The 72,089-nt window shown below is 37.1% G+C and overlaps 1 protein-coding gene across 4 annotated transcripts; it reads right to left on the reverse strand.

Annotated features, from left to right (window-relative positions):
• Positions 1–2,139: 2,139 nt before the first annotated feature.
• USP47 (ubiquitin specific peptidase 47) lies at positions 2,140–56,780 on the reverse strand. 4 transcript variants are annotated; one of them, XM_051622593.1, is made up of 29 exons: positions 56,589–56,780; positions 43,603–43,662; positions 40,327–40,530; positions 39,301–39,417; positions 38,048–38,186; positions 36,632–36,728; positions 35,956–36,101; positions 35,032–35,111; positions 34,087–34,236; positions 27,543–27,638; positions 27,301–27,453; positions 25,748–25,912; positions 23,602–23,733; positions 22,820–22,896; positions 22,467–22,522; positions 19,679–19,791; positions 18,714–18,818; positions 17,557–17,764; positions 17,013–17,128; positions 15,846–15,965; positions 13,786–14,563; positions 11,995–12,170; positions 11,732–11,812; positions 9,840–9,955; positions 8,715–8,833; positions 6,295–6,425; positions 4,778–4,825; positions 4,562–4,692; positions 2,140–3,572 (listed from the first exon to the last, which is right to left on the reverse strand). In XM_051622593.1, the coding sequence occupies exons 1-29, from the start codon at positions 56,625–56,627 to the stop codon at positions 3,398–3,400; spliced, it is 4,128 nt and encodes a 1,375-aa protein (XP_051478553.1). In that variant the 5' UTR covers positions 56,628–56,780; the 3' UTR covers positions 2,140–3,397. The 4 variants fall into 4 exon arrangements, with proteins under 4 accessions (XP_051478553.1, XP_051478552.1, XP_051478551.1 ...); XM_051622592.1 differs by having other exon boundaries at positions 25,748–25,915; positions 39,301–39,414; positions 56,589–56,779; XM_051622591.1 differs by having other exon boundaries at positions 25,748–25,915; positions 56,589–56,779.
• Positions 56,781–72,089: the final 15,309 nt, after the last annotated feature.

Here is a 72,089-nt window from a genome sequence, read left to right on the forward strand (position 1 = left end):
AATTGACTATTTCAAATTGCAGAACAAGCAGCTAAATGGGCTGAATACAAATAGCATAGTTCTCTTGTTGTACATTGAATGTGTAAATATCAATATAGATGACAATGGTGCAGCTGCATTTACAAGGCTATGCTCAAGCTAGAGCTAAATACAGTGCCACTTACCTGCCAGCACTCTGCACTACAGGAACACACCTTCCTGGGCGATGCCAGTTAAAGGATCTGTTGACTATACTCTGTCATCACCTACCCTTTTTGAGAGACAGAGGCAGTGGACATAAATTCATAACTTCAGTTTAGCAGTAGGACAACCTAAATAGCTTCTTACATTTAGAGACGTATGCTTCTCCTACTTGATTCTATTACATCCAGAGAAAAGCTTTTGAGAACTGGTTTGTGCTTTTAACACACTTCATAGGCATAAATCTGTGTTACAAAATGTGATTATCATTGCCATCTTTAACAGGTCATTGATATAAGAGATCAATAGCAAGCTAAGAGTAAAATCCAATCCAAACTCCCTGGCTCCCAGCTGTCTCAGCAGTTTGCTGCAACAGCTCTTCCACTATTAATGTTTTTTTGGGGTATAGGTTTCACCATCTGTTACTGCACATAGTAAAAGATAACACGAGGCTCCAGCCAAGTAAGTTTTCATGGAGCTTTGTCCCAAATAATCCCTACTGCTATGTCTGATTTGCAACAGTAGAGCACCAATAACTTAACAAGAGCATATACAAGACTGGGCTAATAGCCTGCAAATCTTTCACCACTTCTGTCTATGAAAGCTTTCAACAAATTCCTTGGCTACCAGAATTAAGGTTAATAACCATTATAATAATGAACAGGAAGGATATTTAATCACAACAGTCTTTTCAAGATTGATTTCTACCAGTTCTCACACCAACACATGCACACATACACATGCTCTCTGAGAGTTCATTGAATTTACCTTTCCTTTCTATCCCTAATAAAATTACTGTGCTTTAGAGACAGCCCATCTATACAAGGCAAAGGAATGAAATCTCATTGCAATTTTCCTGTTTAAAAATACTTAATGAAACCAAAACTTGTCCATAAATACTGCCCTGCTTAAGGATAAGATTATTCTCCCGTAGTTTCTTGATGCCTCAGTCTCTGAAAATGTTAGTATTCATCAGAGGTCCTGCAAGATTTCTGCTTAACTAAGTATATTAGAAACTCGGGGCTTTTTGTTTCTTTAAAATACCCACGATCAAACTAAAAAATGTTTGAAATTATGAAAATGTAAAGCAGATGCTGAAAAATGTCTTCCAGAACAACCTAGAATATATTCCAGCAGTTATGCAGAAGGAAGTGCACCACTGTGGAGGAACTCCTTATAAGGTTGCCCCTCACTTGTATATCCAGATTTCTGTCAAGGTTTAAAATGAACTTTTTCAAAGAAGTTCTCATCAGAAATTTCCCCAAGTAGGGCTAGAGATTAAGCAGTTTCTGAAATTCTTTTCTTAACCCTACTTTATTCCATCTCTAGATTTTTGCCTTTCCAAATGTCTGAGTTTAAAGAAAACTCATTACTCCTTTGAAAGGTTTTTTCTCTTCCAAAACCTCCAAGGGCTCTTCAGCTGTCTCTATGTGCATGTAAAGGGTCGTTTAATGAAGCACTTTACCTACTGAGTAGTACCCACTTGATGCTTCCTTTGCTCCTGCTTCCACCTCATCTGTGTTGGAAAATGGGGGGCACAGGTCAAGCAGAAGAGGAAGAAAGGGGAATTGCTCTGTGCAGTGCCTTGTTCTCAAGCTGCCAGATTCCTCAGGATTTTTAGGTTGCTTTGGGTCAGCATGGAAGGAAGAACTGAACACTCAGTTACTCAAAATCCTTTCTCCTCTCTGGAGCAGAACTTAGCTGCAAGTCATCTCTTGAGCTTTGAAGTTTCCCTGGTGAGGAATTCAGTTTGGGAAAAGAAAACTTAGGAGTTGAAGAGTCAAGAGGAGCAGCAGACAGGCAACAAAACACTTCCTGCAGTAGTGTGCACATGTGTGGAGGGTGTGTGCACATACACATATACACACAGCCTTACACTTCTGACATTGCCTTGGAAAAGTCTCTATTTCCATGAAGTAATTCTGTAATTTTTCAAATAAAAGCCACAGCATTTAATGATTAAAAATAACACAACAGAATGAACAAATGTTTTATTGGCATGTTCATTGTTGTAAACAGCATCTGGCATGAAAAAGTTTACCAAAATCTTTTGATTGTTATAAATTAGGTGGTTTTCCAAAAACTACGGAGAATTGTTCTCTATTGATCTTTATGGACCAAAGCAAAAAATTGCTGTTCCTAGACTTTGCAATGAAATCATGTTGACTGCATCAGTCTTTGCACCACAACCTGAACTATCCAAGTTTATATGTTGAGGTGTTAGAGGTTGCCCCAATATTTTACTACATAGAGCTACGGAATCAACTCTGGAAAAAATAAGATGACTTTCAGTGGGTGGAGAAGATGCAAACTTGTAACAGTCTCAAAACCAAAATGTACAAAAAGTAGCTGAACAAAACAAAAACTTCATTAACAAGGGGAAATACAACCCTAAAGTACCCAACATCATCAAACAGAAAATGAATACAAATTTAAATAGGCAACTGTACTTCCAAATGTACACAATGAATGTTGATATGTGAAAAGAAATACCATGGTAAATAGCTGAGCTGCAGTTCTGTTGAATGGATAGGGCAAATTTTATTTACACATTGAACTCAATATAATAGAGCTGCTCATCAGCTTCGTAACCTATTAAAACCCAGTTTACCTTACACCAGCACTTCTGCAAAATGAACCAACCCCTGCTGGCAGCTTTCTGCAGACACCTCTCAGCCTACCTGCTCTATGGAAGAATATTCTAAAACTTTACACTTGCAGCGCTTCCATTTTCATCTTCGACTCTTTTCTGCTGCTTTTCTAGAACCCATGTGTTAACATTTACTTCAGACTCTCTGATGAGGTAATGTGTGTATCAGTGAAACAAACAGAAAAGAGGATTCTTTCATGGCCTTTGCACAGCTTTTATTATTAAGCTATGAGTATCCCATTTGAGGCTAGTTTCACTAGCTACTATGTGCACACTGTCCTCAAAAAATTTTCACTCTTTCCCTCCCCGCCCACGTTTTAGTTCTAATCTTTTATTTGCACATCCCTTTTAGCTTTACAGTACATTTGACTATAGTGCACAACATGATTCCAAGTCAAACAGTGGCCCAGCGGGGCACTGCGCTTCTGATTGGGAACACAGCCCAACCAGTGCTGGTGTCAGCGCTTTACACCTAATGAGTGTCCTGCCGTAACGGCACTACACAGTAGTAGTGAACCTTTTTATTTGAAACAAAAAAATTCCCCAGGGAAAATGCTATTGTGAGTATCAGTCTTGAGTCAAATCTTTATTTGGTGCTCCGTCCAGATAAATTTTTAGTGCTTTTTCTTTACGGGGAGAGTAGGTTACCCGGTGTCCAGTTTTCTGGAGTCTGCTGCTTTCTTTTTTCATCAGTTCATTTCTCTGCTCATCTGTTAATTCCATTAATTCTTCAGTTTTATCCCTAAAATGAAGAGAGATGTTAAAATTCAGATTGATACAACAACCGTAATTAAATTTTTTGTATTTTGTTCACACAAAGAAACAGTAAACCACACAACTAAGCATGATGCTCCTTACAGATTTTCTTCTCCAGAAACTAAACAATCTGCTTTTCTAACAGAGGCATTCAGTATTCTGACAGCAGACCCAAGGGAAAACTGCAAGAAACAAACCTATACTCCTCCAACAACCTGGAAAGCTTTATATATAACTATGTCTCTGCTCTTTATTAAGCCACAGCACCAACAGTTGGAAGCAGCATGTCAGACTGTGCCTCCTAAAAACTACCAGCTGCTCTCCCAAATAATTTTCTTCAAGGCCAGCACATAAACAACCAGCTGTTGCCCCTAAACTCATGTGTAATTATGAAAAAGACTGCAGAAGCAATGTGCTCATGACATTCCCTCACTCTTCAGCAGAAGTGACAATATTCAGACTCTTAAGGCCTCACACAGTGCCTTCAGGCTACTGCTGGCAGCTGATGAACATTGTTCATGTGAGCAACATTTTTATCCTGGCATCCTTTTTCTCCAAAGAAACCATACTAATTTCTCAGAGAAAGAAACTTGGAAAATAAAATCCTTGCTCTCTAAAACCTAAGGCAAGACTTTCAGAGGCTCTACAAGGGATATGGTTCCATTTAAAGGTATTAAATCCAGATAAACACCCAAGCACAGCAACAACTTTTGATTTCAGCATTATTTCCAATGATTTAGGAGGGAGAAGTAAGTAAAAGGGCAGTGTTTGTTTTCTTAAACAATAAACAGCTAATATTCATGTTTTTAGAAAGCTGAGGAGCAAAACTCTGCAGTTGAATCTTTTAAACCCTGTTCCGTAATAATTTTTCCTTTAAAAAAACAAAAGTAGTATTTTTTGGCTTCTGTTGATTCCATCATCTCTCAAACCTTATATACAGATTTCTTTGCATGGTTACTGTAAAAAAATACATACCTATAAAATATTACTGCACCATCATCACAAATGTACAGGGGCCAGACATTCAATGTAGATACTTTAGGATTCCAGTCCAAGTCTTGGTGAATCTCTAGTATGGAAATGTCACACGGAAATGTTCCTCTACCCTGAGAGGAAGCAATTACTTAGTGAATAAAACAAAACTCGTAACACACCCATGCCATTAAAAGGTAAAAGTAGAGAAAATCTTACCTTTGCAAATTCTATGTTTTCTAAGGGTATTCCACTTATTTCACTTAGCTGTAAAGTGAAGAAAAACCGTGGATTTAACACTATTCCTACCAAATCTAAAAGTCAATTAAAGTATTCAAAAGTCCTCAAATGATCCAAAGTATCCATGCAAAATTATTGACAAGGTACACATTTCTTACATTTCTGAACTCACTAGTGTCACAAGTGATGTTTCCTGTCATCACGTTTCTCTTAAAAGTGAAGGAGGGACAGAAAAAAAATTAATAGAAGCAATTAATAATATCCAAGTTCCAAGAAAGAAAGAGACGACTGCCTCATGCTAAACCTCCACCTCCTCAGCAGTTTCCCTGTGTGAAATAAAAGCTATAATCATCAACTCAACCTGGGAGCTGGCCAATCTCTAAAATATGCAGAAACCCACCTCCAGATACCTGCCATAACCCCATGGTTCCCCAAGCACCACCACTGCTTGCTGGTCCTCCTGGCACCTGCCACTGCTGTGCCTCTCCTCGGTGCAGAGCAGGATCCACCCCTGCCCTCTGCTGCCACTGCCCAGTCCTAGCAACTGTCACAAGGCCACCCAGGCTGTCCCACAAAGCACCCAGGCTCATGGCAGCCTTGCCCAGAACTGGAGCACAGGCTGTGGTCTGGTCTCCATGGCAATACAGACACTTAGATTTGCATTTATCTCTGGTGGTGTATTTTCCCAAAACTTTGAGATTTCCTCTTAAGATTCTTGCCTCATTCAAATCTGCTATTAAAACAGACATGTTCAAATTAAATTGATGGTGAGAAAACACTAAATGCCAATATAATTTTCTAACTCATTTCCTTAGGAAACTAGGATAAACAAGACTGACAAAAGCCAGACAAATTCTGAAATGTATTAGTCCTACACTCTGCTCATGAAATTTATCTGAAAGAGACAAGCTGACTGAACACATCTGTTACTACAGCTGTGTCAAATTCAAATTCTCTTATTACTGGTGGGAATAAAAAGATTAAAGCATCTCAGAGTTCTGGACTTAAGGAAAAAAAACAAATATAACAAACCCATATTTCTTTCCAATCAAAATATAGTTCAGTTTACTTGGTAGAGTTACACTGTCCCTGAGCAACAGCTGTCAAATTCAAATATGAAGAGGCTGAGAGGTTTGGCATTTTGGAACACCTAAATACTGGCTTGAAAAAACAAAGTGACTATAGCTGAGCTTTTCTTTCACAAGTGTTTTTCAAGGATTAAGGACACAGGTAAATATTGCGCTTCTTAAACTTCAAGATTTTTTTTTTTTTTGGCATGCATGCCTTGTCTTGAATACTTTGATACCAGACCATTACACGAAGCCAAGGATTAAAGAATTAGATAATAGGATGTGAGACTTTCTCCTTTAGATAGAAAGGAAATAAACATCATGCAACGAGATTTTTGTATCTATGAAATCTGTGCTGCCCAACTGGGGACATCAATTAGGCTCTTAGAAACCACAAGAAACTTGCATCACGTTACAGGTTTTTACCTTCTCTTTTAGTTCTTCAACACTGCTGCTTTCTAGCACTACTTCCTGGAAAGAATCCAGTTTCATCTCTGATGGTCTCCATCGTCTTGATAAAACAGCAAGTTGTGACATGGATTTCATCTTTTCTACTCCTAGGAAAGAAATATTTAACATCACAAAATATCCTATTTAAAATTAGGAAGCATAGCATAAACGTATTCAAATCTATAAGAGTGCAATACATATAAACACACAAACTAAGTTACCCAGTAATTGTGCTGTAAGTGGTCCACCAAAAAAAAACACCACAAAAAAACCAAAAAGGGAGGGATAAGGATTTAGTTGAATTTTTCCTTGTTATCAACTCCTTTCAAGGATTTTTTCACAGGCAGTTTGCCATTTATTCCTTGTAAGAGCACGTGTTTTCATCACACCCAGCTCAGTTACATGTACAAAATCTATCCAGCTAACCTGAGGCTGACCTTCAGACCTTACATTTGAGTGAGACCTTCCTCAGCAATCTGGTATTTATTCATGTGCTTCTCTTTCTTTACCCAAATAAGCTCTCCACATTTGACTTCTAGATTTCACACACCAACCGTATACTTATTAAAGCCTGCTTTACTCTTACCACCTGAAGAGTTTTAGGATGTACTGCCTCCAGCCTTTTAATACCAGTTTAAGGCTAACAGCTTTCTCCGGATGACAGGGTAATATTGTTAATGTTACAATCAGATAAGCAGAAATTGTAACAAAGGGCTGATTTTATTTTTATTTTAAATCAGTCTATAGTTCTGTAGTTTAGCATGCAGAACTTGTGGCTTAAACATTCATGTCTACCATTACCTGCTTGTTTTGCATGAAACCAGCACCACTGTTTTAGGTTCTCCCTAAATACTCCTACAACCTTGCCTATGACTACTTTGTGCTGCCTTTCAACACTCACCTATCATCTGAAATGAAGATACAGCCACCTAGTGCTTCTTGGCATTTATTTCAAGTCTGAAGCAATCACTTAAGTTTTCTTCAGACTCAGAGAAGAAGTAACTGAAGTAAGTTTCTAACAGCATGATATAAAGCTGCCATGCTAAGAAACTTAACTGTAAATTATTCTCAGTTGCCTTATTTACCTGCTTAATGCCTTCAGTGTTTATCTGAAGATGAGCACAATGGTGAGGGTGGGATGCCTCACAAAACCTGACTGAAAGCAGCTGCTTTTAGACTCTTCTAACAGCCTCTGTGGTAGCAGTGGGTATATTAAACTTAATTTTCACAGAATATAGTGAGATTTAGCTGCATATTCTACAACAGGATTAAAGTAGCACCTTTTGGGCAGAGCTAGGTAGTTACAGAAGATATTACAGAATACTTGAAAGCTCTGTAGTCTATAACATGGCATCTCTGAACTAGGTGGGCTGCAGTGGTCTCAGTAGTTCCTTCAAGACACACTCAGTACAGAAACAGTCAGCAATTCATCTAAACTAATACAAAATATTTAAATCTGCAAAGTTTTAACTGAAACGTGAGCTGATACATATGCCTATAGGAATCTGCAAGTTTCCATGTTAATTTCAAATTTTTGTACTTTGCACAAATTTGTTACAAATTAAAGACACCGAGATTGAACACAGCTGCCAAAACACTGGAGTAACAGCTAAATTAGAGTAAGCCACGGATGCTCGTGGAGAAAGCTCCTCAATGAATGGAATCACATTCTTCATCTATCCATTAACAGAAATATCTGCTAATCTAGAGGAAAACCAGCATGGCCTATTTCCATCCCCTCCATAAGTTTTTCTTCTGCATTCAGAAACCAAACTTCAAGTATAAATGGAAAGGACAGTTTAAGACATGTCATGTTTTTAGTGACATTTCAGCAGAATTTAAGAAACAATCAACTATCTAACTTTTGATCCAAAGTTGTTTTGATGACCTGGGTCTGTTCAAAAAGTCAGCCCTTCATGGCAGAGGATGATTTTTTTCACTTTTGCCTGAAAAACAGTAAGTGCCTGAACAACTGTGCTGACTTTCAAAACAACTACACATGTATACATAGACACACATTTCAGCTAAATAAATATGACCAATACTAGTCCAAAAATTAAATACAAATACAATTCTAACATACAGACATTCCTACTGTTTTTATGTAAAATGAAAACATTAACATGCAAAAAACTACCTACTACAGCATGTCCAAAAGTTTGCAATAAACCCACACAGCAGTACTATTATTGGACCTCACAGCCACAAGAAATCTGCACTTGCGCAATCCTCTTCCCCAGCTTCATCCAAAACTTAGTCTTTCACTTCTATTTTTCTTTCTAATAAAATGCTATTAAAATGTCTTTAAAAAAGGAAAAAAGTGAAATACATTTTCTAATGTATTCTAAATTTATCTATATTATCTTTTCTTTCGCTTCACACTGTATCATTATTACCATCAAGTATTTCTAAGAAGACCTCCCAGTTGCTTGAAATATTGATATCTTCTTCATAGATATGATAATCCAGAAACACAGTGCCTGGGTTCTTCCAGGTTTTCTTTCGCAGGCGAAACCTGTAACACAAAGAAAACACTTTAAAATTTATCTGCTGATAAACATTTAGCACTGCCAGAGATGAAAACTGAATATTTTCTGACAAAACTGAAATACAACTAATTTATGCAAGTTACAGTTAGATTTATTAGGAATGAGTTTAAGATTCTGAAATAGTCCTGACAGTAGGGCATCACTACTGGCTCTTTGTGCTGCATGATTCAAACACACAAGAAAACAAGCCTGTGTTGTGCTTGTTCAGTGCAAGAAATGTAGGGATTTAGAGGAAGACATTTTTTCGGGCAGGGGGGTGGGGAGAAGGGGAGAGGTGGATTATTGAAAAGGACTGGTGTCCAATTTCTGTACTTAGTTCTACTGTATCAACCAGTGACAATATAAAAGGATGAGCTTGTCTTCCAGTGTTTTGCTCCAGCCTGGTTTCAGGTACATGTTAAGGCCCCACCAGCTTGCTTACCACATCATACAGGTTTTTCCTCATTCCAGTGAATACAGATGTGAGCAGTACATACCACATCACTTGTAACTGACAGCAGAGGGTTTGTGGAATCAAGGCCCCAAAGCAAGTTAAGCCTTGATGAGATAACTGATTATGCGTAAAGGGAAGATGATGCTGGATCAGTGCTGTACATACACCTTATGATAATGCATGAGGCAGTTTGCTGCAGTGATCTATGCAGACCCTGCACCTAGAGAGAAGGTGGCTTGTTAATTGATTTACTTCATGCTCTCCTTTCTGAAAAAAGTCTTTCTTTGAGAGAATAAAACTTGATCTAAACCTGCAGATATGTTGCACACATACATAAGTATTATTTCCTCTATCATTCTGTCAGGTGAAAGCCAAGTATTGTTAAATCAGTGTTTGTGTTCACAAGCTGATTCAAAGACCAAGGTAAATTATCTCTGCTCCTTTCCTAACCTCCTTTCTCTACAAGAGAAAAAACCCAAACAACCAAATCTTAAAATAATATTTTACCAGGTAACTTCAACAGATGGTAGTCTTTTTACCTGTCAATTGTCAAGTCTAGGCCACACTGTTCTCGAAGCTGAGGAAGCAGCTCCTCTTTTGACTGCCGGACAGTCATTCCTTTAGCAAAAACTGCATCTAGAAGAAACTTGCATGGCTGTGAACATAAATAGGAAGTGATTAAAAACAAGGTTTATTTAACAGAAAAGCATGCCTCCTGTCCATGTTTTGTGACCAACCCCATTCACCTAGCAAAATGACCATTAGAATGCTTTTCATAAACAAGGTAGGCAGTTAATGGATTAAAATTAGGCTTAACTAATTTGTGTAGTGGAAGCCCAGTGATAGATCATTCAAACACCCTGACCACATGCCACTGCAGAAACAGCGTCTTCTGTTTGTATTACTGATTGCTGACACTATGTTTGAAAGGAGCTTTTAAATTAAAGAAACCATATGATTAAAAAAAAAGCCTCTTTCTTGGCTTTCATTCATCAGACAGACCAGAACTCCATGACTGCAAGTTACTTTTAAACCTGTCTTATACCCTGCTCCACCAGTTCACCTTCAGTCTCTTATACTTGTCCATTACTATGTATTATTCTGCAATTTGGTCCAAAAAATAAATTCAGAAATTAAGGTGCATACAAAGGCAAAATTTGAAGACTGCAATCTTCTTTTCATGTCCCAAAAGATGCACCAAGCAAGTGAGCTGTGTTAGTGCAAGAGAGGCATTTTTGTTTCTGGTTTGTCTTGTGCAGAGAGGACCATTCTCCAGCTAAATATCCTGAGAAGGACTGTCTGCAGTGCATGAATGTGACAACTTGTATTAGCACAGTATTGCTGAAAACTGCAACCATGAGCAAATCAGTTTCTTATTTGGAAATAATTCTACATGACTTTCATACATTTAAGGAAAACAAATAATTATTTTCATTTGTCCTCCATTTACACTGCAGAAAGACAGAGACAGCTGAGAGATACTGCAGTCCACCTGTCCTGGTTTGAGCCAGGATGAAGCCAGTTTTTCTTTTGCTGATCCTTTTATTTCAGTGAGCTTTCTTCAACTAGCAACTGCATGTTCTGCTAGGTTGATAAGACACTGGAATGTTTTTGTAATTGCTGGGCTCTCAAGGTCGTGCCTTTGCTCTGCCGGCTCAGACACTACGGGGGGATTTGTGGCCCCCCCGTGGGAGGCTGGGTTAGACGAACAGCAAAACTGGCCAGAGATATTTCATTCCATATATCTACGTAGGCTCGGGGGAAGGTCGGAGATGACAGAAGAAAACTTCCTTCCTTCCTGCTTTGCGCTCTTGCCGCTTCGCTTCGCCTCTCTATCTGCCTTCCTTCTTCTCTCTTTTTCTCTTTCTTTTGTTCGTGGCCGGCGTCTGGGAAAACACAATCTGCCCGTCATCGTTGAACCATCAACCTCAAGCTCTCCTGACCCTCGTAACTCTCTGCCTTTCTCCAGGAGCAGCTTCGGGATTCCTCGGAATTGTCTCATCTGAGGGAAGTGCTGTGGGAGTTGCTGGGGGTGGGGGAAGGCGAGAGGCTTCTACCACACCTTTGTATAATCACTATATATATATATATATACACTCTAATATCACGTATTAATATTCTAAATAAAGTTGCACGGTTCAGTTTTCAATCTAGGCAAGTCTCTCTCTTTTTTTTTCTCTCTCTCCTCTCCTACCTGGGTAGGAGGGGGAGGGGATCGAGAGCATTGTTGTCAAACTGAGTCAAACGTTGACACCACCTTTCAATTGTGTACTTGAAATAGCATAAACATCTCAAGTTCCCTTTCTAAATCCAGGAAAACTTGCAGGACACTGCAGAGAGGAACCTTCTTTCCAAAATTTCAGAGAAAAATCTTAGTCAAGGCACATATTCATATTTTCATGAATCAAGCTTGAAATATTCAACACCTTACCTCTGGCTCATTTACCAAAAGCTGATAGACTTTGACTCTGTATTCACCCTTCTTAAGGGCTCTTCCCAGTCTAATAGTTATCTAAAAGGCAAAGGAGTATCTGTTAGAACTGATATAAAGATAAAAATCATACTTTGTAACACACTACCAAGTCCAATGTAACGATTTCACCTGGATGGGTTAGCAGAAAGTTGTAAATACTTTTAAGTCTGTCTATATTGTATCAATATATTTTTAGTGATTCAAAATAACTTCTGAATAACCTTATTGTCATCAGAAAATGATGAAAGTGTCTCATTCAGCCGAACACTCTCAAACTCTTGGTTGCTGGCGTAGACTCTAAAGACTTTGAAGTGAGAAGATGGAACTCCAACAAAAGGCTCCAAATGTTGCTTGAAGGCAGACAGTGTAATTCTTTTATCAACATGCACCATCAGCCCTGAGCAAAAATAAAGGTAACAACGGCATGAAAAACTGCACTACCAAAAAAAAAAAAGCACTCTAGTGTATTATTTCCAAATATTCACAGTTGTCACTTGCAGCAAAACAGTACTGAAAAGTCAGAATCATTAATGGCCATGTTTACATTTTACCTTAGGGTGGGAGTAGATACTCCTGGAAGACACAGTAGTACCAAACTCCCCTAGTTTGTAATCAGTGAAGAAGTGGAACAAAGTAGTATCTTCTCCACCCAGTAAGACAGTAAATGGAGAGAATGAGCTGGAGTGTTTGCAGAGAATTCTCCTACAGCTTTTCCCTGCCTCAAGAGAGACAGAAGTGCTTCTGAGTTGGGGCTGGCCAGTTACATGCTACTAAACCTTTATTCTCCTGGCTTTCAGGATTAAAAAGTTTGGTTAACTCTATGTTCTGGAAGCTGACAGGATATCACAAGACAAACTGAAGTCTAGATTAAGGGACTTCTCCATGGAATAATTTTGTAATAAAGGCAAAGCCAATGTAGTAATATGAGATCCTGGAAAGTCAAGTGAATAGTTGATCTTCAGAAATTGTGTTTAATATATACAATTTGAACTACCCTACAAACTACAGTATGATTACACTGTGTTAGAATAAAATAATTATAATAAAAATGTTCTATATTTAACTGAAAAAACAAATTATTTGAATTATAAATCTGTTCATGTTGTCATCCTAAATAAATGAGGAAAGCTTTGCCCTCAAGATAATAATTTCTATAGCATACTGCAAAAGCATCAAAATTACTCTAAACAAATTATTCCTGCATCCAACTAGCACTAATAAAAAAAAGGGGAAAAGTTAAAATAGTTGAAGACTAGCCCCAAAGAATGATTGTTACAGGCTATAGGATTAATTTTTTTAAAACTTTAGTAGCTTCAATTAAATTTCTCTGTGGTTTTAAAAATGACAATGCTTGTTTACAAAAACAAACAAACAAACAAATCAGCAAAACACATTTCGCCCTTTATTTATTATTACTACTATATCAGAGTTTCTGGATTGAGAGGAAAAACTTTGCCTTTCAAAATATTTATCTTATATCCTGCTGTTCTTCAATATTCTTCTATTAACTATAAAACATAGGCAGGTACTGAGCACTGTTTTAATGACTTATCATTATGACAATTACTACACTACTGAGGCTCTTACACTGAACTTCATCACCGACTTTCATGTCAGTCACACACTTCATTGTACCTACTGTATTTCTGTGAACCACAGTAAATAACTGCATTCTGAAACAGACAGATCATCCCTCTGCTGATGCAGCTATTTTTCTTTCCACTCTAAGACAACTCAGCTTGCTCTCCAGAGAACACTTTCAATATAAGGAAATAAGTCTATCAGAGGTAGCTTGTCATTTTCTTCAAGACAAAAAAGCAAGATACTGTTCAAATATGTAATCATATTACAAGATCAAAATCAGGCTAGATTTCTTTTAAAACACAAACCACATTCCACCTTTGCACTTTCACTGGTTTTAATTTGACATATAATGAAGTTTTCAATACTGTCATCAGACCTTTAAGACAGTAGAAAGGCTGAATTATTTAAGGCATTAAAAAAATACATACATTTTTGCCCTTCTCCTGAACCTTCATCTGCAGTGTAGGGTTCTGACTTAAAATACATATATTGTGCTTCTCCTCTGCTCTTGCCACTTTCATCATATTCACTATCTGTTCCAGAATCTTCTTCTGCTGTGTCCCAGGTTTCCTTCTTCCCCTGATTTGCTTTTGATCGCCTACTACTTGTGATACTATGAGAATCAAGTCCATTAGCCAAGGGAAGCGGGGCATTGTCCACATTGCATAAAGTATCACTGCTGTGACTGGAGCTGAGGATATCACTGTCCACTGAACTTGTACTCCTATCATTATTTACGTCTGAATCTGACCGCTCCTCAGACTGGAGATTTTCTGGATCAGAAATCTGAATTTGGTTTTCAAGTTCTCTGTTTTCTGCTGATGCTGAAGAGTCTATTTCATTTAAAGGTGATTCAATGTTTTCAAAATCGCTGGCTTCTGTGCTTTTGCTGCTGTCTCCATTATCCCCCTCCTGCTGCTGCTGCAGGGACAAGCTCTTCAGCTTTTCGGTGCTTTCTTCCAGAATTGCCTCCACAGATTTCATATTACCTACAAGTCCTTTTACTCTTTCACAGGCTTCATCCAAGTTGCCTGAATCTCCACTAGGCTTATGATAAATTGCTCGTCTAAACTGAGATCCAGGTGATTGCTCTGGTAATGAAACATACAGTCTGATTGTATTGGCATGACGATCCAAAAGTTTCCATAAATGAGAATCTGTATAGGCCACATGGCGATCTGAAGACTCTGAGCTTTCAATAAATACCTGAACATAAAAGAACAGTGTTTTATCATGCAGTGTTACTTGAAATAAAAGTAAAGCAACAACAACAAATAGATAAGATTGAGCACAAATCAGAAATGATGTCACTAAGAGACAACCTTTTATAAAGTAGTAAAATACATTAGTAGAAAAAGATAGACTGAGGAGTCTGTGGTTTAGTAATGATTTCACTTTCCCTTATTTTTATAATTGTGTTAAAATTGGAGTGAACTGAAACCAGACTGAGCAGCTGCAGCTAACACTTCAGTTCAGAAGTGTATAGATACACTACTTCACCTGTACACTAGCACTAGCCATGGTAGTAACGAGCTCCACAACTACAGCTGGCTGTCTTTATTTTCTAATATAGCATGATAAATAAGAAATCTTCAAATATATACATGGGCAATAAGCAAATTAGAACACAAGGGAACAAATCCCTAATTTCCTTTTGTCAAAGGCCACAGTGTTGTAGTGACTGTGAATGGGCTTGAAGTAACTGAATAACAAGTCAATGCCATAGTTTTGCTCAGCTGCAAGTCAAAGCCTTTGCTCCTCTTTCTTCACTGACAATAGGGTGCTCTTGAGCTTAAGTTTCAGAGACAGAGGATGAGCAAAATGTGCTAAAAGATGTGCTACTACTACTGTAGTAAAATGGGTAATTCTAGATGTTATTTAAGTACTAAGCTACTCTTTTTCTGAATGTATTTTACAACTGTTACTGGAAAGACCTATTAGAAATATTTTTGCAAAAACAGTATCAATTTGTCTAGGGGGAATCTTCATAGTAAAAATTACCAAATTTAATACAAACACCCACCAAAATCTTGCTCTTAGTTTTGACATCTGTTTCTTAAGAACTTTAATAGTGACAACAAGCACAGATGTTCAGGTTTAGAAATCAAATTAGGCAGGTTTCATAGTGATATGCTAACCTTAGTTCCTCAAGAAGGGTTGACCTTCATCATAAGGTTGTGAAACTCACCATCATTTGAACTTCTGAGTGTCAACCAGATGTCTGATTCTGAATCTGCTCTATCTTGTACACAACAGTTTCATATATAGCCTATAGCATTCATCAGCATCACAATATCTGCTAGTTAAAAAATCCCACACAGAACCAAGTGAAACGTGGCAGTTACCCGTTATAAATTCTATACTGACATTCAAGTGAAACATGACAGTTATCCATTATAAATTCCATACAAAAATCCATACCTTTTACAAGACAACAGTGAAGTCCACAAATACGTGATACGTACAATTTAAAAACTAGAGCATGTACCTTGTTGCTTCTAAAAAAGCCTTCAGCTTTCAGTGTTTTGCTGGAAACGTTCAGAAGACGCAAGTCATTGTAGCAACGTTCTAATACTACTCGCATTGTTTCAGCAGGCAGGTGTGTGGCCTAAAATGAGACATTGAGAGTAAGGTAACATGCTGTGGGAAACAATTTCAAATACTGGAACAAGTATTTAGGTTTTTTAAAGATTATTCATAGGTAAGCAGGTTTGTTTATCGACTTATGGATTGCCAAAGGCAACATGCGGGAAAACCTCCTAAGCCTGTTCAGTCCCAGTTCCCTTTTCTCCGCCCTTTGACACATAACAAACAGAAGTTTTTCCAAAAGGTCAGTAGACTAATGTAGCTTGGCTTTGCAGAAAACTGGAAAATTGTAAATGACCAGTAATATAGGAATCAGTCTTATTGTTTACAGTATGAACCAATTGAAAATAAAGATATTCTCAAGCAGCAGTTTTTGCACATTGTTCACTTAATTCTTAGACTGAACTCAAATTACTGAAATAATATTTCATAAGAAATATCACAAAGTTACACCAAGCCCTGAACTGTCTTGCACAGAACTGACAGTAAAATGTCTGTCTTCTAATTCAATGGAAGCAGTAACATCCCATTGCTTAAGACCCTGTAAAAATCAATCTGCATCTTAATAACAAGTGGCTGCTGGGATGAAAAAGAGGGTTGGTAGGGAGAACGTAGACAGCTTTGAATGTTATATTTTAATTACTGAAGCCAGTGGGGGAAGTTACATAATGGTTCAGTTATATGGTAACAGTTCAATAGTTCTGCCATTGACTGGCTATCCAGTAAAGTGGTTGAAGCTATTAACCCAAAAGAACATGAACCCAACTCTTCAGCTTCCTCAAAAAATGTACTGCCTGGTAAGCTAGCAAGCAATATGGCCATACAGTGTCTGAGTTTGTGCGAAAGCCAAGTTAGAACTCTGGATGGAGCCAAGAAGCAGATGGCTGCTTTTAGCAGCGGTGAGCACACAAGAAAGCCCAACTGTAACAATTAACCTAAACCGACTGGACATGACACACAGTATGAGCTGCAAAAGGTGCAGGCTCTCATTTTAGATATTTAAATTATGACATCACAGTCAGAATGAATGAAAACTCTGGAAAATAAGTCTTTAACCACTGGAAATTACCTTTGAAATTAGCTGTTTAAATTCTGAAACGGTCTGATTCAAATAAGCTCGTACACTTATTGGAGGAGCAACAGATTCAGTCTTTAGGTCAACCACATGAACCTTTACCATGACTTCTGTAGGGAAGGGGAAAAAGAAAAACACATAAAAAAATATATATATATACACACACCTATATATATAAAAAGAAGAGTTCAACAGGCAAAGTGCATGTTTTTACACACATGCTTGTCTGATACACTGATTAAGGAGTTGCATTTAATACGTACAAACAGTAATGAATTTGAAAAGCAGTCCAATTTCAGAATTCCATTATCAGATCAATGTTAATGTCAAGAAGGCAAAAAAAGGTTCCACAGTTTGACAAGTTTCAATATACCTTAGAACTGCTTCAATTAAGAATGAGTTAGTAACACAGCATAGTATGTAGTTCCGAGTACTGACTTTGTAGAATTCAGTACAACAAAGTTTGCCTTCTTTCACACATCATAATGAAGTTATGTGTTTTAAAGTTTTCTTTTCATGCCATAATTACATGTCTTACCACCAGGTTTATAGCACTGGAAGATTTGGTCAGGTCTTCTTGTTTCCAACAGTAAGTCAAACATGTAGGTTGATTTGACACCTCCAAGTAATAAACCCATTGGTGTGTCCTCTTCTCCTTCATATGATCGTTCCAAGTAGTCATGAAACTCATCATATTTGACAAGACGACAGCAATCCAAAGGAACTGCCTCTTCTAAATCCATTAGCTAAAAGATGCACACATAAAAAAAACCCCCAAAACATTTAATAACCGTTTATTTGTGAGTTTAGCTTTTCCCGTGTAAACTCAAAATATCTCAGTACATGCACAACCAGGAATCCTTTGAATTAAAAAATTTCAATTTGGTTTTAGAAAAATATATGCACACATCATCTATATTATACACACAAGTATGCAATATACATATACTTGTTTTAAAAATCAGAAGACAAGGCTGCAAGAAAATGCAGAGAAGAGAAGAGGGAATTTTGAAAAGCATGTATATAAGCACAAGAGGCCAGGTCCTGGAAGCATACTCAGAGGAACACACTGCCAACCAGATACATCAAACGACATCTTAGAGGCATGAGGAAGGAATTCATCTTCCATGAATCTCAAGGAAATCTTAACAAATTCCAAATCTCTAATTGCCTTGCTGGTAACTCCCCCTGCTGTAGATGCATACAGCAAGAACAGATGTCTTGAACTTCTACCCGTTTGTGGATGGCAAAGATCAACAAATACTTTGATGCTCACTGATGTTATTGTATTAGCTATGCAGGAAGCTTCTTGAAAGAATTCTCTCATTATGTATCTAATACAACAATCTACTGCAATATAAATGCAAGCACACAGAATGATTTCAATTTACTGAGACTATGGTGAGTCTAACAGCAGCTCTCACGGAATTTTAAATAAGGTTATGCAAAATCACATTGCCTTTTAAAAAGGCAGACTATTGCATTCCAGTTGGAAATCATCTGATGGCTACTAACAGAAAACTCAACTAGAACCTCTTAAGACCCCAAAGCAACTCAAAAACAACCCTCAACACAAAACGCCAGAGCCAACCCCTCCAACTGTCCCACAGCATTCGAAATTAAAAAACTGAAGATAAAAAACAGCAGAAAATATTACATCTAACAATTAAGATATCCTGTTAATACATAGCATACCTTGTAAGCTATTTCCACAGCTTCCTTGAGTGTTCTGTCCTTATGAACCTCTAGTTTGTTCTCCATCATTATTTGTTTTGTAGGATGCATGCAGAACAATTTAATCTACGAAATACAAAAGGAAGAAAATTACTATGAAGGTATTTGCAAACACCTTTCATCCTAGAATACACTCACATTTACTATCAAATATTCAATCAAAGAGAAAATACACCTTTAGCTCTACTTCAGCTCTAGGACAGCTCTTGCAGTGGTTACACAAATGCAGATAGAAAACCTCAAAGGCACAGCAGGTAACACCGTGTGTATTTATGAATATGAAGATCTTTTTGCAAGCTAGTGTACATTGTCTATAACATCTTCAAATTGTAGGCAGGGTGCAAATCCTCCAAAACAAAAAGCACATAGGAACAATGAAATTCCTTTTTCACATACAGTTAGGTATTTCACAACCACAGAGAACCTCCTAATAAATCAACCACTTGACTCATAGGTAGATCAGCTGACTGTCATGCTTGTAAGCCACAGATGTCATGTTTTGTTTGTTACTACTGAATCTATGGTTGGAAAAAGACCCCACTCTTTATGCCAAATAATTATTTTAAATTAGTTTAAGAAACATCATTTCACAAAGGGTCACAATATGAAAAGATTTAATAGTGTGAAACACCTGAAATAGACCTAACATTACATACTCTTTGAAATTCATGTTGCTGAAATCAAGTTATGTCAATTAACCGTAGTTTTATTTTTAATACCAATATAAAATCACATGGAAGACACGAACTCAACAAAAATCTCTGATGAATACCTCTAACATATGGTCCCACTGCATCCAGGCTTCCAATAGGTGTACAACTCTTTAAAGAGTTAATACAAGTTCACTTATCACAAAACAATCCTTGGATCACAGTATAAGAAATTACTATTTACTGAAGAAACATGAATTCAGCAGAAATTCTAACCTTGCAAGTGTTGCGCTCAATTTCACGTTGCCTCTTTTCTTGTTCTTCCAGTTCTCTCTCTTTCTGTACCAATTGTTTAATATGCTCTGGGTACTCATGTGCCTCAAGAAACTCTACCAGTAAAAAGAAAGCAATAGTTTTTAAAAAATAAATTTTTACACAGTGGGCAGCATCTTAGGGATTAGGAGTATATTTAGTAGTTATCTTTCTTGCCTTCTTCCCTCTCCTCCACCCAAATTTTCCATTGTGCCATGTCCTGTTCTCTTTTTCATTATTTAAACCAAAGTCAGCCTTTTATGCCTTCTAATTACACATCAGCAACACAAGAAAATGTCACCAGCACAAGATTAGTGCTCCAGTATCAGAAAGGGAAGCTTTGCTGTTGTAAAGAAACACACAAAGGCTGATGACTGCACTTGACCCTGTTTTTAAAATAAAGGTAAGTTCTGTTCTAGAAAGTTAATTAGCTCATAATAGAAATCAAAAGATGATATCTGTATTGTGATAAAGTAAATATTGCACTTAATACAGATTAGTGTACTTCAAGAGATTTCGTTTCATAAAGAGAAACAGAAACAGATAATGCAGTACTTCAAGTTTAAAAAAAAAATCAACTTTTGGAAATACTGTTGTTTTCTAATTCTGGTGTCACTCCTACTGCAAGCGACTGGGTAAAGAATTTTTTTTAATTTAAAAATGGGTTTGACACATTCAAGAAGTCTGAAATTGCAGATTCAGTTTCTTTATTTGCCTGTTGAGGAATTTACAATTATAGCACTTACAGGAAAAATCCATGTCCAACAACAGCTGTTGACCCATAGACTTTATTTATGGCTGCTGTTTGTTCTTAAACCTCAAACTACTTAAAATCACTTCTTGTCCAGAACAAGTGATATTGTCTCAATGATTCAAATATTGAAATGGCATTATTTTTGTTGCTCTTAAGACTTACTGCTTTATCAAGCTGCTGATTTAACAGTATCCTTGTGCCAAATCCACTTCCAAACTACATAAAGCACCTACTTCAGATATTGTTACTTTAAAAACTAGTCTTTTTAATAACTATACTGTCCCATCTATCACAAATTCTTAGAAGCAAAGAGAAGCCAGAGAATTCGATTTTGTGAGATAGTGAGTTTTTCCCCTCCCTGTTTCCTCAGAGCAAATACTATTGTTCAACTTTTCTGTGAAAAAAGCAGCAGCAAAGCAGCACGTCTAAAAGTATTCTGTGTATGATGAAACAGATTGCTGCTAAAAATAAATGAGCTCTGTGTTTATTAGGATGTTGAAATGAGATGAAAAATTCGCTGCAAGTAACGTAAAAACACTTAGAATATACTGATATACAAGTAGTCACAAGTCTACTTTTATTAGTTTTAGGATTATTATTTTCTAAATAAAATAATAAAAAATAAATCTAGATACCAAAACATTCTCCCTACAAAGAATGATTTTAAGATTCTTAAGAACTTGGATCTATTATTCAGGACACCAGCCATTTGAGCATTTAATGAAAAAGAAAAAAGAGCAGAAATGCAGACCTGGCTTTTCATGGTTTCTCATCTGCTCAAGGTTTTAGGAAAAACAATTCACTGACTGAATTTTTCTGTGCACTTCAGGGCATTAAAGTTCTTACAAGTGAAAACTCCCCAATAGTTTACCCTATCAGCCTAACCAGGCTACAATCTGACACGTTCCCTTTTATAAGGGCTGACTGCTGATTTTTTTTCTATAAAGACAATATAAAAATACAGCTTTGATACTGCAAGCAAAATTATTTTTTGCTCAATTCAAGCAGTCAGAATACTAACAAAATACTGGATTTTTTCAGGCACACTGCTGATGAGAGCAAGTATTGCTAGTCACTGCATTTCTGGTTTTCCTTCTACAGCAGTGCTAAAAATGGATTAACAGGAATGTCAAAACAGCAAGCTAACATGCTTCCTTCTATTTTGATATTAAAATTCCTTTCTATCAAATGTATTTACTACTGCATCATTTAGGTGTGCTTCGATTTTAAATTTAAAATGCTTTGTTTTGTTTTCTAGAAAATAATACTGTATTATTAAAAAAAAGAGAAATCCCAGACATTTACAGTTCTTAGTAATATGAACAGCCTAAGACCCTACAGAATTAGCCAATATGTCAATGAAGCCTCCAACCAGACATTCCTCTTTTGAATCCAAAAAGAATCTTCATTTTCCGCTGTGTCATATTTCAAAGATTAATCAATCTGTCAGCTATTAGATGGGGCCAGGCATTCTCTAAGCCTTGGCAAACCGAGTAAGAGATTTGGGGAAAAAAGGACTGTAAAATCCAAGATCTGTTACTGACTATAAAATTTCTAGTATATTGTCTCACTTCCAAAATGAAACACAAGCAACAAGGGCTGGTTTTAAAGTCTAGAACTTTGTCATTTATGAAGATCTTACAAACGCATTTTTAAGTGAAGAAATTTATTTTTTACTCTACTATCAATCAAGCATCATATCAATCATAGCATTATAGTTTATTCAGTGTCACCCAGTATGGTTTTATTTTCCATGATACAAAAAACCCCTTAAAAATTAGAAAATTTGTTTTGTGATTGTGTCCTAATGATCCATAAAGGTTTATTATAATAAGAGTAATGAAAAACTGTAAAAGAAAGTTTCATATACAAGTTACTTGAGCTTACCCTAAAAATACCAATTCTACCTCCCTCCCCAAAATCAGGACTCCTCACATGTAAATATCTCCTTATTCCATAACAGATTCTTACTAATTAACAACTGCAAAACAGACTTACTTGCATTTCTCGTTGGATCCTTCAGTCTATATATCAGCATGTATGCATTTGTGGAGCTGGTGAAGGAAAGAATAGTTACGAGTTTATCAGACAGGAGGACCAATATTGACTTCAAAAGTTTTGTTTTCAGTTAGGAGATATATGCATCTTAGCAATAAACTAACCAGAAAGAATGTTCAAAAATAAATATCACATTATTTTAATGATCTGAAACAGCACTCAGGATAGTTTTTACAACTATTTGAAGCATCTACTGTTAATTTTAAGCTCAAACGTAAAGCACATGCATCTTGGCCACTCATTTGATTACACTAAAACACTACCAGAAAGAAAAGTAGTTTTACAGTACTAACCTAGCAAAAGCACTGGAATAATAGCCTCTGCTTCCAGAAGATCCACCATATGTTTTCTTAATATCTTCCTGAGTTATCTAACAGAAAATAAATTTAATTATTGAGAAACTTGCATTAAGTGAGATGCATTTATTCTCATTAGGAAAAATGGCATAATTAACACACAACATTAATAATTCTAATTCTTAAAAATACTTCGGCTTATTTACTGACTGAAAAAATCTGTTTTAAAAAGTTGTCTCCTTATTTTACAATGAATATAAAAAGTTGTGGTTTTTCTTCAAAGCAGGAACTTTTTAGAAAACTATTATCCAAGTTTTTGAGTGCTGTAACTTTTATTGATACATATAAATCTGAAATGCATCAGCAGAACACATTTAACAGCACAGTCTGGGTCATAATACATCTACAAACACACTTGTCTAAGCAAGAGGTATTCTTCACACATATAGAAGGCAAAATTCTATATCCAGCACAGTCTGTACATGAACAAAGGGTTCTTTATGAACGATCCCTCCTTCATCATCAAGCAGAAACACTCCCCTCCCCAACATACAAAACCTCATACATAAATGAAAAAATTAATATAGAAATCAGTTATGCTAATGAGTGAAACACATATGTATGGCAAGACATTAAGATAAGAATATGAAACGAGGTAAATGCTTGAAATACTTGCACATGAAAGCAACTTCATTATAAATGAAAAAAAATCACATGCAAAATACAAACTTACTGGTTCATCTATCAGTACACAAGATAACTAAAACCACTATTTTTACCTTGCTAACATGTTGATCGTTAAAGCTGTACCACTGGTCGTCACTGAAAGATTTTATACAGGCATAATAATGGCCACCAGCAGCACTACCAGAATGAACCATAACAGAAAAGAGCTCATACAGTAAAGAACTCTGGGGAGAGAAGAAAAATCTGTGATACATATTAAGGTGACCAAATCATAATTAAAAAAAAAAATTAAAAATAAAACAAACCCAAATATACAAATAGTTGTATGTTACAAAACAGATCTGTGTAACAGAAATGCATTACTGCAACAGACACTGAAAAAAAATCAGAGCTCTGATATGCTAAACATTATCCAAAGGTATGTAATAGTGGAAGTAGAGAGGAGTTTCCCCCTTCTGCTGGTGGGGACAGAAAGGACCAAAAGACTAAAAAAACCCCAAACAACATTGAAACATTTTAAAATGCCTTAATGCATTTCTGTTACTACTACTCTGCACAAGCTCTGACTTGGTGAATTCTTAAGCTAGATAAGCATTAAGCATACCTCCATACAAGAAACAGAAGTAATGACCAACCTGCCTGTAGCTACAAAGTTTAAGCTTATTTGCTATTACCCTTCTCTGCACTCTTGAATATTCACTTTTTGCCCTTTTTTATATATTTCAAACCAGCAACACACCATTCAGTGCTTATCAGCACTCTCAATTTATCTCACATCACTCTGAGATTGCTGTCATTACCCTTTCTTTTCATAGCTAAAGGAATGGAAATAAAGGCTACTAAGGACATACCCTCAGTGTTGTGTATACTTATTAAAAAAACCCTGAACAATACTGACTCACACAAGTGCTACAAGGATTAAATATTTTTAGATTTTAGAGAGGAAATGCTCTGTAAATTCTTAGCATACACTGCATGCATTATTAAGATACCCAAACAAAAAATTTAACAACATGGCTTGACAGCCAGTTGACCTTGAGAACAATTACTATGAATTAACTGGCCAAAGCTACTGTCAGCACTAGGACATGACATATGCATTACAGATTCATTGCAGTACTCTGTCCCTGTTACAGTCAAGTGACTATCTACTAATGCCTCTCATTTTTCCAGGTAAGATTGACAGAACTCAGAACATTTATCAGCAAACTCTCTCATACAGTTTAAGATAAATGTACACAGGGACATATGTCCAGATTAAAATACAAGTCAGCCTTTAAATATTTATGAAAATAACAGTTACAGCCAAGTAACATCCTAACAGGTCTGAATAAAAGCTACTGAGCATCCCACATGAGAATGATTACTATCCTAGACAGACTTGCAGCTCAATTCTTTTATGTTAACTCAAGAGAACTGAAAGAATATTTAACATTTAGACACATGGTCTCTTCTGTACAACTGTTTTTATAAGGACCAGACATGGATTACAGAGACTGTTCAAAACTTTCCAGTTTTCCCCTACTAAACTGCAAGACACTTTTGCAGTCAAAGCTGGTAGGCCTTCGAAGGCTGGCCTCAAAGAAAAAACACTGCTCACAAGGCTAAAATGTCTTCACCTTGAGAGTCTACGGCCAAACAAGTTATCTGGGACTTCTCAATCTGACAAACTGGGAAGGCCTTTATTCTCAGGTGACCTCCAAAGTAGCTGCATGCTCTTCTTCGCTTCAGTGTCAGTTTTTTGAATTTGAATAAAAACACATGCTCTCACTCCCCCATCTCACCCCTAATATCAGAATTATTCGTATTTCTATAATCTACATTTGTGGTGGCTTGACCCTGGCCAGCAACTAAGCACCCATCCAGTCAGACACATATTCTTTCCCTCAAGTGGGATGGTGGAGAGAATCAGAAGAGCAAAAGTAAGGAAACTTGTGGTTGGAGATAATGACATTTCAATAAGCAAAAAAGAAAAGTAATTATGCAATGATGCAAAGGCAATTACTCACGACCTCTCACCAGCAGACCAAAGCACAGCTAGTCTCTGAGCAACAACTACTTAGGAAATTCCTCACTTTCTACTGCTGTGCAACACTGCTCAGCAAGAGTTAACACACTGACGTGCTGTCAACAGTCAGTCACAAATCCAAAACAGAGTACCATACTATGGGCTGAAGAAATTTAAGAAATTTAACTCCATCCCAATCAGACCAAGTACAATGTTTTTTTTAAACATACCTTTTCACTGCCAGCTTTAGAAATTCTTTCTGCTGCACTATTGCTTTCAAGGCAGATTCCTTCATCAACTCCATCATCATTAGAAAAATCATTGCTCATCTGATCACTGTGACAACTGCCTTCATTTTCAGCACCACTATCAGTGCAACTCTCGGTCTGAGGAGACTTCTTAAAAAGAACACATACATACTAATATTATGCATTGTTAAAAGTTACTCAGAACAAAAAATAACAATACATTTGTGAAAAAAGTTCCCATCTGCAAAACAGTAACCACTCAAAATCCTAGAGATCTCTGCAATCCAGCACAGAGAACCGACTTGTTTCAGTTAGTAACTGCCTTTTGCCAACCTCTTACATCAACACTTTCAAGTCTTGTGTGCAACTGAATGGTAACTACCTGGTGTCACACTTGACAACATAGTATCTGTTACTACCCTCGCCATTTACTAGTTAATTCAAATGAATAACTGGAAGTCTAATATAACAAATCCTATTATAATATCATCCTGTTAATCAGAAGTCATTTGACTAGAAACATTTCATCCACAAAGATTTTTCTTCCATTTCAACTCACTGGATAGAGTCAAGGTACTACAGTAGGACTGATTAATGTGCTATTAGCTTAAAAGCATGATGTCAACAACACAATGAATGCAGTTTATTTAGTACAAGCAGTATATCCATCTCCTACTTGATTCTCTTTCCTCTAGATAATTCTTATTTTCTGACAGTTGTTAATTTTGTCTTAAGTTCTATTCTCCCAGATCAATTTTCTTTCTTATTTTTAGCCTTTAGAGTAACACTCAGAGGTATTAAATTGCTTAAATGACATACTGATAAAGGTCTGTATAGAGTCAGAAAGTCAGAGTCTCTCCATATGCGTATCAATGTTGCACTTCTCTTACACTGTTACAAGCTAGCATAGTGACAATGTTTTCAGGAATGGAATTAAAATAATACATTTCATCTTTACTACAGAAGGCACATTAAATACTTTTTGGTTAATGCAATTGCACAACATTAATTTTAGCCAAACTCAGAAGAGTTAAAAGCCAGAAGAAGAGACAAGTGAAACAAAATTTTTTACAAATCTCATTTCTACAGCACACACAACATTGAGAGTCAGAAGGAAGGAATTAACCATTAATGTTTTCTGGACTCATCTCAACATACCAAGTTTTAAAACTTTACATCACCTCTTGTGATCAAAAGAGATTAAGACACAAGTTCAAGAAATATGTTTCATTCTGGATTTCCAGTACAGACAGAATCCTTAATACTTCTGCTTTTAAATCACTCATCTGAAGAAATCAGAATCAGCTTCTTATTGAAGCATAAAAATCCTACAGTGATGAAAAAAACATACTTCCTTTTCAATTAAGAAAATTCCACACAGATTTTAAAACTTCAATTAAAACACTGTCATAGCTAAAGGACCTTTTTCATAGATTAATAATATTGTTTAAATGGGCTTAGTGGACTAACATTTTAATGTTCTTATTAAGAAACTTCAAGTAAATTAAAGACTTCTCTGAAACCAAACACTTTACCTCATCTTCAACATCAATGAAGACACTCATGTCCAACTCTTCAGGAAAAGTCATACGATCATTGAGTTTAATTCTGTGCATAGTGGTATAATCAAAGTCAAATCTCTTCAGCTGTAATGTCAGCAGATAGGGAAAATGCAAGAACCTCAGACCCTAAATGAAGCAAATACAAGATTATGCTACCATTGCCAGGTTAATGTTTACCAAAAGTCATTTTAGCAAACCATTTGGAGAGTCTTTACCTTCCTTGCATCACATTTCTTCTTACATCGTTCACAAAAATACTGATTGGGGCCATCAAGAGTCTCGGGCTGAATGAAAGCATGCAGTGCTTCTTCCTAATAATAAAAAGATGTGACCTGATTTTTAAAAAAGTGTTTACTAGGTAGGTATAAATCAGAGTAATAGCTTTACAATGAAATCTCAAACACGTACCAATTACTTCAACTAAATCAACCACCAAAATTTTTGATCAAACTTTGATACAGACAGAGTCAGAAAAATATTAAGAGAAACCAACCTTTCTACCCAGCCCAAGATTAAACAGTCAAGGCACAAATTACCACTAATTATATTTCATTCAGTATTTGATTAATCCAAATAGTCTTTTTTTTTTTATAAACACAGCATATAAAATGTCATTTACTGCTGTTATCTTGCACATCACATTTAGTCATGTCTGTTCAATCAACTGCTACGAAAATGAGCATATATTTTAACCCTGCTTTGGCCCTGTCCTCCCTCAATTTTGGAATGGTTATTTTGGATTTCAGGGATACCATCCAAGAATTACTGGGGTAGGGGGAGGCTGCAGGAAACACTGGTACTCAGATACTCAGCCTTACTCCCACTGTACAAAGGGACTTAGGAGATACAACCTTTTTCAAGTGAAAGGTGGGGAAAGAAGGGAGAGAGAGTAATTGAGCCCCGCTTCTGAAAGAGTGAGGATGAAATATGGCCACCTCCTAGGAGGACAGAACTAGCTTCCTAGAACAAATCTTACAAAGTGACTGAATGGTAACTAGAATTTTGTCCTCTGGCAAGTGCCTAAAAGATCTGCCACTAATCCTTAAATCCAGGGCTTAATGATTTGTACTTTGCTCCTCAATACAGCAAAGAGTATTAAAAACACATTAAAATTGATCACTAGTCCTTCCCTTAACATCATTTGCAACAATAATATTGCACAGAAGTTCTATATACTCAAGAATGAACTTCTTCAAACAAAATTCACTAGGAATATTCAGATAGATTTAGCGAAGAATTTTACCCAGAGATTTTAAAAGTTAAAACCATTAACCCAGTCACACCTTGCAAGCCAATAGGCTTTGGGTTTCTGATCTCCAAGCAGAACCCATAAATTCTCTATTGAAGCAAAAAAAAAAAAATACCACTTGCAGATTTAGACATTCATTTTAAAGCAAGTATCAACAGAAAGAATGCTTTAATAACAATCGTATTTTAGGAAAGCAGCATCTCCCTGAATTACAAATAAGTATGAGGGGGCTTAACTGGGCAGAGTAAGCTCATCAATTGTAATGTGGTTGGCACAAAACTTAAAATTACTATCCAAATCACATTGTTTGATAAGCCACACTGGGAGGAAATCAAGGATATGTGAAGTTACTCAAAAGTGTCCAATTCTTCCCTTCTTTCTAAAGACTTATGGATGATGCAAAAGCAGTAATTAAAAAAAAAATATTACAAAAGCTCTATTGTTGTTGTAAGAGAATGGACTTCTTAAAAGTACTGTATTCCATGTGTTAACTACCCACAAATGAAAAATGTGCCACACTGAATATGATGACTGTACACTGAAGGCCATCATCTCACTTCAACATTTTTGGCTGCACCCCAAAAAGCTCTGAATGGCTCTGAAATCACAGCTTAGGCAGAGAAACCCTTGAGACACAAGAACATTTTAGAGCCTGAACTGCTAGCTACATATTTACTTCTTAAAAGCTATAGGGACAGAGGTTTTTTTTCACTTGAGGGAAACAAATACTTAATATTTTACAGAATTATGCACCAAAATGTGCAGAATCTCATTCTACAATGTAAGAAAGAACACTAAGAAAGTTATAATCCTCTTTAAGAAGAAAGGGGAAGAAATGGATCACTGCATTTTGACTATTCTGTAAACTACTTAAGGAATTAATATTCAGAACTATTTAAACAAAAGCAAAAAAAGTTAATTAACAAGACACAAATCACAGAATGGTTAAGGCTGGAAGGGACCTTAAAGATCATTAGGTTCCAACCTCCCTGCTATGAGCAGGGACACCTCACACTAGACCAGTTGCACAAAGCCTCATCCAATCTGGCCTTAAACACCTCCAGGAAGGGGGCAACCACAACCTTGCTAGGCTACCTGTTCCAGTGCCTTACTACTCTCATGGTGAAGAATTTCTTCCTATGAAACACAGTTCTGTGGTCATTATGCCCTACCTTCTCTCTCTTATGAAACAAATGACATTTAAGATAATAAAAATACATTTTGAGTGCAAAAAAAAGTTGAATTCATGCATCAACATGAATATGAGTGAATGGGAATACACAAATGATGGCACAAATTATGTTATGCTTACGTAGACTCATGTGATGTGCAATTTAACAAGGAAACATACTATAAATTTTTACATATGCAAAAAAGTTATTAACCTTGAGAGCCCCAAAAACTGAACGAAGTATAATTACATTACTGCTGTGGTTTTGCTGCTTGCCACACATAATGACCTGTGCTTGAAAAATCTGATTAAAATTCTTGAGAACTCCATTATTTTTGAGCTATATGAATATCCATGTATTTTTGAATCCTTGCACACAGAACATCACTGTTCCTCAGGTTTACTCCTTCCTGCCTCCTCCAGTTTTCTCCTATATAATCTTTACTCCAAAGTTAGTTCTGCTGATTAGGATGTTTCTTAATACAATTCCTATTCTAATGCAGTACACAATTTTCTACTGGCAGTTCACTCAGCAAAACCAGTGATTAAGCTTCTATGCTGCACAACCTGTTGCATGCTATCTTCCATTTTTGTGCAACTTTATTTTTCAAGTAAATGCTACCTTTGAAGTTATCTGTCTTCAAAAAAGTAACTATTATGTAGTCTTAGAGCTACCAAGCATTTCCAACATTTCCAACACACAACTTCAAAATACACCATAAATGATGAAGCAACAGCAAGAGATCAGTATGAGAAAGGCACTTTCTTAATAGTTCACAGAATTAAAAAAAACAACATAGGCTGAAAGAGACTTCTGGAAATCATCTGATCCTAATTCCCTGCTCAAAGCAGGTCCAACTCACATTGCTCAGGGCCTTGTCCAGCCAAGTTATGAGTATATCAAGTTTTTAATATTCTGATGATGAGACTTAACGCTTTGCATATCAAAATGCCGTAACAGTTCAAACTTGTTATTGTCTGGCAATTTCACCAACACTGGATACATTTTAAGATTCAGCTTGTCAGGCTGCTGGGCCATCTCACCTAAACTGTGTTCCTACCTAGAAAGGTTGGACTCAAGGATCCTTAACGTCCCTTCCAACCTCGCATTCTGTGATTCTATGAAAGATGGGCATTTAGGACATACTCTTCTCCACAAAAATGCATTATAATATAGTATGTAGTTTGACAAATACCTTATTACAAGCATTTCTGTAAGACCTGTAAACAGGAGTAGCAGAACTTTTTGTAAAGTTACACAATAAATGGCAATTAGACAAAACTTTGTGGGACAAAAACCAGAAATTGCCATCTCAAATTTTCAGAGCTCATCTAGTTTTATGTTGTTCAAAGAATATGCCCAACTGAAAATACAAGACCTTGTTGTTACCAATCTAGTTTAAAAAGAAGAACACACAATCCATATTCTAACCGCCTTCAACCATTTTAAGTTCAGCAACAATAACATAAAGGAAGTTCACATACAAGTTCAAATTAATTTCTGCCCAGAAAAGGTCTACCTTTATGCATATAGAGATCCTCAAAATAAAAGGTAACGTACAAATGATAGAGAAAACTAACGATACTTAAAGCAGAACTGTACTTGCTACATCTTCAGAATATGTGTATTATTACCAGTCTTCTGGTATTACAAAGTCATTTCCACTGCTTTCTAGTAATGTAATTTCAGCATGCCAGCTAGCCCCTCATTGTATCCACTCTTCTCTCAGCCGTTCTACATCTTGTAAAATTTTGTTTTGCAGTCAAAAAAATTCTTTCATTTATGTCTAATGGTGTCAAACTCAGGCATCTCTAAAACTAGACAGTACTACATACAAAAATAAGTGTGTGAATTGCATCACCTCTTTACCTCCCTGAAATAAGCTATATATTTTTATGTCTATATTTCTACTGACCTCAAGAAAAGACTGATTCAGGTTTTTTTAAACCATGTCCTTGAACGATGCATATAGTGTAACTACTTTTTCAGAAACTACCTTGAGATACATTCTGACAAGATGTCAATGCCTCAGAGATGCCCTAATGAGTTTGTAGCTATGTAGCCTTAATACATGAACTTGGGGGATGGACTGGGGAAATAATTAAAAAAACCTCAAAATGCAAACCTTAAAAACATACTGAAGAATTTCAGAATTATTTGTCTTAGGAAATAAAGAAAGCATAACATTATCCTTCCGAGTTTTTCAATGTTCCCATGTATTTAAGAAGTAATACATATATATTTATAGATAAATGCAACATTTCAGGTAACTACATTTTTTTGGTAGTACACAATGTCGAACAGTGGGATAATATACTTTATGTAGCATTCTAAAGATTAACCTTATTTGAAGCTCATACATCCATTCTCTCTTATTAGAAAGTAATGGAAAATCACTTACCTCTAACTAGAGTTCTTTGAAGGTAGTATCCTCCTTAGATCCCCTATCTTGGGTTGTGTCGCCTGCTGCAAGTTCCCTCAGCAGCTGACTAGCAAGGTCTAAAAAGTTTTACATTCCCTTCTATAAGCCCTATTAGCGCATGTGTGAAGTTTTTGATCTCTCACTCATACCCTTTTACCTACACCTACTATATCACCATCACCTATGGATCAATGGAGGATACTACCTTCAGAGAATTCCATTTAGAAACAGGCGATTTTTCCCTTCTCCAAAAGCAAGTATCCTCCATATCTCCCCACTGTTGAAAACTACAAAACTAAAACTGAATCTGCTATAGATAATACAAATGCAGGGAGGAGAATCAACTGAATATAATCAGAATATTAATTTAAAAGCTCAAAAATTGAAGCATCAGTACAAACTGCAACGATGTAACTCTGTAACAAAAAGCTTCAAACTATTTTCCTCAACATAGGGAGTAGTGAACCCAGTAAATGCTAATTTACAGGCGAAATGTCAAGTATTACTAAAAGTAACCTGATATTTAAGTTCTTTATTGTTCAAGCTTTCTGCATTTTTACAAATATGCAGTCTTTTTTTAGCATTCTGCTATACACTACTTAAGAAAAAATTCAATTTGAGACACATGTACAATGCATTGTTAAATGCAGAATACAAATACATTAACTGCATTGTTTTCATTACTTCAATAGATCAGAAAAATTTCACTACTGAATGAAAATTACAACAATAATTTTGTTCTAGGGAATATTTCTAGAAATTAGTCTTAAAACATGAAAAGGGAAGCCACCTACATAAAACAATCTGTATCAACGGGATGGCAGCTCAAAATACAGCTGCAATAAGCTGAATAGTTCTAGAAAATTTTAATGCACTTAAAAAAATTTCAAAGGACTTTACTAACTTGAATCCTTTTTGTGAGATCAATGTTCCTCATCTTTGCTACTTCTCTGGATTGGCATTTAAAGTTCTGAAGAATGAAGTACTTTCAACCTACACTGCAGTTTAACTAATTCTAACCATTCCTAACGAAATTACTGTTAAGAATTACAGACTATTAATGCTTAAAAAAAATATTCTCAGCATACTAAATACAAAAGAAAAAATACTTATATATAAATAAATAACCCTGGTAATCCAATTAGACAACAAGCGTTTGTTTGAAACAACCTTTACTGAAAGGCTTGTTCAACTTATTCTCAGAACTTCATCCGTAAGTACACGTATTCTAAGTCACAAGAGTGTAAATTCAGTTTCTAATCACTTCTTTTCAGGGGGGTAGAAAAAATAAAGTGAAAAGACTTCCACAGATTTACTAAGTGATATACATGCTTGCCAACATCAGTATTGTTGGGGCAATAGTGATGAAGAACACTGATGTACGATACAATTTATTATCATTAAATTGCTTATTAAAAGCATATGGTATTTGAGAAGTGAACTTAAAAAAGCACAGCAACAACATGGCAATTAAACTAAAAAGTCTAAGTCAATGTTCTGTTCCTTCACTAAGATTTTCAACAATACTATGAAAATTTAGCAGATGTGTCAATAAAGAAAGCAACCCAAATAAAACTTAGTGATCTCAAAAATATCTCAGATAAATGCTGAAGATTTTATCAGGAAGAAAATAATTGATTACTGTAGCCCTAAGGCAATAAAGTTGCATTTCCCCTCCCCTTATACATGCACCAGTAGGACTCATTGAAGGGCAAAAGAAAAAACAAAACAAAAAAATAAACCAAAAAAGCCAAAAAAAATCTTCTAGAACTTGCTAGCTGGTTCACTGCACAAAGACGAACACCCCAAGATGGAGTATCTAGGATGATACTTACCATGTAACAAATTATACCACTGTCGCATTATGTATTCTATGTGTGTATGGATGCACTATTAGTCAGCATAATAGTACACACCACGCTAGCAAACGCCTGGTTGGAGCCATATGGCCGGATGACCAAAGGAATATCCAGGTATGTGTCAATTCTCCAGCCTTCGTAGCCACATTCTAGACATCTTACATAGTCCTTCAGTTTGCCTTGGTACAGCTGATTTATAAGATCGGCCTGAAACAAACATATTCAAGAGCTTTAAACAAATAAAACATGTATCCTTTCTTGCATAGCCACATATTCAGAATACCATTCCCCAGAAGGACATCTTGTTCTTGATTTCTTGTTTTCCCCTGCCATTGCACAAAACATGTATCAAACGAGCTTCTCAAATCACCTTATGCAAGTTTCACAGCATACTTTACAGTCACATCTTAAGAGTGACTACAAAACTACCAAAACTGGAATTCATACAAGCCTGATCTTGCAAACACTTAACAGACCGAAACTGCAAGCCTTCTCTGTGTCTCCAGAGGTAGGTGCAGAAAGATAGAGGAAGCATTTCCCAATCTATGAATCTGAAAATTTGCCTGTAACAAGCTGGCCAGTTATCAAAATGTAGCGTATCTTAGGAATGCATTCTTATCTTTCCTTCTACTTAGGAAGATTGGGCTAGAGCTGCAAGAGTCCACAATATAGTCTAACAAATACTGACAGTGAGGAAGCTATCAGAGAAGAGGAATAAGACAATCACTTTCTGAACTTCAAATAAAGATTAAGTATCTGTAGTTCAGAATATTCCACCTTCAATTAGGGGAGAAAAGCATACGCAACACACTCTAAAGTCATACATTATAGTTGCTTAACTATTGCCTCTAGCAAGACAACTGGCAACTACTGCTGACTTTCAATAACCTTGTATTTAAAATTCAGTTAACATTTTTCACAACCATCCCTAGAAAAAGCCAACAAACCCTCACAACAATATCACACTGCTGACCGAATGTTAAGAAGTTTTTATACCATTACCTGTTCTGTTTGCTTCCATTTCTGCTCCAAAGCATCAAACATGACTCTACACAGCTCCTGTACATCATGTTGCTGCCATGCTGTTTGGAATTAAAATTAATCTTAGTTAAAATAAGGAGGTATTACTAGCCCATATACTAACTGTACTGTAGCTTGAGAAGACTTCCTAAAAAGCTACCAATAAGTCTGCACCTATTATTTATTACATTATTCACTACTGGGCCAGTGTTCAATTCCACAAGCAGCTGCCCCTCAAGTTAAGTTAGAAAAATAAGCAGATGACTTCCTCACAACATTTATGCATAAACAAGCAGTGTATGTTAGCAAGAACATGTAAAAAATTTAGAAACGCTGACATGCACTGACAAAAAATAAAGTGGTTCCCACTTATTTCCCACCTTATGTTGATTCTCCACAACTAATTTTTTTTTTCTTTGTAAGGACACTGAAATCATATTTCTTATTATCATGTGATTACTCTATGGAAAAATCAGCAGGTTATGGGGCAAAACTACACAAAGTGTCAAAAAGACAAATACAGGGTTTGATTTTATTGAATTATCCATATTATTTTCTACTTAAGTGGAATGTGTTCATTTGAAATTTGGGATTCAAAGCAGATCCAAGTTTCTCATAAAGAGCTACTTCTTTAGAAACAATTAACAACTGTAACAATAGCCCCATTACAAAAATATAATACTTTGTATCTTAACAGCATAAAACTCAGACATCATTGCTTTAAAAAAAAAATCAAATGCACACCACAACGAAGTATCCATTTAGGCTATTTTGTTTCCAATGAAACAAAGTGCATTCTAATAATTATTTTTAATTACTCCAGTATTTTCTCCCACCAACAGCAGTTTAGGCTCCTAACAGGCATTTGCAGAAGCAAATCAAACAAGCTTAATAGCTGCACCTTACCCTCACTACTATCCCATCCAAAACTCCGTGTAACATCTGTTGTTTCAATTGCTCTTTTTTTGCTGGTCTGCAGTAAAACAAACAGCCTTTGAAGCTGGTAGGGGATACTCGTCACAGGATCCTCTTCAGATTCTTCAAATTCCCATCTATTCAAAACACAAGATATTTGGCAATTAAAAATGCTTTGAAAACATTACACAAAAAATATACTTAAATCAACACTTCTTACATTTCAAGATGTCTGCCGGATTACAGAGTTTAACTGAAGCTTTGTTTCTTGGCAAAAGTCAAATGAAATTATTTTCCATTTCTGGAGTAACTGACAATAATATTCTTTAAATGTACAAACTAAAACTAACAAATGAAGTAATTTTGAAGCCATTCACTGTGGAAATACAGACATCAAGTGCACTTTGTATCAAACTTAATTTCAAGTTTGATGTCATCAAGATGGGGTAAATCTTTTAAAAAGCTTGTCCAAGCCACAGCCTATATAACATTTTAGTATTTTACTAAAAAGCTGAAGCTTTTAATAAGACATAATGTATAACAGTATACTCAGCTTGACTTCCAATATCTTTTTTAGTATCCAAACAAAGAAATTATAATGGGAGGAATTCAAAAGGGTCTGATACATGTCAGCATATAAGAACAGGCTTTGTTTACATATACTCACTTATATAACGCATTTCTAAATTCAGGAGTCATGAAAAGTGTTTGTAGAAGGCTGTTCAAGTAGCAAGTCATTGCTTGATTTACTAGACCCACATAACCTAAAAACACAAGAAGAAGAATAAGGAAGTAGCCTGAAAAGATAGGAAATAATTTTAAGAGTTAAAATATTTCATAAGAAAGCAATTCTGTGATGATGTTTATAAAAGAACTGCATCTATCTGTTGTCATATATTGTTATTTACACTATAAAAATGGTGGGAATATTACAGTGGCTCATTTTCAAGGACAACAGAGAGCAAACATTTATGCAACAGAATTAACTTCCCAAAGCTATTTTAGTGATCATGAATTATGTTTCACAATAATAACCAATATTTAATGTTGAATACTGTACCAATGGGGACATAGGTAACTGTAAATATTTTATTAGTAGATTTTAAAAGTTTACAGAAGAAACTAGAATTTGTTAAGAAACAATTGTGTACTAACTTACACTTTTATGTACTACTACAACTAAAAATATCCTAGTTTTAACATAGATACAATTTATTTCTGCATTGGCCTGTATCATCACCTCAGAACTACATAGACAAAAAATAATCTCTGAAGTGTCCACACACATCTACCTTCTAAAACCTTCTGCCATAATAACAAATTAAAACAGCTACTAAAAATCAGTGTAATTTTTATTTGCTGGAAAGGAAGTTATTTACTTATATTAATCTTACTGTAATTTTAAGATTTTCTCCAAAATATACAAAACTAACGTCTGTTGATAAGTAAGCAGCACATACTGAAGCACAGCATCATGAAGAAATTAAATCTGCTTATTTATACTCTGAAATTCTTGGTAAATACTAAAAAAAAAAAAATAATCTCAGCCAAGGCAACTAGCCAGCCTTCTGAGATCTGCCCCAGCACTTGTCTGGGAGGCAGAGCTGTGCTTCCCTTCCAGGGGGAGCCTCTGCTTGCTGGTGGGGAGCCAGGCAGCGGAGGGTGAACCTCTTGAGGAATAATCACAGTGCAGGCAGGGGGAAGACCTTTGTTAATGTTTGGAGAGCAGAGATTTGACAACAGCCCCTCCAGAAACAAGTATCAAGTACTCATTAAGCTGTGAGTGAACACAGCTTGAGGTGAAGATTGTTTCGTAATACAATCCTGACTACTCAACCAAGGACACAGCAGCAGATTAGTACTGAACAGCAAGGCCCCTGACTGAGAGTCTGAATTGCACTGTCACAAGAGAAGTATGGGACACAACTTTTCTGTTCCCAAAGTGATATAAGTATATTGTATGATGGAAAATACAGTAGGGATTTGGGTTTTTTAAATAAATTGCAATTTATTGTGCTGCTGTTTGAAAATATGATAAAATAATTACAAATCAGCATTGACTTTACAAAAGAGAGCACTATACCTGTCTCCGATTTGCTCAGGACGGAAGAATAAGAGTAGCTTTGACTGACATAGTCATTGGTACAGCCAACGGAGCCTTCTCTTGGAAGAGGGCCTATAAATCTGTCTTGTGCATTGTCATCTGTTGTACCTGTCTCCTCCTAAAAACATAATACACTGATATTATGCAAAAACTAGACAACAAATTTTTACTTAAGTACCCACAAGTTTTACTTCTCTCTCTCATGATTAAGAAACCAGTTTCCTTAGTGTATCACACAAATTTTACAAAATGGCAGATATGCAATTACTTGAATAGCTTTAACTCTGCCTTCCAATTTCTCAATCCCTTGAGAAATCTTTCTTCACAGAAGTGGAAGCAAATGCCCTCTGGAATACTGTATAATCAAATACAGTACCATAATGCATACAAACAAGTTTGCAATTTAGCATCTCCTGCGTCTAAGCTTTCTACAGTGAAATTCAGAATGAGAGTATTCTTTTTCTCTTTAGGTATAAGAATTACAATTCAGTGTTCTTCCAGAATCACCCTCAAATTCTGACCTTGAGCACAATTATTTAAACATGGGGGCTTTTTCTCACCTTTTCAGATAAGTAAGCCCACTAAAAAGGCTAAGTGGCATTATGATGGCATGATTGCTGAATAAATCTTAATATATCACTAGTCTATCCAATCTCTGATTTAGATCAACTACAGCTGTGTTTATCTTTCACTGCATCAAATTTTATAAAGAGGAAATGTCAAATATTGTTTTGGCACACAATTGCTTCTAACAACACAAACTCTACTTCTATATTTTTTTTCCTTGAAGTTAAACTTGGAAGTAGGTAACTACTGTTGATACAGGACTGCCACTTCTGAGAATCCTGCCAGAATGGCCTAATATTGATTTCAAACACCCAGAGGAAAAGAATTAGATATATGATTAAATCTGTATGTTAAGACCTCTCTAAACACATCAAAGATTAATTATGTAACCTTAGAAAACTACTCACAGCAAAGCATCACATAAATATTTGACAAGCACGAATAAAAAGTGACAGCAAATCATTACTAATGGAATTGGTTCTACTCTGCAGAAGTGTAAAACAGTAATCTTAAAGTCTGTTGAGAACGTCCCTGAAGGAGGTTACTATAAGAAATATACAGCCCAATTCTGTTTCATATACTGATCTTCCAAGAGCAATACACAGAACACACATCTCTCTCCCCCAGGACTATAGCTTATATACCCGAGTGAAGATTTTACTTACCGGCATTACATGAGGCTGCTCACCATCTTTGTCTGTCAAATGCAGAAAGTTCTTCTTTCCTGGCTCAAAACCAGCATCAATAATAGTTTTGTCACTGTTCTGATCTATTGGTGTCTGCTAAAATAACCAAAAACAAAACCACCACTTTATTTTAAAAACAAATGTATACACAATTAACAGATTCTGTCCAAGTACATTGCTTGAAGTAGCTTCTGACATACTGAGATGAAATAAAAATAATTATCCAGTATAAACAAAACATACTCATCATTAATACTGAGAGAACTTGGGAATAGACTAAGCAACAGTATAGATTAAGTATTACAGCAAAGTTTAAAACTTAGAAAAATGGTTAATCTGTTTAGGAGTAAAGACACCGGACTAGAAGTTTCTTGCAGAACAAACCATCTAGTGTCCTATAACAGCTTGCATATGCTTTTTTAAAATTAAAATATTTATTTCAACAAGCATAAACATGACCTGAAAAAACTCTAGTGTCTATTTCTTAAGGAATCTTACTAAGTTTTCTAGGTGCATCTGTAGAAATCGTATTAACTAAAATCAACATAATTTTAAATGAAAATATTAATAATTTTATTTGGTATTATCAATTCAAATAGGTATAAGAAACATGGAAAATCACTACATGTTTTCTTCTGTTGAGATGAAAACATTTCTCAAACAAGTTCACAGGAAACGGAGGAGATTAATTATCATGGCTATTATTAAAAACACATACCAATAATGAAAACTCACATTACATCCAAATGGTCATTTAGTTTCTCTTGTTTAATGATTGAATACATTTATCAATTAAGAACACATTTTGAGACTAAAACCTAGATTATAATACAAAATAAAATTCAGTCAAATGAAAATAGTCATGTCAGTCTCCTCTGGTGCACCTACTATATATTTTAAAGGAATTAAATGAGCACTACACAATTTAGATAACACTTTTCTACAATGTGAAGATTTAAGTGCTTGCTATCAAGAGGAAAAAAAAAAAAAGCACTTTTGTCATACCGTATCAGTTACATTATCTCCATTTCCCCATACTAAATCAAAACTTCCATTCACGTAGCCCACTTTTGAAGCCACATCTTCAAACAGCCTTTTAAGTGGTGTGGAAGCTGGCAGGTTCAAGGTAACACGCTCATTAACTGTCTTGGAATTTGTGGTATCTTGTATTATACAAAGCACCCTGGGTTCCTCAGCAGCACTTTCCACCTGAAATGGCAGCAGGCAATAACTCATGAGTAAGGCTAAGAACATTTTGGAGTTTAATTGAAAAATCAAAACAAGACTTAACTTGTAAAATGTGGTATACTTTTACAACATAAGGATCCTAAAACTGGATTTTATTTTTAAAACCAGGCATAAGAAAATAAAGAACCTTCCAGTTTTGGAAAACCTCTAAGAACAAGTTCAAATTTTACAGACCAAGACAGAACTTAGATGGGTGGATTGCTGTGTAGATAGATAAAGCTGCTCAAGCTCTGCTCAGATTTTCAGCCAGTAAGCAGAGAAGACTTCTTCAAATAAAAAACAGACTTTCAAATCACAACAAGCTCGTATTTTGCTTTGACATCATCGTAAATCCTGCTGAGGCAGAAGCAGAACTTTTTTTCATTTTTAGGAATGCAACTCAGATGATCTGCAAGGTTCCAAATAAACTTACAAGCTGATCACTAAACAATAAGTTTCATAATCAAGCCACCAGCTTTCTGCTACTAAATCTCCTACTGCGTGAAACACAGGAGAAATTTTTCTGCCTGAACAGAGTAAGAAAATTAACATTGCCAAATGGCTACTAGACAAAGCAGTAAGATTTTAAACAGCAATTTCAATATATCTGAAATTTAAAAAATAGTCATTTTGGATAAAGGTGGCAATGGAACAGTGACAGAATTTTACAGAACCAGGTAAGCCAAGAAAATGCCTTTACCTAACACTTAAAACTCAGGAAGTTAAAAATCTAAGCATGATCAATTGATTTTCTCAATTTTCCAATGCTATAGAACAGTGAGGAATATCTAATATTTAAATACAAGTCACATAAGACAGTGTCAGGTCAGTGATAAGAATAATTAATCCTCAAGGACTCATCCTCTTCTACTTGTAACAGACAGAAAGCATTAGTAAGGCACGTGAGAGCACCCAAATCTCAGTCCATGAGTAAAGGGCACATCATCTAAAAAAAGCAAAAAGAAACATGCAGTGCTTACAATTTTCAGTGGATAAAAACATTAATAAACAGCAAGCCCTGTGTTCACACTAAAACCATCAGCCACATTACAAGCATCTTCTAGAGAATAAGGAACTACAAAGAAGACTTAAACTTCAGCATCCCTTGTATTTCCACACAACCAGCCTCACAACACTAATGTCCATCACCAAAGTGCTACAGTCCCTTATGAGTGCTCTTACACCAAACCTTTTAAAAAGAGCAATAAACATTTTTGCTGATGCTGTGTCCCTTCATTTTACAAAATTTCAAGATCAGCTGGAAGTCTTCATGCAACTACAAAATAAAATGTTAGCTGACTGCAGTGTCTATTCCTATCATCATCAGAAAAAAGCTGTCAGAGATGGGCAAATAACTCCCTCTAATCTGTATTATGTTCGTTTGCTTTAGACTAATGATTTTTTTTAAGACTTCTAAGTAAAAATTCTCTACATTTATCAAATGCAATGTTCTCTGTGAAAATCTTTGTTAACTGCTTGCTCTAAAAGACTCAATGTGCCATTTTCAGAAAATCTGCAATACCTGATCTACATAAATTTAACCTTTGCTGGAGAACTTTAGGTTTATTAACTACTTTCCAAGATGACAGGAAAAACTACTCCTGAAACATTAACCAAACATTAAGAAGAAAACACAATTTAGAAGCCAAAGTAATCTTGACATATTACATTCTCACTTCCATCCACAGCACCCATAGAGGCACACAGGGCTGCAACTGAGTAGACTAAATTTCACCAGAGGGTGAAATTCCGAGTTCTTTCCTTTAAATTTCCCAGCACAGCTTCATTCTTCAGTTTATTTTTTTGGCAAAACAACAAGCACAGGATTTGTCTCTTTCATTGTGTGGTTACAAACAAGAAGATGAAGCTTGTTCAGTGGTCTGCTTTCTTGATCTTTCTGGAGATGAGCAGCAGCTAAAACCCAACAAACTCATGAGATTAATATACAGTTGTGACACATTCCCCTGCAATGGTAGAGGCTTGCTCTGGGTGGAAGCTACCCTCCTCTACACAAAAGCACAGAGAGGTAAGAGGCATTTGCTACTGTTCATTCAGCTTCATCTAGGAAAATATAAATTAACTTAGATTAGTAATTCCCACTGATTCTAGAACTTGATCAACTGTTGTATGTGAGCATGTTAGGAGCAGAAGTTCTCCACTGGAGACTCAATTCCTTGTCATCCTTCTGCCTTTACGTAACCAACACCTTAACTCCCCTCCTCTCCACAGAGGTCATCTATGTATTCAACTCCTCCTACTCAAACCTTCTCCACTACTTATGGTAGTAAATCAGTAGACCTACATTGGAGTTGCTACAGAAAATAATTAGACAAACAGTATCTGATGGATGTAAATAACACCGAGTTAACAAATTATAGAAGATTACAGAAGATTTGATGGTTGGGTTGCTAGATGTTCCATGTCAGACAAATCCTCAGTTTCTTGTTCACAAATGTAATTCTGACAGACAGAACTGGTTTAACTCAGAGTTAGTATAGCAAACGGTATTAAGCCATCATTTGTGCTGACACTGCTTAAAGCTGTTCATAGTAAATAGGTAAACCAAAAATAACTTCAGTAGAACTCAGTTCATGGCAATCATTCACACATATCATCTGAACTATCAGACAACAATGTTTACATCTTGTTTGTGGCCACTTTACTACAAAAATAGTGCAAAGGGTAATACCAGCCAGTGACAGGCCTCTAAACTATTTTGACAGGCTGTTACCAAACTGAGTCCACAAAGTAAACACAAAGCTTAATTTAGTTATTACATAAAATGAAATGACAGCTACACAATACAATTTTTTAATGAAAAGCTACTGAAGGCCAAAAACCCACAAAAAAGCACATGTGTAAAAGCATAAAAATATATTCAGAATGAAGCTTCTACTCTAAGCCTGCATTTAATATGTACATATTTGTATTTAAGAACATGCACCAAAAATGCAATACCTCATGCTCATGTTAAGAAATACATAAAAGCTGCAGCATCATGCTGTTACTATGTATCTTGCTTATAATTATATAAAGCATATTTCATCTGTCTACCTGTGAAAATTTCTTCTTCATTTCAGCAAAGATACTTTGTCTGCAACTCCAAAACATATCCTATAGTATATAAAAACAAAATTAACAAGTAATAATTCTTTATTAAAAACTAGTAATTCCTTATTAAAAAGTAATAATTCCTTAAAATAGCAAATTGCCTTTTCTTTGCATAAAGTCAGTTTAATAGTATAAGTTCATTACTGAGTTCCAAACCACCATTCACAGAATGACTTTAAAAGGAATAGCCTCCAAATACTGTAACAAGTTCTCTATTAACTTGAAGTGCACATTATTTTAATATTTAAATTACCACAGGAGCAGGGTTACAAAGTGTTAAGTTGTAATACAGTATAGATGACATTTCATAAAGTAAAAATGAGTGGACATGAAAATACAAACAATTATTAATTCATTAATAATTAATACAAACAAAATCCTTCATGATATTAAAAAAGTTCTTCAGACATGGATAAACAATTTACCTTAAATGGCTCAAGTGCAAGATTAGCATATAACTCTAACTCAGTATATTGTTGCATTTATAAATTATAACACTATCCAGTTTTGTATAAAACTGTTCCTCATGCCTGATTTATTTCCCATGGGTGAGCTTTTATTAATATGAACCCTTTTTGAAGTATTCTGCTGAAGGTAATCAAGTGATGAAGTTACTGACTTTTCTCATTTCCAACACTTTTACAGAAGGCCTACCTTAATATCTCTGTTACACCATCAAAATTCAACAATACACATTACCTGTAAAAAACTGTTTTCCAACAACGGACAAACATCAGATTAACTAGTTTCTGAATCTGAAGTATTGCACTTTGTATTTTGTCAGAAAGGAAAAAAGAGGAAGCAAGAATTAAGATGCTAATAACATCATTGCACTTGTCAAAATTTTTTCAACTGCGCCCTCAGTCAAGATTAGCAAACCAAAAAACTGACACAATCTTTATTGACATGCCCTATTTGCCCCACCAGGTGACCTACAAAAATAGCCTAAATTAGATTACTGACTGCATTTAACTTCTCAGCAGGATGACACAAAAGACAAGACTTCTTTCTTTGCATAGAGAACTGAAGTTTCAGTTTCGATTAGTAATTCTATAGACTTCTTTACACACCAGTTTGTAATTTTAAATTTGAGTTTTTAAAAACTAAACAAAAAATAAAAATCAAACAATACCACAGAACAAACAATACCAATTTTAACAATTTGTTGCTTGCTAGTTTTACCTGCTCTCAAATGAGAGTTACTTATGTTTTGCTGAAGTGACTTAAAGGTTAATAAAGTCCCTAAAGCATAATTTTGAAACCAGTGGTTTGCAGTATTATGATAGATAGTAATCAGCATTTAAGTCTTCCAATTTCCCTCCTCATTGGAATCTCCAAAGAGCCCTTACCATACCCTGAATTCCTTCTCTCCAGAGACAAGCAAGTCTAGTACATGTAATTTTCTAATGTGCTGTTTTAATTGGTACATGCAGTGGAGAGTGGAAGAGGAGGACAGACTCCAGACTTCACCTGACCTGGACAGGAGTTTCTACAGGCTGCTTCTAATAATATTCTATTATAAGAACACTCTTAGGCTGGGTTCTCAACTTTTGATTTCTCAGTGAAGGACTGCTGGAAGAGTTCCAAGAGTTATTTAACTCTGCATAAATTATGAATGACAAAAGTTGATTTTCAATATTCCACAATACACATGAAACAAATTAAATGTACAAATTACACTGTTTATACAGTGCTCAGGAATTTTAGAAGTAACTAAGAGCCTTTGGCTGCTCCAACAGACAAATCACAAAATCACACAGATGTGTCTGTCTTTCAAATGCAGCATTCCCTACTTCTCAATTAAGGCATTCACTCTACCACTCAATAAGAGTTTTTTATAATAGCTGCTAGATCGATTCTGCATTTTACAGAAAACTTCCTTTCACCATGGTATTTTTGCATTGTAGTACAATTGAGAGAAATAAGATCATACTATATGCAAAGTTGCCTAAATTTTACCCCAATAAAAATTACTCTGGAATTCACCAAACCAATAATTTATTACACCTCACAAAACAGATAAATATACTAACTATATAACTCAGGCATTTCATGGTAACATACATGTGATATTCACAGGTACATACAAAAATAGCCTACAGCCTTTTCCTCAGAAGAGGTAAGAGCAACTACTCAGGTAGCAAGCACATCTACTCTGTATTTGTGAGAAGTCCTCAAATTTTGATACTGCTAATTTGTGATACTGTAACATGCTATGCACACCACCAGTAGCTGTGTGAAATAAGCTGCAGACCCTCAACTGCATATGCACCTAAAAAGGCAAACAGACTGCTACTTAAGGATACAATTTAGGAAGCCATCCTATGATTATTCTGCCACATAAGCCTTCTCAAGCTGTATTTTGGTCAATAAATATTTGAAATTGTAATTTCAAGTGTCAACCTTTTAAAAAAAATATTGAAATGCTGACATTTTCTTCCCAAGTCACTCCATCTTTTACATTCTTCCAGTTCTAGAAAGGAGATTATGTTCCTAAATCTGCATGTAAAACATTTCTGACTGTGCATCAGACCAGACTTGGAAAAGACTCTTTACTATACCAACACACAACCCACACACAGGTCTGACATGAGTGGACAAGCTAGAGCACCATTCTACATAAGCATTTACCCTAAGCATCTTTCTAAGAATTATCTCATGTTTTTTACATGAAAGATCTGCATTTGTAAGCTGCAGAGTATAAAGCATATTGCAGAACTCAAGTAATTAAAGCTGTAATTCTGTATATGCTAACAAAGGAAGCATTGTTAGTGTCATCTGCAACACAAATTAGCTTTGACCATATAGGTTCTGTATTTGTTGAAAATCAAGGAACAAAAAATTAGTGTCACGAGATCTGTTAAAACAATATTAAAATGCAAAGCTGTAGTAGTTTTAACATTACATCTAGGTGTGGCTTGCTATTTCTCAGTTTTGACCCCTGAGTTCATTAAAATTCTATAGCAGCATGTTACTAACCTCATGAGAACCAATACAAATAAATACAAATATTTTATTTTTCACGACAGAAGAGTCTCCCAAGATTTTAATTTAAGTTTGTATAAAATTATTTTCAGAGATTGAAAGTGAAACCTAAAGCTATGCTCAAACGTCAGGTAGATTTTACCCACTGTTTCAAAATTCCTATTATTTCCAGCAGGCAAAAATACTGACAGCATGCCTCAGTAAGTAAAATCACAAGTGTCAGATCAACAGCTTAAAAAACACATGTGTTAAGTTTGACTGCCAAATAAAGTTAATGGCCTATTGAGAGAAGTTCTTACATGTCCACACCCTATAAATAATTCTCACAAATCCTTGCAATACAGAAGACAGACAAAGAGATCAGTAGCAAGTGACATCAGGCTCACATTCACAAAATGACTTGAATGATTAAGCCTAAGACAGCAATTCTCAAACTTCATGTAGCTTCAGCAACTTAAGACAACCACACGAAATGCACACAAGTGACTAGTGCCTATCACATTACCGCTGGTCAAACTTCAGGGACCACATGCCAAATCTTAGTTCACCATTGGGTGTGCATTTCCAGCAATTACAAGTATAAAGTGAAACTCTGTAGCTTCAGTCACAAAAAATAGTATACACTAAAGTATCAACACATAGAAACATTCAGACATTAATTACATTTACAAATGGAAAAGAAGTTTGGTTCAACTCTGTCTCAGCAATTAAATATTGCTATCAATTCAGCTCCTTGAGAAACCACAATCATTACAGGAATTTCATGGTCTATTCCAAGAGGTCCAACACATTAAACACCACTGAAGACATGCTGACAGCACTGCGTTCTGCACAAAACATGAAGGCCAAAGACATTCCAACCATACAGCAAGTAAGGGGAGAATAGTCATTGAGTGCTAGGTTATCATTTCCACTCTGAACTCTACCATGTGCATTTTGAACTACAGACTCCAGAGAGTCCTTACAGCCCACAACTCCCTTCTACCCCCAGCCATCCAGTCACACTCCATGCTTTTCCATGGCCCAACAAAGTTCTTTTTTGAAAGGCCGGCTTTCCTGATACAACCACGTGAGCAGCTCACTCCCCTGAGAAGGAAAAAAAAAAAGGGACAATAAAGGTCCTCAGAATGAGCAAAGCATTAAGGAAGTGGTCTCCATCATTCTGAACAGTGCTGTAGTTACTCATAGACTGAAGAAACAAGAAATCAAACTCACATTTGGCTGTATTTTAGAGGAAAGAAGCACTTTTTTTCAAAACGCAGCTTCCTAAACTGATCCTATCAAAGCACTACTGCGAATTGTTACTTAACACAAGTGCCTTACAGCAGCAAAGCTTGAGTTAATCAGGGAAACAGTGCATTTAGATTCCTGTTTCAAACGCCTGAACCAAAGTTTGTGTTACAAAGAAGTATTTTTATAGTACACTTTGTGGAAAACTGAATACACTTTTCCTAAAAAGGTCTCAAGAAAAAGAATAATTTTGAGCTGTTAACTTGATATATCTTGTGTTGGAATGTATCCTGAGGCAAAGTAACTCTGAATTTAGACACAAACATTTAATTTTGAATCTGACTGACTAACTTTGTGGTATCGGGTTTGCGAGTACCTGAATAACATACTTTATCCTCAACTTCAAATTCTTCATTATACCTGGAGATACTTCAGGCAAAATCCAACAACTGTGCTTTGAAGCTAGTGAAAATGAACAGAGGTTTTCTGTCCCATACTAGTGAGGAATAAAACCACTTCACACTGAGCCTAAAATACCATCCACATTCAAGAATATATACGCTGATTCTGACCACTTTCCTAATTACTGAACCTTCACCTCATCCCTTTATTTTTCCCAGGATGGTATATCACGGATTCACAAGACTTACAGAAGCCCTTTCAGTCTATCCTCTTGACTAGAACAATAGCAGAAAATAGGAAGGAAAATTACCAAAAGGGTGTGTGCTGAGCCAGGCTGAAGTACAGGCTTCTATGAAGAAAATTGCCTCTAAAGTGCTGCGTTTTAGAGTTGTGACTGAAAAAATGCCAGTAACACAGTTGTTTTAGATCTCACTGAACAGTGTTTGCCCAGTATCAAGGCCTTCTGCAATTCTTACTCTGTCTTCCCCCCAGTGGACTGGAGTGTGCACAAGAAGCTGGGAGAGAACACAATGAGACAGATGGCCCAAACTAACCAAAGAGACGTTCCATCCAATACAACACCATGCTCAGCTACAAAATGGAAAAGAGGAGGTTTAAATAGGTTCCATCTTTGCTTGGGAGTTGGCTGGGCATTGGCCTACCTGTAGGGCATTCTGCTTATTTCTACCCTTAAAATGTCCCTCTTCTTGTGCAAATGGTCATGCAGCTACATATTGAGCAGGCTCAGGTAACTAATTCTTAACTATTTCTGGTTGTTTTTCCAGTGGGTTTAATCTGAATCAGCCATCTAGCTTCTCAACAGAATCCTTCACCCTCCTGGAAAAGGACTAAGTGATATAACAGTACCAGCAGAGGAGTATTTGAAATGCATGTATTATATGTAGTGGTATTTAAATTACTAAACATTAACACCACCTGGACATTCTGCAACTTTCTTTGGTATCCTGAAAGACTGGAATTACATCCTTCATCCTTAAGTATGAGTCTCTGTAAATCTCAGTGCTGCTCACAGGACAGAAGGAGTAACTCTCCCTTCTCCCTCTTCAATTTTGGATGGCCTCAGAATAGCAGAAAGTGCTATTCAATCCTGCTGCTTTCGCCTCCATGCCATGCTCACTCTTTTTGCCAACCTGCTGTAGATACAGGATAACCGCTAAAGACCATGGATTAATACCAGGGTCATACCGAGACTAATGGCCCTAGCTAAGAAAACCATAAGAAAGAATGTTTTCCTGAGGTTGAATGGCCCCATGCAGAAAGGAGGTGAAAAAGCACAAAATAAAATTCTGTAGCAGGGCCTCCATAATGCTGCTCCTTTTGGAAACAGGTACGTTTTACTCTCTGCCATATGCACATCATGGATTCATTTGTTCTTTTCAAAGGCCACCTCCTCAGAAATGCTTCTCTAGAAACAAAATTGTAGTTAAAAAATAACAAAAGTGTTTGCCACCTCACTGAAACAAGAGTTGCCTGCCAACTTTTAATTGTCACTCCTGTAAAATGTATATGGACAAATTATTTTTATAATACCTACACACTTAAGCCTAATACTTCCTACTTTCTAAACATGTCCAAAAATAACACTGTCTCAGAAATAAAGAGTATGTTATAAGGCTAAAGTTCAGCTTTGAGAGTTTGCTTTTACTGTTGTGGATTACTTGGTCAGTAGTAAAAAGCATTTGTAAAAGAACAGAAATAACAATCCAAAAAAGTTGACATGGGGCCAGATGTAAGTGCATGTACCCAGGGTTTTCAAAAGACTATTGAGAAGGCTACAGTGCGGGGCACATGTCTGGGAGCAGCTGAACCAGAGATCATTTACTCTTCCGCTTTATACAGGCTACTTTCTATCTAATTCTGTATTTTAAGAGACTTAAAATTTGTCTTGTTTAAGAACATCTGGAAGAACTAGTTTTCTTAGGCTTATCTCCTAATGGACAATTTTGCAGTGAAGGTTTACTTCACTATAAAATCACCAGACATGTATGTTAAAAAATGGAACTCTGAATCACAATGCCTCCATAGAAGGTACAGACATGGCAACATATAAATGAGGAAGGACCTAGACTGTTTTCCATAGTTAACTGATGAACATTTTGTTTACAAAAAACAAGGACTGCTTTAAGTTGTTACACCTGCTTTTTTTTCTTTTCATTCAATCACTGTTATTGATCTCAACAAAATACTGATACAAATTGGTAAACACACATGCCTTCCATTCCTCTAGCTCCTGCACAACTCTGCCAAACTTAAAAAAATGGAATTTACATCTGTTTTCAGACATTATCTACATTGAACACTTTCATAGTATATAAAGTGTATTTCTCATACAGCTTCAAAACTAGAGCATTTATCAAACCTATGGCATTCATGCATGCTTCCTCATGTCTTCTTTTATCACGTGATTATGAAGAAGTGAGAAGCTACACCTAAAGTGCAGCACAATCACCAGTTCTCAGCTATTCACAAAGCTACCAACATAAAAATAAACTGTTTGCATTTTTCAGAAGCACCTAAAGTCGCCTTGTGGTCACAATCTCATAGATTAAATTGAACAAGGGATTTCTACCTATTTTATTCCTTAATTTTTTACAACATTTTCATCATCCTTTTAGAAGCTACTTCATCTGCCAATGCTGTGCAAGACCATTTGTTCAGTGCAAGCTGATGACATATCAAACACTGCAAAAAACACAGAAAATTCTTCACACTTCACAATGGGTTTAACTATAATCAAGTTGGTTATAATTTTATCAGAAGTTTACACAAAATTTTAAAGACTTAAATTTAAAGTAAAATTTAGAAATTTTACTAGTATTTTCAAGTATCAGTTCTTTAGTTACTAGTAGTGTTGTTTTAAGAATATTTTGTTCACAACTAGAAAAATAACAAAATGCTAGAGTACATAGCTCACCTGAAGGTACATCATATTATCAAAGAGATCAAGTATAAAACATCAACTTTAAGTTTTCACAAATGGAATAAAAAACTTTTACAAACTGAGTAAGAAGGCTAAATATTTTTATGTAATTGAACAATTTTCTAGAGACATAACTGTCATACTTAGTCTCTTATATAAACCCCAATATATTTTCAAATACAACAGATCAACTGGACATAGGTACACATGTACATATTTTACTGCATTACTGTGTCAATTGCTATGTATTGGGAAAAAAAAGGTTCAAAATAATAACTCTCTTTCCCACACTGAGTTTAACACTGACAGGACTAAAGCATGTAAGTTAAAAGTAACTAAGTCCATGCACAGGTCTGTTTCAGTAAGCGTCCACAAGCTTTTATCTTGCATTAATATAGATATGTTCTATCCACAAAAGGAAGCTGGATAATAAAGACTATCATCAGTATTTGTGTGGTAGGACAATTCATATTTTAAAACTATGACTGAAACTTACATTGGCATAAATCCACAGGTTTTAAAAACAACAGAACACAGAATTAGTGGACTTCATTTAAAAATGGCAACAAATAAATGAGAAACTTCTTTGTTGTATACTGAAATTCTAAGCTGAAGAAAGACAGCACTGACGGATCTTCAAAGTATTCTCTGCCTTCAGATAACTACTTCACAGCTTCAGGAAAAACTCATTACTAGCTTGAGAAACAGTGCGTAGTTGCACAAAAAAGTTAAGGATTATACTTACACGACTGTACTCATTTGCTTTGGAATGTTTAATCACCCACAAAACACCAGAGAAAACAGCATTTTTTATGATGTTAAAAGTGCTGTCAAGATTATTCTATTGAGTAATAACTTCAGCTAGCAGCATTTAAAAGACTGAGCTTCCAGTCCCAAGAACTACCTAAGAAATAGTTGGTACATCTTAGGCAAAAAACTCTTTATCAGAGAACCTAAAGGTGCTATTAGATAACTATCCTGATCATTCTTCTTACACTACAGTTCAAATACCTGCCTGCATATAACAAGGGGAACTCAATCATGATTGAGAAGCCCAGTGGCTGAACTAAGCAGGCAAAGATCTTACATTCTACTCTCATGCCTTATTCACAACTATCTGAACATTATTCAGAAAGCGTCTGTTTGCAAGGAACAATAACTTAGTAGAATTGCATGGATTTTCTGTTTCCTAAATCTGACTTCCAGAATACCTGCTCAGTGACTTAGTCAGTTTCTCTACCTGTCACAACTGTACCTTGTTGCTTCACAAAGAAGCACACAAGAACAAAAGCAGGAAAACCTGATAAATTACACAAGCCGTAACAACCACTTGTAGAATCTCTAAATAAAAAGGAATCAAAGTACAAGGACGTCATCAGCATTGAAAAGAACAGCACCCCTTTACTAAACAGAATTGCAAAATATCTTAATCAGATTCCTGCTTTTCTAATGAGGAAGTTAGAGAGATACTAATCAAGAAACATAATTTATTTGTGCAAGGCAGAAGATTAAAATGGATTAATTAGTGTAGGGATGAAGAGACTCACATTAGTCAGCTGAGACAGAACTGACACTATCTTTTCTGCTTTAATAGCAGCGTGTACAAAACATATATATATATTTATTCTGACAGGTGTACTTTGGACAATTCATGCTAGAACATGTTGATAAAGTATCTGCATCGCGTTTATTTAATTAGTGGCATAGACAGTTCAAAAACCTCATAGCAGAACATACTTTTTTATATTCTAATCAAATCTGGCCAACATTCACTAAGTTCTGATACATCTTAACTTTCAAGAGAAGTCTTGGTAAAGTCCATTTTCATTAGCAGTAAACATATGCACCTTTCTCATTAATTGTCTTGATTAGAATATTTTATTATTTTCCATTTGAGGTAGATTTACCCAAAGTAAGTTTCAGGTCTGCTTTTCCTCTCAGAAACACTAAAAGCCCTAGAAGTGTTTTCCCTTCTAACAGCACCATTTTCTTACTTCCATTTTTATCTTACTTATCCTGTTTTACTAGGCTAAGTGGGGAAAAATTGTCACCTAAAAACAAAGAACATGACTAGCATTTACTACCAGGGTGCAGTAATGTCCTGTATGCTACTCAATGCCTTCTGTCTTCTTGGATATAAAAGAAGACTAAATTGCATAACTTATCTTTCAGATGAAGACAGAAAAGGAATTGAGGATTGGAAGGAAAACGAACATGGATCAGTTCACGCTGAAACCTAGATCTAGTGAACTGGGATAGTCATTGCCCCCACCATAAGGAATTACTGGTCATACAATTACAGGAACAGCTGGGAAAGCATCAGGCAGTGGTAGAGATGCAAGAACAAATTTACTAGATGTCTGTACAACTTGGGCAAAAATCTTACCATAAAAAAATCCCAACACTGGGTTATTAGAAAATGCTTCAATAAATTTGTTACAAATGAATAAGAACTTTACACCAAAGTTATGAGCAAGAATAACAAGGCCTTGATTTACCTGTACTCCAGAGATGCAACTGAACCTATGCAAAGTGCAAACCAAAAATTTTCATGAGACTAGGATTCTCTAAGTGCAGTGGTGAAACCACTAGTATTTTGTATTATTGAAAACATACTATTACTCTTTAAAAAAGCTAATGAAAAAACCACATGCAACACACTTTAAAACAGCAATCTTAGGTCCTGTTACCATACACAGATATATATACATAAAAGCACAAACTGAAGACTTACGAACAACCTAATACTTATCTTCCCATTCTTAAAACACAGAGGCTGTTAATGTAATAGACACATCCTACTACCACATCTACCATGGCATGGTGTAAGCTTGTAGACAAGAACCAAAGTACTTTTCCCATCCACTCCTTTAGATCACGAGTCATTCCCCAGATCTGCCTAAAACAAACAATATTAGCTTTCTTCTAGCTCTTTTACTCTGGAATGCAAAGTAAAAATACTGTGTACTCATCTTTAGCACACACAGGTTCACATGCCAGTTTAATCCTCAAAACAGCAGAAGAGCTACACAACAGATACCACTCAGCCCATTGGAAAGGGACAAAAACATGAACTGTAATCCTTTATCCACCCCTAAAGGGCAGAACTGAAACCTCAAATGATCTGCATTGCCTCCAGCTGCTGATAATGGCATAAAAGCAATATTTATGAGAGGGCTGTTGAGAACTCACAGACCTGGAGAATTCTGTTTACCCATAACTCTCAGTGTTCTCTGCAATAAGGCTATTAATGAATTTCAGAAGGACTTAATGTGAATCCTGTAGTATAACATTTGTTAAACTTCCTATCACTGAAATAAAAATGAGGACATACTGAAAACCATTGGAAAAGTCTAAGATAAGCATCTATCAAAATACATATACATACATAAAACCAGATGGGTTTCACACAAATAATTAATCTGATTTCCTCCTCAATTTGATTTTTCTTATGTTCTGTTCAGTTTCGTTCACTTACAGAATGCATATGGGCAAAATAAAGAACTTGAGAAAATATGCTGAGGAAAAGCAACTAAAACTAGGATTATCAATATACAAAGTTTATAGATTTCATACTATGTGTTAAAGATATCCCTATCTATATTAACAAGCATTCATCTTCCTTTACCCACACTTCCCCTCCCTACAAATAAAAGTGCATTCAAAACCCTAGTCCAATGACTCAGTTAAAAATACACATCTGATTCATATGTATATTCTGAATGCAAGTTTAAAGCCAACAGGGATACTATTAATACATATAACTAAAGAAACCACCTCAGCTAGCTGCTTTTATTAATCATCTTGTCTGCTCCAGTTAACTACAACTAATGCCACAAGGTTTCTCCTGCCAGTCTCTTTTATCTCTATGTTTGTTTGTTTTTAAAAGGAAATATTTAAGAAGACGGCTAGGATATTCTATTCCTGGTCTACCGTTTATTTTTTTTTTAAACAAATATTTAAGCATACTAGTTACTACACTGCATCCCTTGTTTGAAGTTTCTGAAGATTTATTTCCTGTACAAATACTTAACACAGTCCTTTAAACCTCCGGATTTTAAGAAAGCAAATACAAGGTAAAGTTACCTTTTTCCTACATACATCTTGTACTTACTTGTAAAACTGTGTGAAGAAAAATTTGTTTCTAAAATTCAGTATTGGTATTTGTTTTAATGATCTGCTCAAGGACACGACCTAAGGATCAGCACCACATTTTGCTAAACTCTACAAAATTTGTCTTTGCTTCACAAGGCTTCCCATATGAATATACCACAGAACACGTAGATGTAACAAATTACTGACGTTTGACAAAAAGCAACAGAAAAGGTTTGAGTAATTTATCAGAACAGTAGAACTATCAGAAAAGTTCGCAAAAAATGTAAGTGTACCTGCTCATGAAATAAAGTTTCTGCTAACACTACTCTACGAATAACTGTTTCCAAACTTTTCACGCCATCACCCCAAGACACCTTCCCCTGAACAGTATTGCTCTTGCTTGACACGTGTCATCTGCCTATCGCTGCAGGACAGAGGCTTAGCCTTCCTCTTTTACGCAGGCTCTTATCTTTAGCCTATGGCCAAAACCAAGCCTTCTCCCTTCCTCCTGCAGCAGGGAAAAGATGAGGGGCCCCCACAATAAAGGAAACTCAACCCATCGCTGAGCCGGAGTACATTTTCTCCTGCACCCTCCGCAGGCACTACCGCCCGTCTTCTCCAGCTCCTCGCACCAGCAGCGGGGAGGGACGGAGCCGCCCCACAAACTCGGCAGCGGCCCCCCCGGCTGCCATTTCACACCCTTCCCCCAACCGAGGACGCCCCTGGGCACCCGCAGACCCGCCTCGCCGCCGAGGCCTACTCTCTCCGCTCCTCTGCCCCTCAGCTCAGGCTCTCCCGCAGAGCCTCCCGGAGGGCTCCTCCCCAGACCTCTGACACGGGGAGCGGCCCGGCCATGGCCCCGCCGCCGCGCAGGCCGGCCTCCCCGCATGCCGCGACACAGACAGGTGCAACTCTCCAGCCGCCTCCGGGGCCTCGCACAGCCAGGCTCGGCCTCCTCCTCCTCCTCCCCACACCAGGCCATCCGGAGAGGCCTCACGGGCCTCCACGCACCACCACTAACCCTCAGCCCGGCCCCTCGCGGGCCAAGGGCTGCTCGGCCGCTCACAAAGACGGGCCCAGCCTGCCGCCGGGCCTTCCAGCCACACACCGAAGCCGAGCCGAGCCGAGCCAGGCCAGGCCTCCCCCACCCCCACCCCTACCCCCCCCCACCTCCCCGGCCAGCGCAACACCCCGGGCCCCCCGCCCGCCGCAGCCGCCACCTCCCCCTGCCACCCCCGGCTCCAGCCTCCCCCTCCCCAGCCTCGCCCCGCCTCACCTCTCTGGGGACGAGCTGGTTCTCCTCGCTGGGCACCATGGCCGGCGGCGCGGCGCTGGGCCCGCAGCAGACTGAGCCGAGCGTCGTCGTCAGCAGCGGGAGGCGGGGGGACGCCAGCGGCTCATCCTCCTTCTCCTCCCCCGCCGCCGCCCAGCCCGGCCCGGGCAGCGCCGCAGCCCCCGCCCTCCGCCAGCGCCGACCCGTGGGGAAAATGGCCGCGGGCGCCGCTCTCGCGAGAGCCGCCGCCGGGCCGAGGAGCGGGGCGGGCGGCCGGGACGGAGCCCAGCAGTCCGCCCGTCCTTCCCCCGTGCCCGTCAGTGGCTCTCGGCTGCCGACAAGCTCCCTTACACCGCCCTCCGCCGCCGTGCCCCTGCCCCGGGGAGCGGAGGCCAGCAGCGGGCCCGGCGCAGCCGCCGCCGTGTGTCTGCTCGGCCGGGCTGTGCGGAGCGGGGCGCTGCCCGGGGCCCGGGTTTGCAGCGGGCGCGAGAGAAAGTAGATTAGGACTGAGTTGCCCTCGATGAGCGAGGAGGCAGCAGGTGCAAGAGGTCACGGCCTGCGGGCGTGGGAGAGAGCTTGTAAGGGCCTCCCGTGGGCGTGGGGGCTTTCCCCGGTCACGGCTGCAGGGCTTACGGGCCGGGTGGTCAGGGTGCGCGTCTGCCCCGGGGGCAGCCCGCCCGCCCTGCCCGCGGCTGCTCCGCTCTGCCGCCCGGCCCGGCTCCCTGCCGGCGCCGGGGGCGGGCGGGGTGAGGTTTCCGCTCGTTTTCCTCACATCTGGACCTAAGTTGCTGGTGCTTGAGGCTGAGGTGAGGAGAGCAGCAGAGGAGTGAAGTGTGAAGGGGGGGCTGGTCCCGCTAAGGCGCAGGCACGCTTGCTTCCTTAGAAATTTAGGATTAATAGTTCACTTTCAAATGAAATGCAAGGATAATTCTGTGATATCACTTAATTGCTGATTTCTGTCTACCACAGGCTTACATATATCTGTTTTTCATGTCACCCGAGGCACGCTAAAAGCCAACTACTGATCTCTAGAATACCTAAAATGCACATTATAAGGAAACTAATTATACATTAATGCCTGCTTCACTGCAAAATGGTATTAAGGTGAAAACATTCTACTTAGCTAATGAAGGAGTATGGTATATAGTAGCTGTACATCTTTTTACAAGCATTTTTCCCATTATTTTAGTGTCCTCTTGTGGAAAAATGCAGAATTGAGGATGTTTTTTGGTTTTTTGTCCAAGAAACTTTGTGGTTTGGGATAGTTTTTTGGAACCGATTGTAGTGAAGATTATTGGAAATATATTGTGAAGACTTACTAAAATTAAGTTCTCCCTTTTCACCTTTAAGTATTTAACTTCTCAGGTTCCCCTCTGTCGTTGGGCTTTTTGAAGGTGAGATAAGTGCATGTTTTGGAGTCAGGACATAGTATTTATAGTACTTGTATTAGTACAATTATTTAAACACTTAAAAAAAGTGGTCATTTCTATGAATAATAATATGAGCAGTTTTATTTTCATCTTGCAAGTGTGCTGTGGTAGGTGCTATGTCTCATAATTTTTTTTTAAATTCTGTTCCACAAGCTAAGCATAGGAATGTCCTTGCTGACAACCTACTTGAAATGATTTTTCAGTGTGTTCCTGACCAGTTTCTGATTGCATAACTTAAGCGAGTCAAGTTAGTTATGTAGTAAAGGTCATGAGGTTCTTTGAGACAGAAGCTCTTGCCCCCTATAGTTTTAAAATATGTAGCACCTGAAAGCCCCTTGCCTTAGTGAGACGTTGGAGCTCTAAGGTAATGTAATCAAGCATCAAAGCAGGAACACAGTAGTCACTTGCTTGTAATGATACTTTATGTTAAGAACAGGGTTGTGTAGAGCTGCCCTCTACAAGAAGGAAATGTATGTAAATAGTTGGTTTTTAATAGGAAAGATGGTATGGAATTAATGAACTGATGTCTTTTAGAAAAGTGTTTTTTTATTAATGCTTATCAGCTATATTGTTGATCAAAAGGTTTGGGATTTAGTTGGGTTTTTTTCAAGGGGGACTTTTGGAAGCATCTCAGTGTAAGAAAAGGTGTGATTGCAGAAGAACTGAAAAATGATGTCAACATTTGTAGATACTTGAAGCACAGCTGCCTGGTGATCTGCTGTCCAGTGGGGCCCAAGGATCCATGAGATTAGTGAGCAAGTACTTGAGTGGAAAAGCCAGAACAGAGACTTAAGCTTGCAATAGAAGGCACTACAATCATCAAGGCAGTGGCTCAGAACAGTGAAATGTGACTGATGGGCCTGATTTTTATTTATTTTTTCCACTTTTTTGTGGGACACACAGCCCAAAATCGTTGGAACTTGTGGAATTCTTGCTCTGTTTTGTAAGAAATCTAGAACTTTTGGAAGTTTTTTTTACTTTCTAAAGTGTTACATTCTTATGGGGATTTTTTCTCCATTTGTGCTTAAGGAAGAACAAAGCTATGGGACTGAATGACTTGAATTAAAATACATTGCGCTTTTGGGATAAAGAGGTAACTACAACAAATATGTGTCTGTTTAGAGAAGAATCAGGAGTTTGCTTTTTAAGGAAAGACTGTTAGATCCTCCTGACAACTTTAAAACTGTAAACATCTAGTGTAGCATGTGTGCATGAAACATCTTTACATAAGTAAAAATGTCTACTTAATCATTAAATCTCTGGGAGCTTTTGTAATTTGTGGATGCTATGGTATTTAATCTCTTTACATGAGACTTCTTAAAGAGGAATATTCAGAATTCAATTTTCATTCAGGCAGTCCTAGCCTTATGTAAAGACTGATTTAACATACCACTGGTTTAACTAGTTATTAGTGTGAAGAAGAAAAATTATGCTGGATTTGCAGTTACAGGTGAATTTCTTACATTGTTGATTGTCAGACTTGTTCAGAGATGCTTAATGAGGGTCACAAGTGCTGAACTGTGTCAGTTTTCAGTCAATGACACTTGGCTAGTTCTAGTTAATACAGTACTTACTGCACCAATGTATGCATTGTATTCATGGAAATTTAGTTCCAGAATATCAGTATGCTAGAGTAAATAGCAGGTATTCCTTAGAAGAGATGATGAACTTTTAGATTAGTCCATGGAAATAGGATATCTTCCCTCCTAGGCAGCCTCTGTAAAGTTATGCTCTAATAATTTCTTCTTCTCTCTAAGAATTTGCTCACTTGTAGCTCTTCCATATGTACAGTTATATGCTAAGAACTCTAGGGGTGCAAAATCTTTATAAACAGGTATGTCAAAACACAAATGATGTTTTCCTTCCCAAAGTAGTATTATCTTACCCATTTGAAATAGAAAGCTTATGTAAAGAGGATTGTGTAGACTAATAACATTGATTTGGAGTGTCTTCTCTGAAACTCTTCAGTTTTGATTTTTCAAATAAGCTGTTGGAGGAAGATCCATTTCCCATTTCAGAGGTTGGTGGTCTTATTTGTAGAGCCAGCACTGCAGTGCTTATTTTTTTTCTGTATTGTTCTGCTAAAAAATAACCCAAACAACAAAACCAAACCAAAACACACAAAAAAACGCCCAGACCCACAAACCACCTCACTCCTCATCCCCAAAAAACAAAACAAAACAAAACAACAAAAAAAAACCCCAAACCTGAAGTTTGCTGTCCTTGGCAAGTTGCTGCTGAATTACCAGAATGACAGCCTTTCTGTATCTGCCTGCAGTAGAAACGTAGCCAATGCTGATACAAAGTTCTTTTGGAGCTCTTCTGCATCGTCAGCACTTTAAGGAAAACTGGCTGAAAGCCTCTCCCCTTTTCAATCTTTGGCAAGTCCACGTCTGCTGGTAGAAGAGGAGGTGTGTGAAAGTTCAGAGTATCACAATACAGCAGTTTATTGCACTTCTGGCTATTTGCTGTTTGAGCCTCAAGTAACTTTTGCAGAATCACACCGGAAGTTTTGAAGCATTTCTCTGGGATTCTGCAGCCTATGGACTGTACTATCCAGTCATTTCAGAAAGGAAACAAGAAACAAAAAAACAGTACACTTGGTCGTTCTATGGGTGGAGTGAAGGTAGGGTGAGGGTGAAAACAGGAGAGAATTATTAGGAAGAAAAGTAGCAATAGTACAAGGTAAAGAAGGGAAAATTATAGGTGTCTGCATCTTTAAAGGTGCTTTTTGCTCCATTTCCATTTCTTTGATCTTAGCTCCCTCAATGTGAAGCAGGCAAATAAAAGGCTAAAGAGCAAATTAAGATCTTTAAAAAGGGAACACTGATTATTTTTAATTAATCTGTAACTGTTGTTAGAAATAAGCTTTTATAGTTCAGCATTTTGGACTGTTTCTTGCCTGTATTTAGCACCGGAATCCAGGTATTCATTTAAAGATAGGGAATCATTAAATAATTTTCTATTATTTGTATCCTATAAAAACAGAGAGATTATAGTCTTCCATGTCCAAAGAATTGTATGCAGAATTTTAGGAAATAAAAAAATCCATTTCTAAGAGTTGAGAATGCTGTGGCAAATTAGAAGTTTAAATGAGAGATTTACTGTGAAAAAAATATCTTTTTGCTTTAGAAAGACCATTGTAATAAACATCTTGTAGGTCTAGCAGGTAGGTAAGCAGCCTTCTGAAGTTAAACTTACTGACATTAAGAAAGAACTCAATTTTAAGTCCATTTCTAAACACTGTGTTCTGCTGTTCTTAAATTGTGCTTTCTGCTATAATCTTTATGAGTATGCAAGTGCTTTTCTGTCCTTTGATGTGGAAATTGATGGAAAGACCTTTTCAATCAAAACTAGTAGAGGTCTGTTTTAGTTAATTATAATTCAGCAGCCAAGATTAATATACATTTTTGTTAAGGGTTATCTTTTTACTCTGGTTTCAAGACACCAACTGTTCAGATATTAGCATAGGAAGTTAGTTTTCGTCTCCAATCTACCATTAATCTTATGTATGAATTTCCAAAGGAATTTGAGGCTGTTGTAAAGAGAAATGGAAATCCTGCATGGAGTTTTGCAGGACCGTGGATTCCTTTATCAACACTGAATTCTGTTATCAGCTTGACTTAGGATTTTTAACATTGTGTACTTAAAACTGCAGAGCAGTTTCTAGCTTTAGTGGTCTAAACAAAACTCGGTTCCAGGGTGTTTGACCTCTTGATGCACTTGTTGAAACGTTCCTGATGTCATTGGAGTAAAACACGTTACTAGCAGGCCAACTTCCACTTTTTGTGTGAGAGTTTGGAAACAGATGTGGGCTAGTATCATGCAGAATTTGTGAGATCCAAGCAAATCTTACTGCGTTTGCTGGCTTAGGCTCGTGGCCAGACTGTAACTCTATCTAAAATGTGTGCAGTAGCTTGGAAATCTGATGTCTTTTTAAATGTGTGGACTAGTGGAGTGTACTGCATGCATCTTTTCTGGAATATGGGCTAGTATGCTACCTAATTCCCTCCTCTAAGGCGAAGGGGGTGGTGAGAGGAAAGATATGCACAGCAACACAGCAAAGGCTTACCAGTGGGAGAGCAAGAAGAGAGAAGAGTTGCCTTGAATGCATACCATGATGGTAATGTCAGGCACCAAAACGGTTCTGTTATTTCAGAGGTTCAAAAAAAGGTTGCAGTGACATAGCCAGTATATTTTAAAACATTGAGTTAACACTTACTGCACATGAGGAAATGTTGTTGGAGAGTCACTGTATGAGTGTGAAGGCAGCACTAAATAAGACGATGTAATGTGCAAAAATAGCTGAGTAGCTTAGCTTCATGTGGGGCTGCTCTCAGTATGGATACTCGGAATATTTATAGCTGCCTTTGGGTCCAGGGGAGTTAAATAGTTCAGGTTTGCATTAGGGGTTCCCAGTGATCCTTCAGATTAAATCTGGTGATGTTTAAAGTTACAAGCAAGTGCTATTTACATTGCTTACAGCTCTTTGGGCAAGCAGGAAGTGATTTCACATCCTCAGCAAGCCCTAGTGCATAGGGAACATTCCTTCATTCTGGATTTAAGTTCCTAGGTGCCCTGCCTCAACGAAATAGGTTTTCTTCACATTTTTGTTGTAAAATGTCATTATTATGAGTTTAAAGCAGTGGTTTGCTGCTGCTTGGGCTGCACCTCATCCCCTCACTGAGGGGAGGGATGAGTGCAGCAGTTGGCGTCTTTTAAATTTGCTGTCTCATGGCTTTGAGTGCAAGGGCAATACCTGCAGGCAGTACCAGGGCTGCCTTGTGGTGTGGTCTGCCACTGGCCTCTCTGTACTGCCAGGAGAACAGAACTGCCAGCCTTCTCTCCTGAAGTGGGGGCAGAAAGCAGGAGGAGACTGTCACCTCTCTCCCTATTTCTCTGTGAACGCTGTTTACTGACAGTGCTTCTGTGCCCTAACTAATAATTTTCTTCCACTGGTGACTGATGGAAGGAACTTCGTATTTTTAGGAGTATTTGGGTTGACTGGGTTATTTTATATCTGTTTTAGGATTGTGGGGAGGTGAGGGGATGTGGTCATTCCCCCTGCTAGGGCTCCCTCCTGTCTGTCACAGGAGGGCCATGTGCCTGCAGCCCTGTAGCTTCCTGCTTGTGTGGCCTACATAGCATGGCAAACATTGTGTCCCCACAGTGGCCAGGGCTTGGGATGTCCTGTAGTGAGATGTCCCTAAAGCAGCTCTTTGGTCTTATGTGCATAGCTGTTGGGAGGCTTGGTCCAAAGCTGCTGGCTCTGTGGTTCTACAAGCTCAACTTTGTCCTCGTTTTGCAATAGACTGTTGCCTGATCATCTATCTGCAGTTTGCTTGGTCTTAAAGGGTTAGTCTGCTGTGAGGGTTGCTAAGTTCTTTCTTGCATGAATTAGTGTAGCTTTACCTTTGGCAGCAGCAAAGGGAGCTGCCAGAATTCTTGCATAGCATTTAAAATGTCAGCTGCCAGTCCAGAGCAGCTGCCAGTGCTGGAACTCTGACAGCGGGAATGCCGTCACAGGGCGAATACTTCAATGTCATTGTGGACACAGTGTGAGTCAGGCTGGGCAAGGACTTGTGTACAGAGTACCCTGACGTTGGTAAAATGCCCTTTGAAATCTTCCAGCGTGTTGTCTCATGTGTTGCTTGAGTGATATATAGGGAAATGCTACGGACTCTTGACTGTTGTGTTATTGTATTCAGACCTGACTGTCAGTGTGGGGTCTACGCTGATAAAGTAATCCTGCAGAACTGGTAGTGGCTCTTCTGGGGTAGAGTAAGGCAAAGCACTACCTAGTGAGAGTCTTAAGGAAGAACATTGTTTCTTAAAACAATCTAATTTTGTCCATGTGTATGCCAATTTTAATGTTTTTTATAATCCCTTTTTCTTTTAAATGTTTCAAATACATCTGTTGGTTGGATCGAATTAGCATGGGGAAAACAATTTAAAAATTTCCTAACTACTGTGCTTGCTTGTCATTGGCTTCAAGAAAAGATGCCTCCTGGAAAGCAGGTGTGTTTCTTCAACATTTTGATTAGAAGGCTTGGCTGAAGAACTTTGAAATGAGTGCACATTTATGCCAATTTGAATATCCTATTTGCTGTTAGTGCAGGAAGTTTCTTTTAATACTCTTGTTTTTTGCAATGAATTGTGCCAGCTGTTGTAAGTCAGATGCATACACCTATTTGCCTATCATCTGTGGTTTAAACCAGGCTTGTTAATTGGGCCTGTTAGATGTAAGCATGTTTAGCAGAGATGCTCAGGTAGGTAGAGGCAATTACCAGATCATTTGGATTGGATCCAAATCTTTTTGTGAGACTTAGCTCTTCAGCAGAGAGTTCTTTTGTATGGTGATGTTAAAGGAAGAGGGCTCACTGGGGTTTTTTGTTTGGCTGGTTAGTAATGGAGGGTACATCCATGGAATGCAGGGCTGTGCAAATTAGAAGGGTCTCCATGCCAGGCTCATAGATATAATAATAGGCTGGGTACTCTAGTACTTACCACAGTGTTTTACATATGGAATTAATCTGTGCCCTTCCTTGCACAAGAGATGTGTGTCTTTCATGCCCCATGCCAAGAATACTGATGTTAAAATGAATAAAATACCGGTAATAAAAAGGTGTTTTGAAGATGATTTTGTGTTTTAATTTTTCAGGAATCAGAAATTAGTGGTGTAAGAAGCAGTTTTCAAAGCCTCACTGCTAGTTGGATTCTGGTTCTTTGGCTGCTTAAATCATGGCTTTACCTTAGGATGAAGTAACCAGCTAATTTTTTTTATTTGAGGAAAGGGAAAAAGTGAAAGCAGTAGGAATTGAAGTTGATGGGTTATTTTTTGGAAGTTAATATTTTTGGAAATTTCAGAGTAATTACTAGTCACTTGTGCTGTGCTGGCTATTTCAAACCTATGATGTGACTGAGAATCATAGAATCATAGAACGGTTTGAGTTGGAAGGGACCTTAAAGATCATCTATTTCCAACCTCCCTTCATGGTCAGGGACACCTCCCACATCAGGTTGCTCAGCGCCCCATCCAACCTGGCTTTGAATGCGTCCAGGGATGGGGCTTCCATAGCTTCCTTGGGCAACCTGTTCCAGTGCCTCACTACCCTCACAGTGAAGAATTTCATTCTAATGTCTTACCTAAATCTCCCCTCTTCTAGTTTTGATCCATTACCTCTTGTCCTCTCAGTACAAGCCCTTGTGAAAAGTCCCTCCCCACCACTCAGTGCACTTTGGTTGCTTAATGGCTTTTTTCTAGGCAATGTTATGTTGTAAAACATAGTTAGGTAAGATGTTTCAACCACAGTTAGTTTGGTACTAATAATGCAGTATGAAGAAATCTTAATACCTGTGGGACACTCACACACAGAACTAAACATGTAAATATGAAATAAAAAACAAGCCAGTGTTCTTATGCAGTACTCACTTCCTCTGAATAAAGTCTTGAGTTGTGAGGAGTACGATTTTGACTACATGGTTTTGTTGTTTGGTTATGTTGTTCCATGACTGTTTGCTTTGGTACTTTTTAGGAGTCTGTAACTGTTGCTGTTAAATACATAAGATGCTCAATATTGTATCTGAGTGTTGCTGCAGCCTTAAACACTGGCAATAGCTGAGGTTTATGATTTTGAACTATCCAGTTACATTTCATTAGCTATTTTGTATTTTCTTACATTTTTAAGGGAAGGGGTGCTTTTACTTATTATTTACTTATTACGCAGTATTAGTTAGCAAACATGTTCTGTCAGCACTGAAATATGTAAACTTAGAGGTTTGTACCGAGTGTGTTAGTCCTGAGATAATTAGAGTGTGGATGAGCACTGCTATTTTGAATCCAGAGAAGGAAATTTTTGGTTTTTAAAACTGAGAGTAACTTGGGCCGCATTTCTACTCTCAACAAGGTGTATCTGTACATTAAAAGAAGCTGTTGTGAAATGTTAACTGCAGTATGATGTCCTTTTGTTTCTTTGAATTTATAGCAGGTTTTAAGCTTGTTTAAAAAGACAAATGAACAACTTCAGATTTTCTTGAGAGCACAATTAAACCTTCCTCTATCACTATCCTAGATGCTTGATGTGAGTAGACTGACATTTCTCTGGGTATGCAGAGAGAGACTATTTTAATACTAGTATCTAACATCATATTTACAGTGTTTCCTTGTGCTTTGTGAATATTATATAAACAGAAAGCATGTGAAAAGAATATGGACATTTCAGGTATGGGAACAACATGACATAGCTGCATGTCAGCATGAGACTTTACTACACATGATGTAATTAAATTTAAAGTTTTGCAAGTTACTATATATACCAGATTTTTTTCAAATTAATTTCAAGACTTTTCTCTTTTCCTAAGGTCTCCTAGTTAAACTTGTTCATTTTATGTAAACTTGAAGCTTAGCTTGATTATTGAGGTTGTGGAGACTCCTTCACTGGAGACATTCAAAACCCACCTGGACACGTTCCTGTGTGATGTGCTCTAGGTGATCCTTCCCTGACAGGGGGGGTTGGACTAGATGATCTTTCAAGATCCCTTCCAACCCCTAAGATTTTGTGATTCTGTGATAGAGAATCCCTCAAAAAAGGACACAGCAAAGTCCAAAAAGTTTGGAAAAGAATGGGAGACAAAGGGAGAAGAAAATAAAATTAAATCTAATGTCCATAAAATAAAAGAGAGCCTGGATATATGGGGGGGATGCATGGGCAGCCATGGCACTGATCATAAAAAGAATGAACATCTTTAAAAGAACAAGCATGATACAGTCCAGATGCTGCTGCAATAGGAAAGGAGGCAAAAGCAAGAAAACTTATTTCTGGTACTGCAGTAGATAGTGATAATTAAGAAAGATTTTGATAAGAAGTCTGCTTTATTATAAAAAACGCTAAAACATTAATACTGTCAAGCAGAAATATCTCTTCCTTCTTTCTTGATCCCAACAGACACCTTGCAAATGGGAGGTTTGTGATTCTGCCGAGAGCTGTTTTGGTGGTGGAATCAGAGCGCGGTTTGGGAAGAACAGGAAATTGCACAAGGATGGCTCTGTTGGTTGTTTACTAGTAGCCACTGCAACTCAAATAAACAGCTGTACTGGCAGTACAGTGTCTCTTTTGTCATCCAACAGCAGTGGAGATGAAAACTTAAGGCTTGGGCCTTGAATTCAGTGGATGAAGCCTAAGGGATAAGGGAGCTTTTCATATGAATTTGAAAACTGAGGCAAAATGCAGTGGTTTTGATCATAGTCAAGAGCTTTTATAAATCCAGAAGTTGCTTTTGCCAGTATTGCTCTGTAAACAAAACTTTGATAGACAAACATAGAAGTTGAAACCCTTGTCCCAAAAAATCCCCTCCCACCTCTCTTCCCCTCTGCTGTAGAGGTATTTTATAGTTTTCTCAGGGGTCCTTGGACAGAGAAACCTGCAATGAAGAGGGTTAGGTTACTCATTCCTGAGAATGCAATGCAGACATAGACCTTTCTTTAGCCTTAGCCACCTCCTTATTAAGTAGGGAAAGATCTGCAGGCTGACTCAAACAGTGACTAGACCTCAGTTTGACTTGCAGAATTAGAGCGAGTGATGCTAATACAGGTGTGCATTCCCCATTAGAATCAACTGGTGAAGGTTTCACATTTTTCTAAGCATATGTAAATGTTTGGATCCACTAAACATTCTCCTGAAGGTGTAGTATATTAATCAGTTAAACTATGTTCAGATATGGCTTAATTAATCTTTTTTCTTTACAGTGAAAGGTGATTCAGATGCTGAGTTTTCTAGAACACCATACATGAATACAGTGTCTGAAAAAAGGGGGGGGAAGGAGAGGGGAGAAACATGAGGAGTTTAATAAGACTAAAGCATCCTTGTTTTTCTGCTGCTGAGCAAACTCAAAGGAATGTGTTTACGTGGATTCAGTGGAGGTTGTTAGGGCTGACTTACTATTTCAGCATAGAAGAATGTAGTGAGTAGGTTGAAGAGAAGTTTGCTCTAATATTAAAATTATTACACCTCTAGCAGAGATAACTAATGCTTGATTTACCTTACTGAGGTCTCCCCAAGCCTGCTGCTGAAGAATAGAGACCTCTGTGCTCCATTTTTGCATCATCAGCCACTTAAGATGTGTTATAAGGATATATATACCTTTTTGTAATTTCTGAGATGGGAATTGTTTAATCAGGTTCTTAGGTGGATAACTGAGGTTCAGTGACCATGTTTCAAGATTAATGTTAAGTTCTGTGATTGGAAAAATGGTCAACTAAATAGGGAAGGATTTTGTCAGCCTGATAGAAAAATCAGTTTTTATGATACTACAGGAATTGTCCTTGGTATGATGTCATGTGTGTATCTTAGGTATCTCTGAATTAGTTTATTTTTCATTAAAATAAATCATACTAGCTTTTGTTTTAAGCATTGCAGCTATTTAAATAACGGTCTTATTTACTGGTACTTGTATGTTTCCTACAGAGCTCTATATTAATTTGAAATTCAGTCTTTCATTTATATGCAGGGAACACAGTCCTTCATCTGACAACCTGCACCACCCATATCTGTATTTTTTTAATCTTGTAACCTTCTTAAATACTTAAGGCATAGCTCCAACAGAATAGTGGTAAGCTGCTCTTCTGTTAACTTTGCACTCCTTTCTAGATCTTAGGAAATAGTCAGGGCACTTTACTTTTCATAGTCTGAAGACCTTGTTGTTCAGATAATAGGATACTTGTGGTTTCTACTCTGACTTATTACTGGTTTTGAAAGTGCAAACAAGTATTCAAGAAAGGACAAGGTATTAAATGCACTTTGTTCAATTAGTAAAACATAGGAACTTGAGATTTCTGTTTATATTGATTTGTCAGATTCAATGTTGCTGATGAAAGGGAAATCATGGGCTTTCCCAGATGTTAGAATAGATGAGGGATAGCATAGGGATCCAGAGGAAGGAGAGATGGGGGAGTGCAGTTTCGTAGCTCTGGTTTTGTGATCTCAGTCAGGTTTTATTTGCCTATTCCATTCATAATATTGAGGCAAATAATCTGTTCCCTAAGCTGTTACTGATTTGTGAGCAATGTTTTTATGTAGAAGGAATACAGAATACCTGGAATAGCGTAGTCACCAGGGCCAAAGTACAAGCTTCTGTAATCACCTTGTATTACAAACTTGCTATGTCCAGTAAACTGGATGGTTTTTTTGCTGAACAGATAAGCCTTTTATTATTTAAAATGGAGTAAGAGCACCTGAAGTGGCTAGGCCCTACTGAAAGGGGTTAACATCCATCACTGCCAACAGTGACAGTAAGACTTGTTAACAAGTTGAGCATAAACGGTTAAGCACTGATGGCAGAAGTGTTCCTAAATAAACAGGTAAGGTGAAGATAATGTACAGGAAATAGAGGAGGCAAGAGAAGGTATTTTTAAATTTAGGGAAGTTACTATCAGAGCTCAGAAGAGGTTCAGGCATTCTTAAATTTCTACATGTCCACTCACATCCACTGTGCCAACTTACCTGTTTTCTATTTTTTATCTACTTTGGATAGAGTTCTTATGTAGAGATAGTAGTTTCCATTTCTTATATAGCAACATTTTCAGAGTAGAAATTCTTCCTTTGTTCAATTAACACTTAACATACTGAAATTTGGATGTTTAGATGATGTAATGAGAATTTATTCCTCTCATAGTTTTTGTAAGTAGTCATTAAACTATTCCTGAAAAGCTTGGTGCTCCAGCCTTATGGAAAGGACTGCTTATTTATTCCTCATATTTTTATAGAGGCTTTGCAACTAATTTGGTAGCACTTTGAAGTGTGCAGTCAGAAGGATATGATCTCTGTTAAAAGCAAAGGACCATCCAGATGGTCTCATAAACATGAAGTCACTTATATGTTCCCACCTAAGTCTGCTGGGACTGAACCAGGTAGAGGAACTGAACAGGAGTATTATAAAGACCATTTATATGATCATTTCTTCCTATACCCCAGTTTCTAAATATCTAAATATAGAGGGGCCATGTATGTTTTAGTGCAGATCAGGAATGTGCTTTTGGAATAAATCTCTGTCCTGGTCTAGTTATTCCTATTTACTGTTGTTTGGCTCATGTCTTGAGCAGTGTCTTCAAATGCATATTGTGTGTGCATGCAAGGTCTTCAGCACCACTGATTTGTTCTGTAGACCTTCTGCTGGATGGGTTGCACTATCTGCAAATTCCCTGCTGTTAGGGATAACTGCTGCTAGTGGTATTCTACAGTCCCCAAAACTCAGTTATGTGGGATTCCTTTTTGTTTTGCTTCTGTGATGAAACCTTTAAACAGTTTTTCGCTCATGTGTACTCAAAATATTTACTAGCTGTGCAGAAATATGTTCTGCAGCCAGGAATGGTAACTGTGGGAAACTGGCTTGCGACAGTAACCAAAGAAGAAATTAATAAAGAGAAAGTAGTTAAATATTGTAGAACAAGCTTAAAGTATGAAGCATAGTTCAAGTCCAGGTCATTTATTCTAGGAATCAATGTTGCTGAGCAGCCTAGTGGTCAAAAATATAAATTATCTTTTGGGGTTTTTTAACTTTTCTTTGTACTTTCTTTGATGTGTTGCTTTTCTTATATCTCATTTTGGGCAAGTAATATTCTTTATAGTAGTGATATTGGTTGTGCATAGCATTAACAATTGTAGACATGCTAAGGGATCTATAAGAAAAGATCTCTTTAAAAACCTCAGTTTAGGTAGGCAGTCATTCTTTACTTGATGTTTGCAATATGTTAAACTATATCTGCAAGGTGAAATACTTTCTTTGAGGGAGGACCAACTATACCGTGAGTAGATCAGAATCCTTACCTTTTGATTCAATAAATAATTTCAGAAACTCTTGTAGAGGTTCTTCCTAGAATTCTGAATTCCTTACCATATAAATCTTTAAAAATAGTTTCAATATGCACAAGCATTAGCTAATAGATGTATGGAACATTCTTACTACATTATTTTCAAAGTGCACTCTGTGAATCTGTTGGGATGGGTTGAGTGATATTTAGTCATGATTTTGGATAAGCGAGGAGTGGTATCTTAATTTATATGGTTATTTTAAATTGCAGAATTTCCTTACTGAAAAAGTGCTTTAAAACATGCACTTGCTAAATAGTTTTGTGGTAAGAATTCCTCCAGTTTCACAAAGTTATTTTTTCATTTTGCTGATAATAAAGAAGTCTACTTACAATAAACAGCCAGTTAAAATCTGAATATTCCTGATGGATATGGAGGCTGATGATGGTTGTTTCTTACTGGAGGTGTGCTGGATAGTTGGCTAAACTCAGCCTGTAGATGCTTTTGTAGATCTCCCCAGTGAACAGGCAAATATAAGTTAAGACTCCTTCGAAAGAAGAAGAAAAAAAAAAGGCTTTGAAGATAAAAATAATAGAAGTAGGATTTTGTAACACTGAAAGTCACTTAGTCTTTTCACCCCCTTTTGACTTCAAATACAGTTGTGAATTTTCACTGCTTGCCAAAAAAAAAAGTGGTTCTGACGTGGAAATATATGTAGGAAGCCCAGATCATCTCAGAGGAACTCAGGGACTCAGACTTCTTTTTTTTTTTTTTTTCATGTCTTGAACTGGTAGAAAACTAACTACAGAGGTATTAAAGCACTGATGTTCTTAGTTTGCACTGCACTGCAAGAGGTGTATTTAATTTTTTTGTGTCCTTCTCTATCAATAGGAAATCTCTGAAAAGTCAAAAAAGATAAAGCCTATGTTTTAGATCATTAACTTTGATTTTTTTTTTCTTCAATCCCTCCTCATTTGACTATTTCTATTACTCAGATTCTACTGCAATTATCCCTTCCTTTGAAGGGTTTATGCAGATCCCACTACTTCTAAGGATTATCAGTAGACTGCTCAACTATGAGAATTCATGTAGTGTAACAGAAATCTTATACTTTTTAAGATATCATACCCATGCAAACATGTCTGCTGTACCTCACAGTTCTAATGCTTCTGATATTTTTTTTTAATAGGTTCAAGAAAGCAAAGTAAGCTCAGGTGTGTAGGAGAGGCAAAGTATATGAGGGCAGACTAACATTTAGCAGTGAGATACAC

The sequence above is a fragment of the Apus apus genome, chromosome 5 (genome assembly GCF_020740795.1).
Source record: "Apus apus isolate bApuApu2 chromosome 5, bApuApu2.pri.cur, whole genome shotgun sequence".
NCBI lineage: Eukaryota > Metazoa > Chordata > Aves > Apodiformes > Apodidae > Apus > Apus apus.

Bases quoted from the DNA above. Each gene is read 5' to 3' on its own strand.
- USP47 (XM_051622591.1), bottom strand. From the start codon at position 56,627: ATGGTGCCCAGCGAGGAGAACCAGCTCGTCCCCAGAGAG. The intron at 35,112-35,955 runs GTAAGGTGCAGC...AATTCCAAACAG, and splicing joins TGGATGGGATAGTAGTGAGG to CATGGCAGCAACATGATGTA. The intron at 18,819-19,678 runs GTTAGAATTTCT...TGTATTTCGTAG, and splicing joins TTGAGCGCAACACTTGCAAG to ATTAAATTGTTCTGCATGCA.